Source organism: Triticum urartu, chromosome 7, assembly GCF_003073215.2.
Source record: "Triticum urartu cultivar G1812 chromosome 7, Tu2.1, whole genome shotgun sequence".
In the NCBI taxonomy this organism is placed as follows: domain Eukaryota; kingdom Viridiplantae; phylum Streptophyta; class Magnoliopsida; order Poales; family Poaceae; genus Triticum; species Triticum urartu.
This window is the reverse complement of record NC_053028.1, coordinates 45,427,288-45,499,376: the sequence shown is the minus strand read 5'-3', so window position 1 is coordinate 45,499,376 and position 72,089 is coordinate 45,427,288.

Genomic DNA, 72,089 nt, shown 5'->3' with positions numbered 1-72,089 from the left:
AACGCGCTGCTGCTAAGTTTGAACTGGGTGCATATGGCTAGCCCCACTTAGTTGCAGCGCGTATCCCGATCCCGCGCTACTGCTATGCTCCGTAGTAGTAGTGCTTTTCTTGACACACGCTGCTACTAACCCTACCTTATCGTCCCCGCGCGGCCGACACCCCCTCACTCTCCCTCTCACTCACTCTCTCCCCCACGCCCCCGTCGTCCGCCGCCCGCCATTCCCCGACGACAGTCGTCGCCCACCATCATCGTTCCTCCTCCACTGAGGTAGTCCCTCCTTCCTCCTCCTCTGGCTGCCCTCCTTCCTCCTCCACCGGCCCCTCCTTCCCCCACCGGCCGCCCCCTCCGGCCATCCCTCCTCCCTCCTCCACCAGCCAACCCCCTCCGCCCTCCTCCTCTGGCCGCCCCCCTCCCCCCTCCATCGGCCACCCCTCGTCCCTCCTCCTAAACTCTTTTTTACCATTCTTGTATAATGTATTTTTACTGTTTTTTAGTAAGCGTTTAATAGAATTAGTAAGAAAATTAATAGAACTAGTTGAACTAGTTTATTTTTAGTAAGAATTAGTTTATTTTTATTTATAGTAAGTGCTTAGTTGAACTAGCTGAATGAATAGAACTAGTCTATTTTAGTAAGAAAATTTAGGTATATGAGATTTGATGATCTAATTAGAATTTTACTATAGAACTAGTTTATTTTTAGTAAGAAAATTAATAGAACTAGTTTATTTTTAGGTGTATTTAATAGAATTCTAGGTTGATTCGTTTTGAAATGGACATGTCATATTTTGAACATGTCACATTTGTTGTTATTTTTTTAGCTAAAGCAATTATTCCCGCATCGACGTCGACGATGCCTATCCCACATCCTCGTCGTCGACTCGACGGAGAAGGCCTGCTTGATCAGAGGGGCCATGTCCGGGACTGGGCTCCGCCAGGCTGGTACTGGGAGGTGCTACCTTCCGAGGGGCGCAACTTGGTGAGGAGCCAGCCCGTCGTTGACCTAAACCTTCTTTGGTGGTCGCGTGTGCCAGTGACAGTGCGGAGGCTTGAGGACCCCGCGGAGGTGGTACGTCATCGTGTCAGCGAGGAGGATGAGCACGTCCGTCGCTACATGGTTGTGTTGGAGGGCAGGTTCTCCAATACCTGGCAGGTTCTTCAAGGATCTCTCTGGAGCTATGATCTTGTGATGGTTCCTTCCCTTTGGGTGTCCACCGCCCGCGTCGATACCTGTCGTTCGCTAGGGCTTTAGGTGTATTAGTGATGTTATATGTATGATACTATTCGAGATGTGTTAGTGATAATATTCAAGGATATACGGATGCAAGAGATGATTTAGTTTTGCTTATTGAATGCATGCTAACTTGAATACTAATTTATTTTACGATTTGGTTTTGCTTATTGAATGCGCAAATTGGAGAAGTACCCCTATTTTTAATGCTCAAAATTAGACCCCACTATGCAAGGCGTATACATTTGATTAGTTGATAACTTATAGGGTTTTTGTTTTTGCAGAAATCAAGGAGCCCCTCCATCATCCCCGCCGTCGTCCCCGTCACCAACCCCCTCCGACCTCGAGGTGAGACCAGCCAAATCTTCATGTCAATATGAGTCCTATAAGATATTTTGAAATGTTTTTGTTCATAGTTTCAACCATTGAAATACAATGACCATCAAGTTTGAATACTCATATGATGTACATATAAACATGTATATGTTGTGTTGCTCAAATAGGATATGTGCTTGCCCAAGTGGCCGGCCATGTTTGCAGGTTACACCTCCGAGTGGCCTATATTTTGCCGGAGTGTTGATTAATTTCCGTTTCAGCAAATTTCAGGCGCTCGATATGTCCTTTTTTAGCAATGGTCATGCTGGATTTTTCCGTGAATTTTGGCATGACTTGTGCTAGAATATGTAGGAAATATCGAGTGGCCTGGATTTTCTAGAAATATAATTAAACAACATTTTGGTTTGACTTTAAGTCTGTCGAGGCTCCATACATGACAGTCAACAAATGAGTGAGGGAGAAAGTTTGCACCATATATGAGAGAAGAAGAATCCCGACTATTGTCGTGGGGGGTCGTTTTTCTTTCTTCTCCTTGGGCTAGACCTTTGTTATGCACTAGGGGAAGGAGGAATAACGATCATCACCGACGGTCGAAAAATCAGTGAGGGAGTGTGTCCACCATATATGAGAGAGGACGAAGAATCCCGACTGTTATCGTGGGGGTCGTTTCTCCTTCTTCTCCTTGTGCTAGACCTTTGTTATGCACTAGGGGAAGGAGGAGTAATGACCATCACCGACGGTTGCAAATGTCAGAGAGGAATTGGTGAGGGAGAGTCTCCACCATGTTGAAATAGAGTTGTATAGGGATAGGACTAGTGTTTGAATTGTAAACCTCTCCTATCCTTTCTTCTGTCTAACTCCTCCTCTACCGACCTTCTCTGTATCTCTCGATCAAACTCTTGATCGATCATCTTGTAAGCCACGGCAACATCCATATAAATACAAGTGCGGCCCGAGAAAAGGGTTTAACGCTTCCCACGATTTATTACATGGTAATTAGAGCATCTTCTTCCTAGATCGAGAAAGAGATCGCATCTAGCCTACCCAAACCTCGCCATAACCACCGCCTCCACCCAATCAAGCACCATGAGTGTGCTCACCACCTCCCTCGCCTATTCATCCACCTTTGCGCCTTCATCCAGTAGCACCCAAGCCATGTCCCTTGGGCCACCACCACATGAGAAGCTCACGAGGAACAATTTCCTCATGTGGAAAGCCGTCGTGCTGCTGCAAATCAAGGGCGCACAGATGGCTCACCACCTCAATCCGATGAGCCAGGCGCCGCCAGCGACCCTCACCGTCACCAAGGATGGGAAGGAGGAACAGATCGTCAATTTTGCACGCCACCTCTGGTACGCTCAACAGCAGCAAGTTCAAGGTTTTCTGATGGGCTCATTATCTCGCGAGATCCTTGCATAGGTGGTCACATTGCAGACGCCAGCGGAGGTATGGGCCGCGATTCACGCCTATTTTGCTGCCCAAACTCAAGCCCAAGCCATTAATACCCGCATTGAATTGACAAACCTGAAAAAAGGAAACCTATCTTGCCAAAATTAAGATGCTCTCAGACGATATCGCATGCACAGGAGCGGGGCTGGGCGATGCAGAGATCGTCTCCAGTGTTCTCGCCAGCCTCGACCTCGACTACAACCCGGTCGTGTCGGCTCTTGCAGCGCAGGTCGAGCCCGTGACTGTCCAGGAATTATTGAACCAATTACTCAGCTTTGACACCCGCCGTCAACGGGATGAACATTCGTCAATCCTCCGTCAACGCTGCTTCACGTGGTCGAGGAGCTGGTCGCGGGCGTGATCACCGGGGGCGTGGCCGTAGCAGCGGCAACAGCGGCCGCGGACGCGGCAACAGCCAGAGCGCGCGTCCTGGCGGGGCGGCTACACCAACAGCAACGTCCCCGCACGATCTGGAGGGGGCGGCTACTCCAACACCAATGCCTCCTCTGGATCATCATCTTCAACTCGCGTTCGGTGTCAACTATGCAAGAAACCAGGACATGAAGTCGTGGATTGTTGGCACCGGTATGACGAGGATTATGTGCCTGATGCTCGTCATGTAGCCGCTGCAATCAGGGAACAAGGTGGTGGAGATGACACCATATGGTATGCAGATTCAGGAGCTACTGATCATGTCACCAATGAACTAGAAAAGCTGGCCATGAGGGAGAAGTACTACGGCAACGACCAGATTCACACCGCTAGCGGTGGAGGTATGGATATTTGTCATATCGGTCAAGCATCTATTAAATCCCTTAGTCTTAAACATGATCTAATTCTTAAAGATGTCCTTCATGTACCACAAGCCGACAAAAACCTTGCATCTATGTCTCGTTTGACTTACGATAATAATGTCTTTTTTGAAACTCATCCTACGTATTTCTTTATAAAGGATCGGGAAACGAGGGAGCTCATCCATCACGGTAGATGCATTGGAGGCTTGTATCCCATTACATCCGGAGCAATTAACCGAAAGCGTCGTCGTCATCAAGTTCACTCCGCTGTCAAGCCCTCCTTGGCGAGATGGCATCAAATATTAGGGCATCATTCTCCGATCATAGTCAAGCAAGTAGTAAATAAAGGCAATCTTCCATTGTCATCTAGTCAAAGTATTGAGTCAGTTTGTGATGCTTTTCAATGTGCAAACAGTCACCAACTCCCCTATCCTAGGTCAAATAGTGTGTCTCATGCTTCGTTGCAACTAATTTTTGGTGATGTATGGGGTCATGCAAGAGATTCTTTTGGAAGAAAAAATATTATGTTAGTTTCATCGATGATTTTAGCAAGTTCACTTAGATATAGTTGCTTAAATTTAAGTCTGAAGTTCTTTCTGTTTTTCAAGAATTATGAAAACTTGTTGAACATCACTTTGACAGGAAGATTATTGTAGTCCAAAGTGACTGGGGAGGAGAGTATGAGAAACTCAACTCTTTCTTTCGCAATATTGGTATTGCTCATCATGTTTCTTGTCCCCATGCTCATCAACAAAACGGTTCTGCTGAGCGTATGCATCGTCATATTGTTAAAGTCGGTCTATCTCTTCTAGCGCATGCATCCATGCCACTCAAGTATTGGGATGAAGCCTTTATTGCCGCCACTTATCTTATCAATCGCCTTCCTAGCAAAGTAATTGGGAATATTACTCCTTTGGAAAAATTGTTTCATCAAAACCTGACTACAACTATCTCAAAATCTTCGGGTGTGCATGCTACCCCAATCTTCACCCATACAACCGACACAAACTTGAATTCCGTTCCACTCAGTGTGTTTTCCTTGGCTATAGTAATCTTCACAAAGGATACAAGTGTCTTGAAGTTTCCAGTGGACGCATATATATTTATCATGATGTCATATTTGATGAAACAATATTTCTGTTTGCAAAACTTCATCCAAATGTTGGAGCTCTACTTCGTGCAGAAATGGCACTTCTTGCCGATTATATGCCTAGTACTGATCACGGGGGCGAGTTAAATAGTGCTGATCATATGACTAGTTCCAATGAAAAAGAAAGTTTTAATTTTGGTGCTAAGTGTGCAGATATAGACTGTCATTTTATGCAAGAGAATACAGACAAGGGAAGTAGATCCCAGGATGATTCAGGTGGCAGGGAAGGTGCGCGATCCAAGGAAAATTCTGTTGACAGCGCAGCAGACGCGCGATTCCAGGATCCCAGCGCACGGCATGCAGCGAATGATATGATGGCCGGCAGCCCCAGTAGCGCGGGCGCCTCCACCCCAGCCAGCATGGGCCAGCGCGCCTCGCCAATCTCTACTCACGCGCCGGACGGGCCAGCGACCGACCGAGCGACCAGTCTGGGGCCCAGCATGGATGGCGCACCCCACCCGACCGAGCGGCTGGTTAGCAAAGGCGCCACGCGGTGCGCGCCTGCTGGCGCGATAATCCCGAGAGGGACTCCTGGCTCCCTGGTTGCCTCGGATCGGGAGCAGGGCAATGCAGTGGATTCGGCGGGATTGTCTGTGGCTGACGATTCTACTGCTGAACCAACTACACCGAGATCTTCTGTGCCAAGGGATACCCGACCTACTATACCAGCGCAAGGACCTGAACTCCCACATCGTCATACCAGATCCAAATCAGGTATTGTAGTACAAGGATGGTACTATAAGGTATGATAAAATCAAACATGCCTTTCTTACTAGTATGGGTGAACCAACTCATTTGCATGATGCACTTGCTAATAAAGATTGGAAAGAAGCTATGGATAAGGAATATGAGGCACTCATGAGAAATAAAACTTGGCACTTGGTACCATCAAAAAGGGCAAAAATGTCATAGATTGTAAATGGGTGTATAAAATTAAAAGGAAGTCTGATGGGAGCATAGACAGATATAAGGCTAGATTGGTTGCGAAAGGATTCAAACAAAGGTTTGGTATTGACTATGAAGATACCTTTAGCCCTGTTGTTAAAGCAGCTACTATTCATCTTGTATTGTCTATTGCTGTTTCCAGAGGTTGGTACTTAAGGCAGCTAGATGTTCAGAACGCGTTCCTTCATGGTGTTCTGGAAGAAGAGGTTTACATGCGGCAACCACCAGGTTATGAAAATAAGAGCACAACTCATTATGTTTGCAAGTTAGATAAAGCTTTGTATGGTTTGAAACAGGCCCCAAGAGCCTGGTACTCAAGGCTGAGCACAAAGTTACAACAACTTGAGTTTACACCATCGAAAGCTGATACCTCACTATTCTTCTATAGTAAAGGCAATGTTACTATATTTGTTTTGGTATATGTTGATGATATAATTGTTGCTAGTTCAAGTCCAGATGCCACCACCTGCTTGCTTAAGGATTTAAAGATGGGGTTTGCTCTTAAGGACTTGGGGGATCTTCATTACTTCCTTGGCATAGAGGTTAAGCAGTTAAAAGATGGTATACTTTTGTCATAGGAAAAATATGCCAATGACATTCTCAGGAGAGTAGGATTGGAAAATTGCAAGCCTGTAGATACACCAATCTCAACTTCAGAAAAACTCACAATTGACATTGGAGAGGCACTTGGACCTGACGATGCAACAAACTACAGGAGTGTTGTAGGTGCATTACAATATTTAACTCTTACACGTCCTGATATTTCTTATTCTGTGAACAAAGTATGCCAGTATCTACATGCACCAACTACTGTTCACTTGACTGCAGTTAAAAGAATTATGAGGTATCTCAAATTTTCAGGAGGGCTTGGACTAAAAATTGTCAAGTCTCCTTCCATGCTTGTGTCTGCCTACTCTGATGCAGATTGGGCAGGGTGTGCTGATGATAGAAGGTCCAAAGGTGGTTTTGCTGTGTTCTTGGGTACAAATCTTATATCATGGAGTACAAGAAAACAGGCTACAATCTCAAGGTCAAGTACTGATGCTGAGTACAAATCTTTAGCAAATGCTACAGATGAAGTCATGTGGATTCAGACTCTACTTTATGAGCTTGGAATTGACACTCCATGAGCTGCTAGATTATGGTGTGATAACATTGGTTCTACCTATCTTTCAGCCAATCCCGTTTTTCATGCACGCACAAAGCACATTGAGGTTGATTTTCACTTTGTTAGAGAAAGAGTTGCTCGCAAGTTGCTTGACATAAGATTCATTCCTACTGGTGATCAACTAGCTGATGGTTTTACAAAACCACTTACTATGAGAAGGCTCGATGAGTTCAAGTACAATCTCAACCTTCGAGTTTCTTAGGTTCAGGTTGAGGGGGAGTGTTGAAATAGAGTTGTATAGGGATAGGACTAGTGTCTGAATTGTAAACCTCTCCTATCCTTTCTTCTGTCTAACTCCTCCTCTACCGACCTTCTCTGTATCTCTCAATCAAACTCTTGATCGATCATCTTGTAAGCCACGGCAACATCCATATAAATACAAGTGTGGCCCGAGAAAAGGATTTAACGCTTCCCACGATTTATTACACACCATATATGAGAGGACGAAGAATCCCGACTATTGTCGTGGGGGTCTCTTCTCCTTCATTCTGGTGTGCTAAATTTTTTAGTGTAATGCACTCGGGGACGAAGGGAGGAGCGACCATCACCGATGGTCGAATATATACACCATGTGAGCTAAGAGTTTTTAAGAAAAGACTCGACTGACAGATAGTCACCCCGTAATGAATAATCTTTCCCCAATATGACAGAGTTGTGAATGCCAAATATCAGACTCATTATTCTGGCAAACATTATTAATAACTTTAGTGCAAATATCTGACAAAGATAGGCGGAACAAGCCTCCGCACTCATAGCCTTTTCCAACAAATTGTCCACACTTAGAAATTACAACTTTATTGGATTCGAAAACCAACTTAAAACCATCTCGACGTAAACGGGAACCGCTAACGAGATTTTTATTGATGGACGGCACATGATGAACGTTCTTCAGACGCACAGTCTTCCCCGAAGTAAACTTCAGATCGACCGTACCAACACCTCGAACGATGGCATGTGACCCATTCCCCATCAGCATGGGTGAAGTCCCTGTTGCCTGGTAAGAAGAAAACATGGAGGCGTCAGCACAAACATGTACATTGGCACCGGTGTCAATTAACCAATCAGGGGATTGAAATACTGAAAGGATGGTAGGAAAAATACCGTACCCTGATTTCTTCATATCAGTATCACCGATGACAACATTAGCAGACTTGCCGCTCTTCTCATGTTCGCGCTCCTCAAAGCGGTTAGGACACTTCGGAGCCCAGTGATTAGGATCACCGCAGACATGGCAAAGTCCCTTCCCCTTCTTATGAGAATTCTTCTTGAAGTTGGTAGAATGTGATGGCTTGTTCTTTGTATCAAACTTGCCTTTGCCCTGAGTTTTGTTCTTATTGTTTTTGAACTTGTTGGGCTAGGAGTTCTTCTTCTGTACCATGTGGGCACTAGAACCTCCCTCAGCAACTCGAGCACGTGTGACCGTGTGTCCTTTGCTCTCGCCTTCTCTTCAACATCAAGAGTACCAATGAGATCCGCAACGGAAAACTCCTATCTCTTGTGTTTCAGGGAAGTAGAAAAATTGTTCCACGAAGGTGGAAGCTTGGCAATGATGCCTCCGGCAACAAATTTGTCCGGCAACACACACTTGAAGTACTCCAGTTCTTTTGCGAGCGACTGTATCTCATGAGCCTGCTGTACAACAGGGCGCTCATCAGTCATCTTGTAGTCATAGAATTGCTCCATGACGTACAACTCGCTGCCTGCGTCCGAGGCACCAAACTTGGCCTTGAGCGCAGCCCACATGTCCTTGCCATTGTCAAACGACATATACGAATCCACAATGGAGTCATCAAGAACACTTAGAAGAGCGCCTTTAAAGAGGGTATCGATCTTCTCAAAAGCTTCTAGCTATGCTGGATTAAGATCGCCCTCAGGCTTGCCCTGGGTGGCATCATAGCAGCCCATGGTCTGAAACCAGTAGACTGCTCTTGTGCGCCACCTCTTATATTTCGCCCCTTAAAGGCAGGCGGCTTCAGATGCACAGCAAAACCACTCGGAGTAAATTGCCTATAATCAAGTTTTTGGATTGTTGGAAATATGAGAAAATTACTACGAGATTTAATCCGCATAAACAGAAGATAAATTATGACCACAGCAGCAGAGATTAAACTAATCATGCGAACTAGCATAGCAGATGAACATATCACATCTAGGGCACATACTAGAAGCATGAATTCTACCACGATCTCGAACAGGAAGGATAGAATCACATACGGTGCAGCGGGTGCAGCACCGCCGGCGTTGACGTTGTCGCCCATGTCGTCGAGGACGAGGTTGCCAAGGTCGGAGAAGAAGTCGTCGCTGCCAGCAGTCGCGCGAGTGCGCTCCCCAAAAACCTGATCGCCCCTCTCCCGTACAGGATCACGAGAGGCGGGGTTCCGCTGCCTGACTATATTGTGCGGGCCGGGTAGGTTGTGGGAATTATTAATTAATGACTCATTAATTTTCCCATGCAGCAAAAAGATAGACAACGTGCATAGCTCTGTCCTCAGCTCGGCTCAATCCCGCAACCCGCGGCGCGGCGCGGCGCGGCGCGGCGAGCGAGGAGGAGGAGCGCGCGTGTAGGTCTCCTCTTCTCATGCTCATACAAGTGGTAGAAGAGCTCACCTTATAAAGAGGTGCAACTCTCTCTCAACTTCCGGGGTGGGACTAAACTTTAGCCTCACTCACTCCACTCACATGTGTGCATGAATGGGCCAAGAGAATTTCAGAATTTTAGTTGGGCTTTGGGCCAAAGGCCTACTAGAAAAATTCCAACAGCCATCTCTCCATCGTGCCCACAAGGCTGTAGCCAACTGTGTGAACCTTTTCTTGCTTTAGAAACATGATCGCTGACAAAAACTATAGTCCCACCTCGCCCATTTTCATCACTATTCATCAATTTATATACGTACTTAAGTTTTTTGGAGAATCAAGAAGCTGTTTAGGGAATAGATGTGAATTTGATTGCCGAAAGAAAGAGAGGCCAAGCGAGGGAGGATTTGCTTGATTAGTTTCTACAAAGAGAGAAGGCGCGAGAGAGCGCCATGGGAAGGAATCGGAGAAGGGGGAGACGGGTGATGAGCTCTGCTCGCTGTCATGGCGCTGAGCGGAGGCTCGTGCAAGCTCGGGAGGGGGAAGGTCGGTGTCCATGGCGGATAGAGGAGAGACCCACGGAGGACGGCCAGGAGCGCGGCGGGAAACTGCAGGTCTGTAACAAGAACACCGGGAATATAAGCGTCCGCGGTCGAGGAGCAGGTCTGTTTCTTCGTGCGTGCCTTCGGCCTGATGGGTAAAACCGGCATAAGCTTTTCTGAGCTGCAATTTTATGTGCATGTGAAGACGTGTGGTGCTATGGTTGTTTTGTTTGCTTGTCAGACCTACTCTTATTAGTATTTGTTTAGGTAACTCCAGCATATAGATCACAATGGATTGTAGTGTATGCATAAACTGAGATTTTGGTTGGTCTGTTGTACATTGCATTGCTAATTTCACCCAGTTTAATTTCCAATTATGGAAACAATGCTCTGTTGTTTACTCAAGCTGAGAAGCAGTAGATAGGATGCATGTTCTGCATTTTTGCATTGAGATTCAGCCAATACCATGGTTGAGATTGCTAAGCGTAATATTGATGTATGACATTTCCAAAAATATCTAGGAGGCTATGAACAATTTACTCCATTGGTGATGACTAAAGTAGATTTAGGTTACGGATGACGGAAATGTCATCATCGGATGACGGAAGTCTCTCTGGAGAGTGTGACTAGTGCAACGATGACCGAGGTCTGTGCGACAGGCCTCACATGGATGAAGGTCGACGCTTCAGCATTAAGCTGCAGGAGACCTTCGATGTTGAAACGGTACGCAATGACGGCAAGTGTTTATTCGTAATTAAGCACGACTTCTACTACTTCAACGTGTAATTTACGTCTTCTACAATTCGGCTAGCTTATCCCATGCCATGCAAGATGCTATGTCTTGGAGAGGATGGATTTTGAAGATCATGGAAGTATGGAAACAAAGAAAATTCACCTAAGGACCCATCATGGTATGGATTTTGATGTAAATCTATACAATTCTGAGAGTGTTACCCATTTTGGTTTCCCAGATTGGGAAGCACTTTGCAAGATGTATGATTTTTGTGAGGGTATGCTTGTCACCATGGATCTTGGTGATCCTGACATCGCCCAAGACAATATGGACATTTGGGTCCTTATTGATACGCTTTCAATTCTACCGCTATGTTAGCTTCTCAAACATAGTTATTAAGTAATTTATATTGTTTATTTCAAAATAGTTGACAGCTTATTTCCATTGATAGCTTATTTTCATTCTTCAAGGCCGGACTTGGAGCCCTTGGGGGTTCTATCCCCTTTACGCCTGGAGTCCGGGAGGTTTCCTTGCGGCGCCTCCAGGACCACCTCCTCCTGGCTTCGAACTTGTTGGGACGCCACCTCGGCGCCGTCCGTAGGGTGGGGGGAGGAAGCCATCGGAAGCGAATTCACATCCGACGAATCCAGGGAGCCGCTTGACGACTCGTCGAGCCCGACCTTGGGCGGACTACACAATCATGTTCGACGTAAGGAAAAGTTGTGCAATGGGGGAATACTATGAATCACTCTGGTATCCGGATACTTACGGTTTCGCCAGGGGCTGGGCCCTGAGCGGCCACTCCTGTTTGCCGTCGTCGGTGTTGGTGGAGCAGTCCGGAGGAAGGGTTTTCCCCTTCTTGGACCCTTCGGCCTCCCCAGTTGGGGTGGCCTTCCTTTTCCTCCCTCCCCCCGCGGGAGGGGGAGAGGTCTCTTCTTCCTCCTCCCCGTCTTCATGGGAGGAGTGCGCCTTGGAGTCGTCGGATGATGAATCTGACACCCCCTGGCGCCGGGCACTCTTTCGAGTCCCCGTGGCCTTCTTCTTGGCCTTCTTCTCCGGCACGACATAGGGTGCCAGAACCAGCAGCTTCGCCAAGCGAGCGTCCGCTTGGCCTTCGGGCAAAGGAGCCGGACAGTTGATCTATCCGGACGTCTCCTGCCAATCCTGTCAAAGGTAAGGGAGTTTAGATCCCGCATGGAGTCAAACTATGAAAAACTAATACCCTGTAAAAGGTAAAAACATCCTACCACATGAGCGCGATGCTGCGTGCTGAATCCGCGATCCTCGGTAGCGGATGCGGGGGCCTCGGCGCCCTTGAAAAGCACCTTCGAGGCATCTTCATACGTTGTGTCGAAGAGCCTGCTCAGAGTTCGGTGCTGCGCCGGGTCGAACTCCCACAGGTTGAAAGCCCATCGTTGACATGGGAGGATCCAGCGGATGAGCATAACCTGGACTACGTTGACAAGTTTGAGCTTCTTGTCCACCAGGGTTTGGATGCATGTTTGGAGTCCGGTCAGCTCTCCTTCTTTACCCCACGACAGGCCCGTCTCTTTCCAGGAGGTGAGCCGCGTAGGGGGTCTGGATCGGAACTCGGGGGCTACGACCCATTCAGGGTCGCACGGCTCGGTGCTGTAAAACCACCCCTTTAGGGACTCCACGAAGGAGCCCTCGAGCCATAGGACGTTGGGCATCTTGCCCACCATGGCGTCTCCGCACTCCGCCTGGGTGCCGCGCACCACCTTCGGCTTGACATTGAAAGTCTTGAGCCATAGGCCGAAATGGGGGCGGATGCAGAAAAAAGCCTCGCACACGACGATAAACGCCGAGATATTGAGGACAAAGTTCAGGGCCAGATTGTGGAAATCCAGGCCATAGTAGAACATGAGCCCCTGGACAAATGGGCTGAGAGGGAAGCCCAGTCCGCGGAGGAAATGGGGGAGGAACACCACCCTCTCATGGGGCCTAGGGGTGGGGATGAGCTGCCCCTTGTCGGGAAGCCCGTGCGCAATGTCGTTAGACAAGTATCCGGCCTTCCTCAGTCTTTTGATGTGTCCCTCCGTGACGGAGGAGACCATCCACTTGCCTCCCGCTCCGGACATGGCTGGAGAAGGTTAAGGTGGGGTGTGCGGACTTGGGCGCTGGAGCTCGAGTGCGCGGAAATGGATAGGCAAAGGAGGAAGAAGGCGTGGATGAAAAGGTGGATCCTTATCCCCTTATATGGGCGGACGCGACTATGCGCCCCCACCAGCCTGGTAAAACTCGCTTATCTCCCAAGCGCCGTAGTCAATGGCGCGGTTGGGTTACCCACACCCGTATTGATAAGAATCCCGGAATAAGGGGACGCGATCTCTGCTTTAACAAGACGTGCCAAGGAAACCGCCTCGCTAAACGCGCTGAGGTGGGACAGTAAAACGATTCGAATAAAGACTTGGCCGTGGTGTGATGTCACGCTACGGAGTACGTCAGCAGATTAGATTTGTGTAAATATTTTTCTCTCTATGGAAATATGTGGAAACTTATTTTGCAAAGCCGGACACTACCTTTGTGTTCAAAATCTTCTATGAAGTACTTGGAGGAGGAACCCGCCTTGCAATGCCGAAGACAATCTGCGCGCCGGACTCGTCGTCATTGAAGCCTGTTTCAGGGGCTACTCAGGGAGTCCTGGATTAGGGGGTGTCCGGATAGCCGGACTATACCTTCGGCCGGACTCCTGGACTATAAAGATACAAGACTGAAGACTTCGTCCTGTGTCCGGAAGGGACTTTCCTTGGCGTGGAAGGCAAGCTTGGCGATACGGATATGTAGATCTCGTACCATTGTAACCGACTCTATGTAACCCTAGCCCTCTCCGGTGTCTATATAAACCGGAGGGTTTTAGTCCATAGGACGAACAACAATCATACCATAGGCTAGCTTCTAGGGTTTAGCCTCTCTGATCTTGTGGTAGATCTACTGTTGTACTACCCATATCATCAATATCAATCAAGCAGGACATAGGGTTTTACCTCCATTAAGAGGGCCTGAACCTAGGTAGAACATCGTGTCCCCTGCCTCCTGTTACCATCCGGCCTAGACGCACAGTTCGGGACCCCCTACCCGAGATCCGATGGTTTTGACACCGACAAAAGGCATGGACCACTTTCCTAGAAGGAAAATTAAATTACCTTATGAATCTATTATGAGAGCCACTTATGGATTGCCTACCAAAGATGGCAATATCTAGATCTATTCTTGCTTGTTATGCCTAGCTAGGGGCGTTAAACGATAACGCTTGTTGGGAGGCAACCCAATTTTATTTTTATTCCTTGCTTTTTGCTCCTGTTTAGTAATAAATAATTTATCTAGCCTCTGTTTTGGTTGTGTTTTTGTGTTTAATTAGTGTTTGTGCCAAGTGAAACCGTTGGGAAGACTTGGGGAAAGTCTTGTTGAACTTGCTGTAAAAAACAGAAACTTTAGCGCTCACGAGAACTGCTGTCATTTTTATTTGGAAAGTTCTATTTAGTTAATTATTTTTTCACATGATTAATAGATAAATTCCTCACGTCCAGCAATTTATTTTAGAATTTTTGGGGTTCAGATCTTGAGCTAGCTACAGATTACTATAGACTGTTCTGTTTTTGACAGATTCTGTTTTTCGTGTGTTGTTTGCTTATTTTGATGAATCTATGGCTAGTACAATAGTTTATAAACCATAGAGAAGTTGGAATACAGTAGGTATAACACCAATATAAATAAAGAATGAGGTCATTACAGTACCTTGAAGTCGTCTTTTATTTTCTTTCGCTAACGGAGCTCACGAGATTTTCTACTTTAAGTTTTGTGTTGTGAAGTTTTCAAGTTTTGGGTAAAGATTTGATGGATTATGGAACAAGGAGTGGCAGGAGCCTAAGCTTGGGGATGCCCATGGCACCCCCAAGATAATCTAAGGACACCTAGAAGCCAAAGCTTGGGGATACCCCAGAAGGCATCCCCTCTTTCGTCTACTTCTATCGGTAACTTTACTTGGAGCTATATTTTTATTCGCCACATGATATGTGTTTTGCTTGGAGCGTCTTGTATGATTTGAGTATTTGCTTGTTAGTTTACCACAATCATGCTTGCTGTACACACCTTTTGAGAGATCCATAGATGATTTAGAATTTTTTAGAATACGCTATGTGCTTCGCTTATATCTTTTGAATTATATAATTTTGCTCTAGTACTTCACTTAAATCTTTTAGAGCACGCTGGTGGATTTGTTTTATAGAAACTAATGATTTCTCATGCTTCACTTAGATTATTTTGAGGGTCTTACACTACTACGAAAAGGCCTACTAATGGCGCACCAGTTTTGCCTACTAATGGCGCACCAGTAGTGCGCCATTAGTAGCACGCCACTAGTATTTTTTACTAATGGCACACCACTGGTGCGCCATTAGTATACCACATAGTAATGGCGCACTAGTAGTGCGCCATTAGTATGCCTAGAGGTGCGCCATTACTATCTGACTTAGTAATGGCGCACCACATAGAAGTGCGCCATTACTAATAAATTTTTTTCATTTTTCTTTAAAAAAATCAATTTTTTTCATTTTTTTCTTAATCTCGGGTCACTATGTCTTAATCTCAGGTCAAATCGCACTCTGTGGTCAATCTTCCCAAAAGGTCACCCATCCTCACACTACTCCAGCCCAAGCACGCTTAACTTCATAGTTCTATCCAACCCAGCACCACCTCACTTCACAGGCACTTGTTGATATATCTATCATATCAATCCTATTAAACCTTGCTGATGTCTAGGACTTTGTTCATGTTCATGAGTATGATGAAATTTTGAAAAAATATTTCAAACTTCCCGATCATATTACGTATCATATTTTGAAAAATAATTCAATTTTTTTGCAAAACCAATTTTTTCTGTTACTAGTGGCGCACCTAGCATACAGTGCGCCACTAGTAAGTTTGAAATTTTTTGAATTTTTTTGCCGCCGGATCTTAGAAGCCCCGTAACTTTTTTTATGTTAGGTTTTTGGGGATTTTGAAAATGTTTAACGGGGATCCGAGTTCAATTCGGATGTAACTTTTCGAGTAGATGATTTTTCATATAAAAAACTTTTTCATCCGAGTTCGTACGCAAAAGTTATGCCCATTTTACAAATTCTCGAGAGATTTTGCAAAAAAGTCGAAAATTCATGTTTGTAAATTTTGCTAACAACTAGACCACATATCACATGGGAATCTTATTTTCTTTTATTTTTTTGACATTTCTATCATTTTCTTTTATTTTTTTTGAAACTGAAAAGGCGGTCCACCCGGGGGGGGGGTGCATTCGGGCGAATGTTTGGGCCAAGTAATGGCGCACCACTCCCACGGTGCGCCATTAGTAGTTTTGAAAAAAATTTAAATTTTTTTTTACTAATGGCGCACCGTAGATGTGGTGCGCCATTAGTATTTGGACACTAATGGCGCACCAACACATGGTGCGCCATTAGTATAAACTAATGGCGCACCACATGTCTGGTGCGCCACTAGTGTCATTTCCATCTATAGCCCTTTTCCTAGTAGTGTTAATAGCCTGGTAATTTTCTTAGAATCCTAATATGCTTGGTATATAAGATTAATAATTAAACTTTCTTATGAGTGTGTTGAATACTATGATAAGTTTGATACTTGATAATTGTTTTGAGATATAAAGATGGTGATATTAAAGTTGTGCTAGTTGAGTAGTTGTGAATTTGAGAAATACTTGTGTTGAAGTTTGTGATTCCCGTAGCATGCACGTATGGTGAACCGTTATGTGATGAAGTCGGAGCATGATTTATTTTTTGATTGCCTTCCTGTGGCGGTCGGGGACGAGCGATGGTCTTTTCCTACCAATCTATCCCCCTAGGAGCATGCCCGTAATACTTTGCTTTGATAACTTGTAGATTTTTGCAATAAGTATATGAGTTCTTTATGACTAATGTTGAGTCCATGAATTATACGCACTCTCACCCTTCCACCTTTGCTAGCCTCTCTAATACCGTGCACCTCTCGCCGGTATCATACACGCACCATATACCTTCCTCAAAATAGCCACCATACCTACCTATTATGGCATTTCCATAGCCATTCCGAGATATATTGCCATGCAACTTCCCACCGTTCCGTTTATTATGACACACTCCATCATTGTCATATTGCTTAGCATGATCATGTAGTTGACATCGTATTTGTGGCAAAGCCACCATTCATAATTCTTTCATACATGTCACTCATGTATCATTGCATATCCCGGTACACCACCGGAGGCATTCATATAGAGTCATTTTGTTCTAAGTATCGAGTTGTAATTGTTGAGTTGTAAGAAAAATAAAAGTGTGATGATCATCATTATTAGAGCATTGTCCCAGTGAGGAAAGGATGATGGAGACTATGATTCCCCCACCAGTTGGGATGAGACTTCGGACGAAAAAAAGAGGCCATAAAAAAAGAGAAAAGGCCCAAATAAAAAAAGAAAAAGAAAAAAAGAGAGAAAAAGAGAGAAGGGACAATGTTACTATCCTTTTACCACACTTGTGCTTCAAAGTAGCACCATGATCTTCATAGTACAGAGTCTCCCATGTTATCACTTTCATATACTAGTGGGAATTTTTCATTATAGAACTTGGCTTGTATATTCCAATGATGGGCTTCCTCAAAATGCCCTAGGTCTTCATGAGCAACCAAGTTGGATGCACACCCACTTAGTTTCTTTTTGAGCTTTCATATACGTATAGCTCTAGTGCATCCGTTGCATGGCAATCCCTACTCACTCATATTGATATCTATTGATGGGCATCTCCATAGCCCGTCGATACGCCTAGTTGATGTGAGACTATCTTCTACCTTTTTGTCTTCTCCACAACCACCACTCTATTCCACCTATAGTGCTATATCCATGGCTCACGCTCGTGTATTGCGTGAAAATTGAAAAGGTTTTGAGAATGTCAAAAGTATGAAACAATTTCTTGGCTTGTCATCGGGGTTGTGCATGATTTAAATATTTTGAGTGGTGAATATAGAGCATAGCTAGACTATATGATTTTGTAGGGATAACTTTCTTTAGCCATGTTATTTTGAGAAGACATAATTGCTTTGTTAGTATGCTTGAAGTATTATTATTTTTATGTCAATATGAAATTTTGTCTTGAATCTTTCGGATCTGAATATTCATACCACAATTAAGAAGAATTACATTAAAATTATGCCAAGTAGCACTCCGCATCAAAAATTCTGTTTTTATCATTTACCTACTCGAGGACGACCAGGAATTAAGCTTGGGGATGCTTGATACGTCTCCAACGTATCTATAATTTTTGATTGCTCCATGCTATATTATCTACTGTTTTGGACATTATTGGGCTTTACTATTCACTTTTATATTATTTTTGGGACTAACCTATAAACCGGAGGTCCAGCCTAGAATTGATATTTTTTTGCCTATTTTAGGGTTTCAAAGAAAAGGAATATCAATGGAGTCCAAACGGAATGAAACCTTCGGGAACATGATTTTCTCAACGAATAAGACCAGAGAGACTTGGACCCTACGTCAAGAAAAGAAAGAGGAGGCCACGAGGTAGGGGCGCGCCCACCCCCACCAGGTGCGCCCTCCACCCTCGTGGGCCCCCTGTTGCTCCACCGACGTACTCCTTCCTCCTATATATATCCACGTACCCCCAAACGATCAGAGACGGAGCAAAAAACCTAATTCCACCGCCGCAACTTTCTATATCCACGAGATCCCATCTTTGGGCCTGTTCCGGAGCTCCGCCGGAGGGGGCATCGATCACGGAGGGCTTCTACATCAACACCATAGCCTCTCCGAGGAAGTGTGAGTAGTTTACCTCAGACCTATGGGTCCATAGTGTTGGGGATCATAGCAGAAATTCAAAATTTTCTACGCATCACAAAGATCAATCTATGGAGCCAGCTAGCAACGAGAGGGAGAGGAGTGCATCTACATACCCTTGTAGATCGCGAGCGGAAGCGTTCAAGAGAACGGGGTTGATGGAGTCGTACTCGTCGTGATCCAAATCACCGATGATCCTAGCACCGAACGGAGGGCACCTCCGCGTTCAACACACGTACGGAGCGAGGACATCTCCCGCGCCTTGATCCATCAAGGAGGAGGGAGAGGTTGAGGAAGAGGGCTCCAACAGCAGCACGACGGTGTGGTGGTGGTGGAGCAGCAGTACTCCGGCAGGGCTTCGCCAACCTCTTGCGGAGGAGGCGAGGTGTAGGGGAGGGGAGGGGCTGCGCCTTGGATGTGGTGTACAGCCCTCCCCTTGCCCCTCTATTTATAGGGGAAGGAGGAAGGGGGCCGGCCCCCTCTAGATGAGATCTAGAGGGGGGGCGGCGGCCAAGGGGAGGGGGCTTGCCCCCCTTAGGTTTTCCCCCCAACCCTAGGCGCATGGGCCCAAGGGGGGATGCGCCCAGCCCATGTAGGGCTGGTTCCCTTTCCTCTACAGCCCATTAGGCCCTCCGAGAGAGGTGGCCCCTCCCGGTGGACCCCCGAAGCCCTCCGGTGGCCCCGGTACAATACCGATATGCCCCCGAACCTTACCGGTGACCGTATGACAACTTCCTACATATAAATCTTCACCTCCGGACCATTCCGGAACTCCTCGTGACGTCCGGGATCTCATCCGGGACTCCGAACAGCATTCGGTAATCACATACAAGTCTTCCTAATAACCCTAGGGTCATCGAACCTTAAGTGTGTAGACCCTACGGGTTCAGGAACCATGCAGACATGACCGAGACAACTCTCCGGCCAATAACCAACAGCGGGATCTGGATAGCCATGTTGTCTCCCACATGTTCCACGATGATCTAGAGGGATGAACCACGATGTCGAGGATTCAAGCAATCCCGTATACAATTCCCTTTGTCAATCGGTATGTTACTTGCCCGAGATTCGATTGTCGGTATCCCAATACCTTGTTCAATCTCGTTACCGGCAAGTCACTTTACTCGTTCCGTAATGCATGATCCCGTGACCAACTACTTAGTCACAGTGAGCTCATTATGATGATGCATTACTGAGTGGGCCCAGAGATACCTCTCCGTCATATGGAGTGACAAATCCCAGTCTCAATTCATGCCAACCCAACAGACACTTTCGGAGATACCTGTAGTGCACCTTTATAGCCACCCAGTTACGTTGTGACGTTTGGTACACCCAAAGCACTCCTACGGTATCCGGGATTTGCACAATCTCATGGTCTAAGGAAATGATACTTGACATTCACAAAAGCTCTAGCAGACGAACTACACGATCTTGTGCTATGCTTAGGATTGGGTCTTGTCCATCACATCATTCTCCTAATGATGTGATCATGTTATCAATGACATCCAATGTCCATGGTTAGGAAACCGTAACCATCTATTGATCAACGAGCTAGTCAACTAGAGGCTCACTAGGGACATGTTGTGGTCTATGTATTCACACATGTATTATGATTTCCAGATAACACAATTATAGCATGAACAATAGACAATTATCATGAACAAGGAAATATAATAATTAACCATTTTATTATTGCCTCTAGGGCATATTTCCAATAGTCTCCCACTTGCACTAGAGTCAATAATCTAGTTACACTGTGATAAATCGAACACCCATAGAGTTCTGGTGTTGATCATGTTTTGCTCGAGGGAGAGGTTTAGTCAACGGATCTGCGACATTCAGGTCCGTATGCACTTTACAAATATCTATGTCTCCATTTTGAACATTTTCACGTATGGAGTTGAAGTGACGCTTGATATGCCTGGTCTTCCTGTGAAACCTGGGCTCCTTGGCAAGGGCAATAGCTCCAGTGTTGTCACAGAAGAGAGTCATCGGGCCCGATGCATTGGGAATAACTCCTAGGTCGGTAATGAACTCCTTCACCCAGATTGCTTCTTGTGCTGCCTCCGAGGCTTCCATGTACTCCGCTTCACATGTTGATCCCGCCATGACGCTTTTCTTGCAACTGCACCAGCTGACTGCCCCACCATTCAAAATATACATGTATCTGGTTTGTGACTTAGAGTCATCCAGATCTGTGTCGAAGCTAGCATCGACGTAACCCTTTACGACGAGCTCTTCGTCACCTCCATAAACGAGAAACATATCCTTAGTCCTTTTCAGGTACTTCAGGATATTCTTGACCGCTGTCCAGTGTTCCATGCCGAGATTACTTTGGTACCTTCCTACCAAACTTATGGCAAGGTTTACATCAGGTCTAGTACACAGCATGGCATACATAATAGACCCTATGGCTGAGGCATAGGGGACGACACTCATCTTTTCTCTATCTTCTGCCGTGGTCGGGCATTGAGCCATGCTCAATCTCGTACCTTGCAACACAGGCAAGAACCCCTTCTTGGACTGATCCATATTGAACTTCTTCAATATCTTGTCAAGGTACGTACTCTGTGAAAGACCAATGAGGCGTCTCGATCTATCTCTATAGATCTTGATGACTAATATATAAGCAGCTTCTCCAAGATCCTTCATTGAAAAACACTTGTTCAAGTAGGCCTTTATGCTTTCCGAGAATTCTATATCATTTCCCTTCAATAGTATGTCATCCACATATAATATGAGAAATGCTACAGAGCTCCCACTCACTTTCTTGTAACACAAGCTTCTCCATAAGTCTGGGTAAACCCAAACGCTTTGATCATCTCATCAAATCGAATGTTCCAACTCCGAGATGCTTGCACCAGCGCATAGATTGAGCATTGGAGCTTGCAGACCTTGTCAGCATTTTTAGGATCGACAAAACCTTCCGGCTGCATCATATACAATTCTTCCTTAAGGAAACCATTAAGGAATGCCGTTTTGACGTCCATTTTCCATATCTCATAATCATAGAATGCGGCAATTGCTAACATGATTCGGACGGACTTCAGCTTCGCTACGGGTGAGAAAGTCTCATCGTAGTCAACCCCTTGAACTTGTCGATAACCCTTAGCGACAAGCCGAGCCTTATAGATGGTCACATTACCATCCGCGTCTGTCTTCTTCTTAAAGATCCATTTATTTTCTATGGCTCGCCGATGAACGGGCAAGTCAGTCAAAGTCCATACTTCGTTTTCATACATGGATCTCGGATTTCATGGCTTCCAGCCATTTGTCGAAATCTAGGCCCGCCATCGCTTCTTCATAGTTCGAAGGTTGACCATTGTCCAACAACATGATTTCCAGGATAGGGTTGCCGTACCACTCTGGTGCGGAACGTGTCCTTGTGGACCTGCGAAGTTCAGTAGCAACTTGATATGAAGTTTCATGATCATCATCATTAACTTCCTCTCTAGTCGGTGCAGGCACCTCAAGAACATTTTCCTGAGCTGCGCCACTCTCCGGTTCAAGAGGCAATACTTCATCAAGTTCTACTTTCCTCCCACTTACTTCTTTCGAGAGAAACTCTTTCTCTAGAAAGGATCCATTCTTGGCAACAAAGATTTTGTCTTCGGATCTGAGGTAGAAGGTATACCCAATAGTTTCTTTAGGGTATCTATCAAGACGCATTATTCCGATTTGGGTTCGAGATTTTCAGGTTGAAGTTTCTTCACATAAGCATCGCATCGCCAAACTTTTAGAAACGACAGCTTAGGTTTCTTCCCAAACCATAATTCATATGTTGTCGTCTCAACGGATTTCGACAGAGCCCTATTTATAGTGAATGCGGCAGTCTCTAAAGCATAGCCCCAAAATGACAACGGTAGATCGGTAAGAGACATCATAGATCGCACCATATCCAATAGAGTGCGATTACGACGTTCGGACACACCATTACGCTGAGGTGTTCCAGGTGGCATGAGTTGTGAAACTATTCCACATTTCCTTAAGTGCGTGACAAATTCGTGACTCAAATATTATCCCCCACGATCTGATCGTAAGAACTTGATTTTCCTGTCATGTTGATTCTCAACCTCACTCTGGAATTCCTTGAACTTTTCAAAGGTCTCAGACTTGTGTTTCATTAAGTAGACATACCCATATCTACTCAAGTCATCAGTGAGGGTGAGAACATAACGATAGCCACCACGAGCCTCAACACTCATTGGACCGCACACATTAGTATGTATGATTTCCAATAAGTTGGTTGCTCGCTCCATTGTTCCGGAGAACAGAGTCTTGGTCATTTTGCCCATGAGCCATGGTTCGCACGTGTCAAATGATTCATAATCAAGAGACTCCAAAAGTCCATATGCATGGAGTTTCTTCATGCGTTTGACACCAATATGACCAAGGGGGCAGTGCCACAAGTATGTGGGACTATCATTATCAACCTTACATCTTTTGGTATTCACACTATGAATACGTGTAACATCACGTTCGAGATTAAATAAGAATAAACCATTGACCATCGGGGCATGACCATAAAACATATCTCTCATATAAACAGAACAACCATTATTCTCGGATTTAAATGAGTAGCCATCTCGTATTAAACGAGACCCTGATATAATGTTCATGCTCAAAGCTGGCACTAAATAACAATTATTGAGGTTTAAAACTAATCCAGTAGGTAAATGTAGAGGTAGCGTGCCGACGGCGATCACATCGACCTTGGAACCATTCCCGACGCGCATCGTCACCTCGTCGTTCGCCAGTCTCCGCTTATTCCACAGCTCCTGTTTTGAGTTACAAATATGAGCAACCGCACCGGTATCAAATACCCAAGAGCTACTACGAGTACTGGTAAGGTACACATCAATAACATGTATATCACATATACCTTTGGTGTTGCCGGCCTTCTTGTCCGCGAAGTACTTGGGGCAGTTCCGCTTCCAGTGACCACTTCCCTTGCAATAAAAACACTCAGTCTCGAGCTTGGGTCCATTCCTTGGCTTCTTCCCGGCAGCTTGCTTACCGGGCGCGGCAACTCCCTTGCCGTCCTTCTTGAAGTTCTTTTTACCCTTTCCTTTCTTGAACTTAGTTGTTTTATTCACCATCAACACTTGATGTTCCTTTTTGATTTCCACCTCCGCTAATTTCAGCATTGAATATACCTCAGGAATGGTCTTTTGCATTCCCTGCATATTGAAGTTCATCACAAAGCTCTTGTAGCTAGGTGGGAGCGACTGAAGGATTCTGTCAACGACCGCATCATCCGGGAGATTAACTCCCAGCTGAGACAGGCGGTTGTGCAACCCAGACATTTTGAGTATGTGCTTGCTGACGGAACTATTCTCCATCTTACAACTGTAGAACTTGTCGGAGACTTCATATCTCTCGACCCGGGCATGAGCTTGGAAAACCATTTTCAGCTCTTGGAACATCTCATATACTCCGTGTTGCTCAAAACGCTTCTGGAGCCCGGTTCTAAGCTGTAAATCATGCCGCAGTGAACCAGGGAGTAATCATCAGCACGGGACTGCCAAGCGTTCATAACGTCTTGGTTTGCTGGGGGTGGTGCTTCACCTAGCGGTGCTTCAAGGACATATGCTTTCTTGGCAGCTATGAGGATGATCCTCAAGTTCCGGACCCAGTCCGTATAGTTGCTACCATCGTCTTTCAGCTTGGTTTTCTCTAGGAACACGTTGAAGTTGAGGACAACATTAGCGTGGGCCATTTGATCTACAAGACATATTGTAAAGATTTTAGACTAAGTTCATGATAATTAAGTTCATCTAATCAAATTATTTAATGAACTCCCACTCAGATAGACATCCCTCTAGTCATCTAAGTGATACATGATCCGATTCAACTAGGTCGTGTCCGATCATCACATGAGATGGACTAGTCATCACCGGTGAACATCTTCATGTTGATCGTATCTTCTATACGACTCATGTTCGACCTTTCGGTCTTCCGTGTTCCGAGGCCATGTCTGTACATGCTAGGCTCGTCAAGTCAACCTAAGTGTTTTGCGTGTGTAAATCTGGCTTACACCCATTGTATGCGAACGTTAGAACCTATCACACCCGATCATCACGTGGTGCTTCGGAACAAGGACCTTAGCAACGGTGCACAGTTAGGGGGAACACTTTCTTGAAATTATTGCGAGGGATCATCTTATTTATGCTACCGTCGTTCTAAGCAAATAAGATGTAAAACATGATAAACATCACATGCAATCAAATAGTGACATTATATGGCCAATATCATTTTGCTCCTTTTGATCTCCATCTTCGGGGCGCCATGATCGTCGTCGTCACCGGCATGACACCATGATCTCCATAATCATGATCTCCATCATCGTGTCTTCATGAAGTTGTCTCGTCAACTATTACTTCTACTACTATGGCTAACGGTTAGCGATAAAGTAAAGTAATTACATGACGTATAAGTTGACACGCAGGTCATAAATAAATTAAGACAACTCCTATGGCTCCTGCCGGTTGTCATACTCATCGACATGCAAGTCGTGATTCCTATTATAAGAACATGATCAATCTCATACATCACATATATCATTCATCACATCCTTTTGGCCATATCACATCACATGGCATATGCTGCAAAAACAAGTTAGACGCCCTCTAATTGTTGTTGCAAGTTTTTTAGTGGCTGCTATAGGTTTCTAGCAAGAACATTTCTTACCTACTCCAAAAACCACAACTTGATATGCCAATTTCTATTTACCCTTCATAAGGACCCTTTTCATCGAATCCGATCCGACTAAAGTGGGAGAGACAGACACCCGCTAACCACCTTATGCAACTAGTGCATGTGAGTCGGTGGAACCTGTCTCACGTAAGCGTACGTGTAAGGTCGGTCCAGGCCGCTTCATCCCACGATGCCGCCGAATCAAGATAAGACTAGTAACAGCAAGTAAATTGACAAAATCGATGCCCACAACAACTTGTGTTCTACTCGTGCATAGAAACTAAGCATAGACCTAGCTCATGATGCCACTGTTGGGGATCGTAGAAGAAATTTAAAATTTTCTACGCATCACCAAGATCAATCTATGGAGTCATCTAGCAACGAGAGGGAGAGGAGTGCATCTACATAACTTTGTAGATCGCGAGCGGAAGCGTTCAAGAGAATGGGGTTGATGGAGTCGTACTCGTCGTGATCCAAATCACCGATGATCCTAGTGCCGAACGGACGGCACCTCCGCGTTCAACACACGTATGGAGCGAGGACGTCTCCCGCGCCTTGATCCAGCAAGGAGGAGGGAGATGTTGAGGAAGCGGGCTCCAACAGCAGCACGATGGCGTGGTGGTGGTGGAGCAGCAGTACTCCGGCAGGGCTTCGCCAACCTCTTGCGGAGGAGGCGAGGTGTAGGGGAGGGGAGGGGCTGCGCCTTGGATGTGGTGTGCAGCCCTCCCCTTGCCCCTCTATTTATAGGGGAAGGAGGAAGGGGGCCGGCCCCCTCTAGATGAGATCTAGAGGGGGGCGGCGGCCAAGGGGAGGGGGCTTGCCCCCCAAGCAAGGGGGCCCCCCCCCTTAGGGTTTCCCCCCAACCCTAGGCGCATGGGCCCAAGGGGGGATGCGCCCAGCCCATTTAGGGCTGGTTCCCTTTCCTCTACAGCCCATTAGGCCCTCTGAGAGAGGTGGCCCCTCCCGGTGGACCCCCGAAACCCCTCCGGTGGCCCCGGTACAATACCGATATGCCCCCGAACCTTTCCGGTGACCGTATGACAACTTCCCACATATAAGGGCATCTCCAGCCACGCCCCCAGGAAGGCCTCCCCACGCGATTTTTTCGCGCCGGCGCCGAAAAAACGGCCCAGTCGCGCCCCCAGGAGCCCGATTTTCGCCGGCTTGGGCCGAAAACAGCGCCGGCGAGCTGTTTTGGCGCAAAAAAGCCGCGGGCCAGCCGCGTTAGTGACTCGGCGCCTCGTCTTCCCCCAACGGCCTCGGTTCCCATGGGGAATCAATGGCAAGGTTGCCGCCGGTCAGCCTTGCCATTGATTCCTCATGGGCGGCGCGTCACGGGACAGCGCACCGACGCCTCCCCTCCCTCGCACGCATACACACGGGGGCGCCGCGGCTATAAAAGCCGGTGGCCTCCACTCGCCTGTGCCCACACCAGCCCCGCCCCTCGCCGCCGTCCAGCCCCTCCCTCTCCCTACCTCACCCGAGCGCCGCCGCTCAGCCCCTCCCTCTACCTCTCCCGAGCCCGCCCAGCCCCGCCGTTGCCATGGCAGAACGCTTCCCCGGAGACGAGGCGGCGGCCAACGGCTTCGGCCACCATTCGCTCCGCGAACAGGAGTCCTGGCTCCTGTTCCACGCGAAAATCTCGGCGCCGCCGGACATGCGCGCCGGGCCGACGGGGTGGAGACTCAGCGCCGGGGGAGTGCCCATTCCCCCGTTGCCCGACGCTGCGGCGAAGCCGAAGTACTTCGCCGAGGAAGTCGAGGTCGTGCGCGCCTCCCTCACCGACGCGCAACTCTCCCTCCCCCAGTACGCCGCTGACAGTCCAGCAGGGGCGCCCGCGTCAAGGAGGAGAAGGCCGACGACGACGATGGCGGCGACAGCGGCGACGACTTCAGCCCCTTTTTTTTAGATTAGGTTAATGTAATGAAAATGCACGAATTTCGCCGAAATTTGCCATGTTTGGCCGAAATTTAACTAGTTTTTATCATAACTTCGCCGAACGGTCCTTCTTTTTTTAATACGCGCCTGGGGGCAGCCCTAGGGGCCGACGGCTAGGGACCGACTCGCCCCCAGGGCCATTTTTTGCGTCGGCTCACCCCCAGGCGGCGCTTTTGGACACCCCCTGGGGGGCCAACGGCTGGAGATGCCCTAAATCTTCACCTTCGGACCATTCCGGAACTCCTCGTGACGTCCGGGATCTCATCCGGGACTCCGAGCAACATTTGGTCATCACATAAAAGTCTTCCTAATAACCCTAGCGTCATCGAACCTTAAGTGTGTAGACCCTACGGGTTCAGGAACCATGCAGACATGACCAAGACAACTCTCCGGCCAATAACCAACAGCGGGATCTGGATACCCATGTTGGCTCCCACATGTTCCACGATGATCTCATCGGATGAACCACGATGTCAAGGATTCAAGCAATCCCGTATACAATTCCCTTTGTCAATCGGTACGTTACTTGCCCGAGATTCGATCGTCAGTATCCCAATACCTCGTTCAATCTCGTTACCGGCAAGTCACTTTACTCGTTCCGTAATGCATGATCTCGTGACCAACTACTTAGTCACACTGAGCTCATTATGATGATGCATTACCGAGTGGGCCCAAAGATACCTCTCCGTTATATGGAGTGACAAATCCCAGTCTCGATTCATGCCAACCCAACAAACACTTTTGGAGATATGTGTAGTGCACCTTTATAGCGACCCAGTTACGTTGTGACGTTTGGTACACCCAAAGCACTCCTACGGTATCCGGGAGTTGTACAATCTCATGGTCTAAGGAAATGATACTTGACATTCAGAAAAGCTCTAGCAGACGAACTACACGATCTTGTGCTATGCTTAGGATTGGGTCTTGTCCATCACATCATTCTCCTAATGATATGATCCCATTATCAATGACATCCAATGTCCATGGTCAGGAAATCGTAACCATCTATTGATCAATGAGCTAGTCAACTAGAGGCTCACTAGGGACATGTTGTGGTCTATGTATTCACACATGTATTACGATTTCCGGATAACACAATTATAACATGAACAATAGACAATTATCATGAACACGGAAATATAATAATAACCATTTTATTATTGCCTCTAGGGATATTTCCAACACATAGTTAGTAGCTAGATGGCTTCTTCTCTCTTTTTGGATCTCAATACAATGTTCTCCCCCTCTCTTGTGGAGAACTATTCGGTGTAATCTTCTTTTTGCGGTGTGTTTGTTGAGACCGATGAATCGTGGGTTTATGATCAAGTCTATCTATGAATAATATTTGAATCTTCTCTGAATTCTTTTATGTATGATTGGTTATCTTTGCAAGTCTCTTCGAATTATCAGTTTGGTTTGGCCTACTAGATTGATCTTTCTTGCAACGAGAAGTGCTTAGCTTTGGGTTCAATCTTGCGGTGTCCTTTCCCGGTGACAGTAAGGGCAGCAAGGCACGTATTGTATTGTTGCCATCGAGGATAACAAGATGGGGTTTTGTTCATATTGCATGAGTCTATCCCTCTACATCATGTCATCTTGCTTAAGGCGTTACTCTGTTTTTAACTTAATACTCTATATGCATGCTGGATAGCGGTCGATAAGTGGAGTAATAGTACTAGATGCAGGCAGGAGTCGGTCTACTTCTCTCGGACGTGATGCCTATATACATGATCATACCTAGATATTCTCATAACTATGCTCAATTCTGTCAATTGCTCAACAGTAATTTGTTCACCCAGCATAGAATACTTATGCTCTCGAGAGAAGCCACTAGTGAACCCTATGGCCCCCGGGTCTATCTTTATCATATTGATCTCCTATTACTTAGTTATTTCCTTTGCTATTTACTTTGCCTTTATTTTACTTTGCATCTTTATCATAAAATTACCAAAAATAGTATCTTATCATATCTATCAGATCTCACTCTCGTAAGTGGCCTTATAGGGATTGACAACCCATATTTGCGTTGGTTGCGAGGATTTATTTGTTTTGTGCAGGTGTGAGGGACTCGCGCGTAGCCTCCTACTGGATTGATACCTTGGTTCTCAAAAACTGAGGGGAAATACTTACGCTACTTTGCTGCATCATCCCTTCCTCTTCGGGGAAAACTAACGCAGTGCTCAAGAGGTAGCAGCGCCCTCCTGCCCCGTGGCCGCTTCGTGTATTTCCAGACTTCGACTCCAAGTCTTCTGGATTGCTTTCGGTCCAAGAAAGATCATCGCGGAGGTTTCATTCCTTTTCTGCGAAACTCTAAAATAGGCAAAAAACAGAAACTGGCACTGGGCCTCCGATGAATAGGTTAGTCCCAAAAATAAAGAGCATATTAAAGCCCATTAAACATCCAAAACAGGTAATATAATAGCATGGAACAATAAAAAATTATAGATACATTGGAGTCGTATCAAAGGTGGGCTGCTCGGACACGCCGGCGCAGGCGGAGAAAAGGCGGAGTGCCGCCACGCGCCGGAGAAGGAGGCAGAGCGCCCTGATCACTCACCGGAGGAGGAGGCGGAGTGCCCAGGCTCACCGGAGGAGGAGGAGGCAGAGGCGCCCAGTTTGGAAGGTTGATGAGCTCCTTCCACCATAGACATGGAGTCTTCAGAGCAAGACCCAGCCAAGTCTCCCCTTCACCGGTAGGGTGGTCAAGCTCGAGCTCCTCAAATCCCTTCGTTATTTCATCGACCATAACAATGGAATAGCCTTGTGGAATCGGCCGACAGTGAAAAGTTGTGCCGGGTTCAGGAGGTGCAATAGAGCCGACATCCGCCTTGACTTTGAGGTGCTGCCATTGCGTCATAAGGTGGCAATCTTGAGCCTCCGTGATAGCATCCACGGGGTAGCTGGGAGCCATGAAGTCAGGATCCTGAAGCAGCTCGGTGGAAGCCACGCTGCTTCTCCCCTGAGATGGCGGGGTAGCTTTTGGGGTAGCTTCGACAGGTCGCTGGCTGTCCTTGTCCTCTAGCGCTTGTACCCTTGCAGTTCGGTCTGCTCCACTTTCCTTCTCCTCTCCCGGGTTTTGTAACCGCCTGCGCTGGGAAACCCAACCTTCCATGAAATGGAGCCTGGCATGCCTCGTGTCTGTCTAGGGTGCTCAGGATTACTAAGGCCCTATGTGAGCTCGTCGTTCTCTCTGTCGGGAACGAACGTCCCTTGCTGCGCTGCAGCGATATACTCCTGAAGCTTCGTGACGGGTATTTCAGTTGCTGGTTTGCCCAAACGCACTTCCCTGTTTCAGGGTCCAACGTTCCCCCAACCCCGAAGAACCAAGTCCTTGAACAGTCTGGCCAGTGCAATGTCTGTGGTTCGACCCCTTTATGAAGCAGGTCTTTCTCAGCCTTGTCCCACAACGGCCGGGCTTTGAGGTAGCCACCTGACCCCGTGCGATGGTGAAGCTCCTTCTTTGCAGCATTTTGTTTGTTTGTCGCTGACATATTCTTACTCTTCTCTGATGTCTTGTGGGCCACAAATGCATCCTAGTGATCTCTTATCTTCTCAAATCGGGCGGTGAATTCTGGAGTCTTGTCTTTGTCGACAAACATTGTTTTCAACTCATTCTTCCACCCGCTGAATAGATGTGCCATCTTATTAAGAGCATGAGCCTTGACCAATGGCTCTATAACTGGCTTCTTCGGATACTCCTCTGGCGGTAGGGTGAAATTTTCCTTCAGTGCGGTCCAACGATCATCTTTCTGCCTATCATTGACATAAGACACCTGAGGGTCTTCGTTCTTAGGCTTATACCATTGGTGGATGCTGATCAGTATCATGTCCCTAACAAGAACCCCACACTGAGCAGAAAGTGCTTCCTTGGTCTGGATGGGTTCAATCGGTTAACCATCACCCGCGATTGCTGTGATCGTGAACCTTTCATCCTGGCGCAACTTTTTCTTCGGGAAAACCATGACTTCATCATTAGCTAGAAATGACAGGTGCATAATGGTACGAAGGTCTTCAAAGTTGTTTTGCAACGGAGTTCACGATAGAATAATTCACTTTTTGGTACAAAGTTCAGCAAGAGCCTTCCGAATATCGCTATTTGGAAGGCCTTTGCCGAAATTTGCACCAAAAGGTGAATTATTCTATCAGGAACTCCGTTCCAAAACAACTTTGAAGAGCTTCATAGCATCATATGCCTATTACTTCCAGCTAATGATGAAGCCATGGATTTCTTCAATACTTTGACAGACAACGTGACATATAGAAGAATATATATATATATGAGAGAGAGAGAGAGATCAGAAAAAATTGGATCAACTTGTGCACATCCATAATGGGGCCATTCTTGATAAATCTGGACCCTCGACCCCTGGACGACCCTCAACCCTCGACCCCTCGGCGACCCTCGACCTCTACACTACTTCATGACCCTCAAACGCTCGGCGATCAACGACCCTCTACCCTAGTTCCCGACCCTCGTCTCCCTCATGTTACATTTGTCTAGTGTCAAAGGATTCAACAAACCATGTCTTCATCATGAGGCAAAAGTAACAGATGCATGATGGTAAGAAGCTCTTGAAAGTAATTTTGGAACGGAGTCCCAGATAGGATAATTCGCTTTTTGGTACAAAGTTCAGCAAGAGCCTTCTAAACATCACTATTTGGAAGGCATTTGCTGAAATTCGTACCAGAAGGCGACTTATCCTATCCGGGACTGCGTTCCAGAATTACTTTGGAGAACTTCGTACAATCATGCCCCGGTTACTTCTGGCTAATGATGAAGCCATGGATTTCTTCAATACTTTGACACAAGGCAACCTCTCGACCCCTCGGTGTTCCTCGACCCTCGACGACCCTCGACCCTCGAACCCTCGACCCCTCGGTGACCCTCTACCCTAGTTCCCGACCTTCGACCCTCGAACCCTCGGCGACCCTCGATTCCTCGATGACCCTCGACCCTCTACCCTAGTTCCCGACCCTCGAACCCTCGGCGATCCTCGACACCCTCGTTCCCGATAAAAATTTAAGAAGAGGAAGGAGAAGAAAACAAAAGAGGAGAAAAAGAAAAAAAGGGAGAAGAAGAAGGAATAGAGGAGATTTATCTATTTTTTCTTCTTCTCCTCTATTCTTTCTTCTTCTCCTTTTTTTCTTCTTCTTCCTTCTTCCTTCTTCCTCTTTTCTTATTTTTTCTTTTTCTCCTATTTTTCCTCTCCTTCTCCTTTTATTTTTCTTTTTGTTTTTATTCTTCTTTCTTCTTTCTTCTTACTTCTTCCGATCCTCGACAACTAACCTAAAATGCACTAAATCAACTAGCCTAAAATGCACTAACCTAAAATCGAATCTACTAACAACCTAAATAAAAAATTAATACATATATGAAAAAAACATATATGAACAAAAAAATTCATCATTCATCTCATTTTGTACATCCATGCATACATATGAACAAAAAAATCATATATATGATCGTCTATGAAGAAAAAAGCATAATATGAACAAAAAAGCATATATATGATCAAATAGGGGAGGAAAAGGGGGCCGGCTACCGGACCGAACGGGGAGGGGCGGCACACATGTCGGGGCAGGGCACAGGCGCGGGGCGGCGCGTCAATAGAGAGCTCGGGGCAGGGCAGGGCGGACACGGCGAGCTCGGGGTAGGGCACAAAGGCGCGGCGGCGGCTAGGATACGGCGAGCTCGGGGAAGGGCAGGGGTGAGGGCGTCGACAGCGAGCACTGGTAGGGGGCGGCGGTGGAGTGTCGACGGCGCGCTCGGGGCAGGGCGAGGGGCGCGGCGGCGAGCACGGGCAGCCTGGCGTCGTCGCGGGGCAATTGGCGATGAAACTTTCAAATTTTCTAAGTGCGGGCTTATATACCCACACCATTGGTCCCGGTTCGTGGCACAAACCGATACGAATGCCCCCCTTTGGAAGGACGGGAAGCAGAGAACTTTGGTCCCGGTTGGTGGCACCAACCGGGACCAAAGGTGGGCTTTCGTCCCGGTTGGTGCCACCAACCGGGACGAAAGGGTGGCTCAGCGGTGTTGTGGTGGGAGTTTAGTCCCACCTCGCTAGCTGAGGGAGCTTAGCACCTGTTTATAATCTATGTTGCGGCAGAGGTGCTTAGCTCCTCTCTAATTGCAGGCACTACTTGCCTACTGGGAGTCCTGGATTAGGGGGTGTTTCCGGGATAGCCGGACTATACCTTCAGCCGGACTCCTGGGACTATGAAGATACAAGATTGAAGACTTCTTCCCGTGTCCGGATGGGACTTTCCTTGGCGTGGAAGGCAAGCTTGGCGATGCGGATATTCAAGATCTCCTACCATTGTAACCGACTCTATGTAACACTAACCCAAGCCGGTGTCTATATAAACCAGAGGGTTGTAGTCCGTAGGCAATCAACTCCATACACAACAATCATACCTTAGGCTAGCTTCTAGGGTTTAGCCTCCTTGATCTCGTGGTAGATCTACTCTTGTACTACCCATATCATCAATATTAATCAAGCAGGACGTAGGGTTTTACCTCCATCAAGAGGGCCCAAACCTGGGTAAAACATCGTGTTCCCTGCCTCCTGTTACCATCCGGCCTAGACGCACAGTTCGGGACCCCCTACCCGAGATCCGCCGGTTTTGACACCGACATTGGTGCTTTCATTAAGAGTTCCTCTGTGCCGTCACAATCAGGAAGGATGCCTCCTCCCGTCTTCAAAGATGGCGCCGTTGCTAAGGGAGCCTTGGCTGTCGGCCAAACCCTCCGGCTAGGTGGTTTCCTCATGACCGCCTGTTCGGTTGTTGCACCGACGGTGACCTCTCGGATCATCAAAAGCAACCTACACGTCAGCTCGGAGCTCGTCGAGCAGCTAGATCCAATGGAGCTCTCTTCCGTAAACAAACTCTTGGATCGCATCGCCGCCCTGGGGGTCGCTACGGATTACGACCAGGTTGGGCTTAAACCCGATCTAAGAGAAATTAACTCTCCCCAAGTCACCCACAACGTTGCCGTGGTAGAGACGTAGTGCGGCGACCCTTCATCTATCTTAAGGATTAGCTACGTCCGAATTCCCGACCCCTCCAAGCCAGATACCCGCGGAGGGGGAGATGTAACTCAAGACCTGAGCTTAGGATCAGGCAACGGGCCAGAATCACTGGACAACATCCAAGAATCCGAACTTCAGAGTTCGGAAACTCTTCGGCCTCCGAATCTTGGATTGGGTGAGGTTTCAGATTCAATGACACCCGCCCACCCGATCATAAGCGATCTCTCCCAAATCAGGCAGAGGCCTGAGGAAACAGTACATCATTACTGGGCCAGATTCCTCCTGGTTATGAACAGGATAAAGGATTGCCGCGAGGAAGACGCAATCTCAATTTTCTGCAGTAATTGCACAGACAAGGGAATACTGAACGTGGTAAGTCGTCGTGATATCACACGCTTCGCTGACTTGGCGTCCATAGTACAAAAATACTGAGCGATGGAAAGCGCCTGGAAAACCGAAATAAATTTTTGGGATAATCCGGCCTTGAATAGTAATCCCGTCCGAACTAAGAGGGTGCATCATTACAGGACACCCGGGATAAACACCAAAAAGCCAAAACCCTCTACAGGGCATGGAACCGTACTGGAAAGATGGCTTGATGGACCCTGTAGAATTCACAGTACAGAGGACACCACACCAACTCACAGCCTTAGAGCATGTTGGATACTCCGGCAGGTGGCCAAAATCGGCGAGGACCTCTTAATTCCGGAGGCCCCAAAAAGCCATCCCAAGGACACCAGTACCGTTCTCACAGTCTTCGAGACTTTCGCATCAAACAATGTGCGAAAAAGAACACTCTGTAGCCTCGTCGAAGTCTATCAAGTTGCAACAATAAATCCATGGAGCGACACTACCATTACCTTCAACGCAAGTGATGAACCTAGATTTCCGAACAGCCCGAGCACCAGCCGCATTTGTCCTAAGTCCCATAGTGGACGGCTTTCGCCTCACCGAGGTGCTCATGGATGGAGGCAGCGGACTGAACCTCATTTATGAGGAAACCCTTCAAAAAATGGAAATAGACTGGAACCGCATCGAGCGAAGCAGCACAACCTTTAGAGGAATAATCCCCAGTCGGGAAGCGCGCTGCACAGGAAAAATCACACTAGATGTGGTGTTCAGCACGCCGGATAATTACAGGTCCAAAGAAGTCACGTTTCAGGTGGCCCCGTTCAAAAGCGGATATCACGCTTTATTAGGGCGGGAAGCATTCACAATCTTCCAAGCAATACCCCATTACGGGTACATGAAGCTTAAGATGCCCGGGCCGAACGGAATTATCACTCTAGCTAGTGATCCGGACATAGCACTCCGCGCCGAAAACAAGACGACCGCATTAGCCCTTGAGGCACTATCCGAAGCCTTAGCGGCCGAGGAACTGACTGCGCTGCGCTCCACGGTTAACTGGGATGATGTGATACTCGACAAGAGATCCAAATCCACATCCTTCAAGCCAGCTGACGAAATAGTCAAATTCCAGGTCCATCCAACGAACCCCAATAAAACAGCTTCCATCGGGGCACGACTGAACCCTGATGTAGACGCCGCACTGCGAGAGTTCCTACGAGAGAATTGGGATATTTTCGCCTGGCACCCTTCAGACATGCCAGGGATCCCACGCAGGCTGGCCGAACACAGCTTAAATATCCTAAAAGGATTCAAACCTGTCAAACAAGCCCTTCGGCATTTTTCCGAACCCAATAGACAGGCTATGGGAGAGGAGCTAGCCAAGCTATTGGAGGCCGGATTCATTAGAGACATAAAACATCCGGACTGGCTAGCAAACCTGGTGATGGTACCAAAGAAGGACAAATCCTGGCGCCTGTGTGTCGATTTTAAAGACCTTAACAAGGCTTGCCCAAAGGATCCCTTCCCCTCCCCCGTATCGATCAAATTATCGATGCCACCGCAGGACATGATTTGTTGTGTTTCCTCGACGCATACTCCGGTTACCATCAAATCAAGATGGCAGAATCAGACCAAGCTGCAACAGCATTCATCACACCATACGGCCCATTCTGCTTCAACATAATGCCCTTCGGGCTGAAAAACACCGGCGCAACATATCAGCGCATGATCCAGACATGTCTGGCAAACCAGATCGGCAAAATAGTGGAGGCGTATGTGGATGACGTGGTCGTCAAATCAAGACATGTCGAATCCCTAGTAAACGACTTGAGGCTTACATTCGATAACCTCCGAAAATATGACATCAAGCTCAACCCAGAAAAATGCGTCTTCGGCGTTCCAGCCAGAAAGCTCTTGGGCTTCATTGTATCCGGTAGAGGAATTGAAGCAAACCCAGCCAAGATCCGAGCTTTGTCACAATTGGATGTCCCAAAGGACCTTAAACAAATACAAAAATTAACCGGATGCGTGGCGGCTTTAAGCCGCTTCATCTCCCGCCTGGGAGAAAAGGCACTACCCCTCTATCGCCTCCTTCGGCGCACCGAACACTTCGAGTGGACGGATGCCTCCACAGCTAGAATTGATGAAATAAAAGCCATATTGGCAACAGACCCAGTCTTGGCTGCGCCGAACACCGGCGAACCAATGTTATTGTACATTGCAGCAACACATCAAGTTGTCAGCACAGTGCTCGTTGTCGAGCGGGAAACGGATGGACACAAATTCCCCCTTCAAAGGCCGGTCTACTACGTATCCACTGTCCTCACTCCATGCAAATCACGGTACCCACATTATCAAAAGATTGCATACGCGGTATTCATGGCATCCCGGAAGCTACGACACTACTTTCAAGAGTGTCCCATAACAGTAGTCTCGGAAATACCACTCAACGATATTATCAACAACCGCGATGCAACGGGCCGGATTGCAAAATGGGCCATCGAGCTTCTCCCGTTCGATATAACCTATAAGCCACGGCGAGCTATTAAATCGCAAGTTTTGGCCGACTTCGTCGCAGAATGGACGGAGGCCGAGCTCCCTAAAGAGTACGGCACATATTCAAACTGGATTATGCATTTCGACGGCTCCAAAATGTTGGCCCGACTGGGGGCTGGCGTCGTCCTGACGTCCCCCACAGGAGACACAGTCCAATATGTGCTCCAGATCATGTACACGGATTCCAACAATGCAGCCAAATATGAGGCCCTCCTACATGGTCTCCGGATAGCAGTATCCATGGGTATCCAGCGCCTAGAGGTATGCGGGGATTCAAACCTCGCGATATCCCAAATAAATGGAGACTTCGACGCCAAGGACCCAAAAATGGCAGCTTACTACAACGCCGTCCTAAAAATGTCAGCTCGGTTCGAAGGGCTGGAGTTTCACCATATAGCCCGAGAAAACAATCAAGCAGCGGACGTCCTGGCACGCATCGGAGCAAAACGCGATGCAGTTCCCCCCCCCCCAACATCTTTTTGGAAAGATTGTTCAAGCCATCCGTAGCATGGGAGGGGGAACACGCAAATAACAGCCCGGACCCAGCCGCACCATTCGACGCCGAACAATCTGACACAATTGGAGGCTCTGCCAATGAAATTACACCTTCGGCCCACGTAATAATGGCGGTTATCGCCCCATGGACAGAACCATTCCTAGCCTACCTTACTAGGCAGGAACTCCCGGAGGACCAAAACGAGGCCCGCTGCATAGTGCGGCGATCTAAAGCCTATAGAGTCCATGAGGGAGAGCTTTATAAGAAAAGCACTACCGGAGTCCTTCAAAGGTGCATCTCCGAAAGGAAGGGCGGAACCTTCTAGCTGAAATTCATGCCGGACTCGATGGTCACCACGCCGCTGCTCGGTCCCTTGTTAGCAAGGCTTTCCGTACAGGCTTTTATTGGCCGACGGCCCGGGCAGATGCTCAGGACCTAGTCCAACGATGCGCTGGTTGCCAACTTTTTGCCAACCAAAGCCATATGCCACCCACTGCACTCCAAACTATACCCATCACCTGGCCTTTTGCGATCTGGGGGCTTGACATGGTCGAACCCCTTAACGGTGGGACCGATAGGAAAAAATACTTACTGGTCATGGTGGATAGATTAACCAAATGGATAGAAGCCAAGCCTGTTAAAACGGCCGAATCCGGACCTGTGATAGACTTCATATCCGGGGTTGTACACTGCTATGGCATACCCCACAGCATCATAACCGATAACGGTACAAACTTTACCGCCGACGAGGTAAAACTCTGGTGCAAAAACATGGGCATCAAGCTTGATTATGCTTCCGTCTATCACCCACAAACCAACGGCCAGGTCGAACGTGCAAATGGTCTTATCATGAGCGGCATTAAACCCAGACTGGTGCGGTCCCTCAAGGAATCTAACACGCACTGGGTAGAGGAGCTCGACTCCGTGCTATGGGGGCTGCGGACCACGCCAAATCGCACCACCGGATACACACCATTTTTTATGGTGTACGGTGTAGAGGCAGTTCTGCCCTGCGACATAATTCATGACTCACCTAGAGTGCGCATGTATGAAGAAAGAGAAGCCGAGCTCGATCGGCAGGACAACTTGGACGCCTTGGAGGAGGAGCGTGACGTGGCAAAAGCCCGTTCCGCATTTTATCAACAGCAGGCCCGAAGATATCAAAGCAGAGAAGTACGGGCCAAAAATTACAATGTTGGCGAACTAGTTCTACGCCTACCGGATAAGAAAAAGGACAAACTCAAGCCCAAGTGGGAAGGTCCATTCATAATCGACCAAGTCCTGACTGGTGGGGCGTACCGCCTACGAGATGTGTCGGATAACAGACTCAAGACGAACCCGTGGAAAGCCACCTGTCTCCGAAGATTCTATGCCTAGCACCGGACTCTGTGTTCGTCTCCTTCCTCTGTCCATTTTTTGCATTTTTCTGTCATACATTTCTCTCCTTCCCCTCTTTTCTTTTATAGCCCTTAAAGGCTCATCTAGTGATGCGCACTCGCGCTCATTAAACCTGGGGGCTTCTTTAACAGAAGCTTATTTATATGGGCTTCACGCCCAACACATGCGTCAAACTTCCGCATGTACCTTTTTTCTTCACCATTATATGCATCGATATGACTTAAGTTTTGGCCAAGCTGGGTTGCCTGGCTCCTGTGCTTACCCCTACGTTCCCGATTGTTCGGCTAGGCGGTAAAGGGAGCACCTCTACGATTGTTACTGCCGGGTCAGCCGGATGTGTACCTCAGACTGGGTGAAGCCGAAAGCTAGCGTTCTTAAGGGAATATTCGGTCAGTGAAATAAAAGATGATCTTTTTACTCATTTTTTGCGCCCCAGATGCTTTTTTTTCTACGTCTCTTCACGCAGTTCGGACATGCACCTTAGGGCATGCCTCCCAGCGAAAGGAACCCTTAACGGAACTATTCTCTCTGGAAGATGTTTCTTACTAACCATGTAATATAACATAACTAGTTGGGCACTTGTCTGATAAAGCACTTATGACCCCTACGCCTGGTCTCCACGCATACCCCGGTTCTTATATAACCGCTAGGGTATTCGGACACACTCCGGACCGTCAGGTCCCGAGGTTGAAGCGAAAAGGTCGGCAACGACAAACGATCTACAATCCGGCTAGAAGGCATTATACATGTCAATTCAAAATTACACAGTCATTCTGACTGATTGTATTCCTCTTCTATACCATCTAACAGGCTGTCTAATTTACAGTCCTGCTAGGAATACTTTGCGGCCAACTCTACTTGGCCGTATACTAAGCTTACAGGGATCTCCTTCCCGTCAAGCCCCACTGGTCCAACCTCGGCCACGTGGTTTGGGTCAGACTTCGTAAAACGGGTCTTCACCATGGCCCAGGCCTCCCTAGCGCCTTGTCGGCAGGCCGATATCTTCCATAGCCGGAAGCGCCGCCGAGCTCCCTTCATCTTCCCCGCAAGCTCTCCAAGGCCCTCGGGCACGGAATGGGCAGGCCATAAGGCTTGGGCAATACCCCGCATCGCCTGCCGAATTCGCTCGTGCAGTTGCAAGAGTTCGGGAAGAAGGTCACCCGTAGAACCGGGCATCTCCTCTGCAGGACATTACTCTGTTAGTCGACTTCCTCGCCGAACCTTTTTTTTCGAAGTTCGTTCAAGCACTTACTAAAAATGCCGCGTCGAAGCCGCTGATTCTCCTTCATGGAGTTCGACAGTTGGCCACGAACATCTTTAAGTTCGACGTCCAGCTTGGTGTTGGCATCCTGAAGATTATTCTTCTCTCGCCTCACCTTTGTCAACGTACTCTCACCGGCCTTTAGCCGGCGTAAGAGTTGTTGCTTGTCCGGATCGAGTCCGGCGCCATCTGCAATATGATTTGTCAGATTTGCACCCACACCACACAATACTAATCTTTCGAAGTGTATCTTACCTGAGGGGGTTTCTTTGGGCTCCCCTGCTGCGGCTAGTGCGGCCTCTAGTTGGGCCTTGCACTTTTCTAGCTCCTGGGACAGTACGGTATTCTTCTCTGTAAGAACCTGCATATTAAATGATCCTTAAATCAGTTGCTCTAACTGCTTCAAGTCTCGGGGGCTACTGGCATATATATGTTTAACCAAAATTTTCTTACCTGTATGTCTTTTACATACTGCTCCGTGGCTCTGGCTAAACCATTTTGAGCGGCACGGAGGTACGCATCTCCCGAATTAAAGGCATCTAAAGCCTCTTGGGAGAAACAAGCGTCACGTAGAATTTGTGGTTCATGGCACTCTCCACTTCAGAATTTGTGGCAGACAGCCTGTCCGCATCCTCTGTCGGAGGAGCGTCCGGTGCGCGCCTTGTGCTCGCCTCCACTTCCTGGCCAGACGTTGGAGCCTGGCTGGTGGAGGCGCGATTGGCAACCTCTCCGGATGTAGTCCGGCAAGGTCTCTTTGTTCTGAAGATAGCACGAACGTTAATATGCCCTGACAGAATAACACCAGGGAAACAGAGGGTGCGCTATACCTTTGCGCCGGCATCTCAGTCTGGACTGCATTCCTTTTTGTCCCACGGGGCCCTGCGGCCCCTCGTTGGCTAGCCGCCACAGGTTCGGCCTCCTGCCTCGGAAATCTCCCCTGCAAAACACGGTTGTCGTCAGAAACACCGGAATACGTGAGAGTGGAATCTCTCTCAAGGGAATGAGACTCCGGTTTCTGTCACCTGGGAGGCCGGGATTAACCCTGGGTAATCAGCCGTGATGGCTACCAAGGTATTGTCCTTGCTTAGCTGATGGAACACCCCGTCGATAAGCTCCACTGATACATCCGGATCCTCTTCGGAGTCCGGATCGAGGGACCGTTCTGGGTTCTCGGGTTGTGGAGGAGGGCTGTTTATTTCCTTAACAGCCCGGCACAGTTCCTGCGTTGAAGTCGCTAGACTAAATATTTAACAATGGGAATAGAAAACGAATGGGAAAGTAAATGCGACCGCTTACCCAGCTTGGTGGATTATGCATAGAGAATCCACCCTGTGGGTTGACGCGGAGAAATTCCTCCTCTTCTCCCTTATACAAAGTGGACAAGATCTTTAGTAGAGCGGCAGCCGAATCCGGCCCCTTACGGCCGTAGCGGGTGGCGTCGTCCTCCCTGTTGAAGTCCCACATGCGGTGGCTTCTATACTGAAGTGGCTGCACCCCCCGCATAATGCATTCAGCCATAACCCCGATCATGGTCAGTCCGGAATGGGCTAACAATCTTATTCGGCCCATCAGGTAAATGATGTCCCTGTCACTTTCCCCCTGAGGGCTCCGTGGACGCCAGCTCAGGCGCTTCTTTAAGGGAGCACTGTCGAACTCAGGAAGGCCGATCCAAACAGGATCCGGCAGCGGGACATCCTCTATATAAAACCATTCCGAAGGCCAGTCTTTGGATGCCTTCTTTGGGGTTCCGGATAGATATCCGGTCCCGGCGATGCGCCACACTTCGGCTCCGCCCACTTGATACATTGACCCCCCCTTAGAGCGGGGCACCAGGCAGAATAACCTCTTCCATAGCGCGAAATGAGCCTCAACACCCAGGAATAGCTCACAAAGGCCGACGAAGCCCGCGATATGCAATATAGAGCCGGGCGTGAGATTGTGCAGCTAGAGGCCGTAGAACTCCAGAAGCCCGCGGAGAAATGGATGAATTGGAAATCCAAGTCCTCTTATGAGATAAGGGACGAGGCACACCCGCTCTCCTTTGGCAGGATTGGGGGTGCTCTCCGCTTGCTCTCCACCATTATAGGTGGCGAGTCCGGCTCGGACCGGGACCATATAGGCCTGAGGGAGAAATCCCTTGGCCTCAAGCGACACTAGCTCGCTGTGCGGGATGGAGCACCTCTCCCAGTCTCCAGGTTTAGGACTGGAAGGGCGAGAGGAGGAGCTGTGACGGCTGGCCATGTTGGAATGTACCTTTGCTGGAGGCGCTCTCATGATTACTCGCGGGGAGGAGAAGGTGTGGTTTGGGTCTGAATCCCCATCCCATTAAATAGGCGGCCCTTTTATGCGGCTAGGGGTGTGAATGTAAAAACACCCCGACTTTTCGCATTCGTTTGACATGTGGAAGATGGCCATTATTGGGCGTGGAAGCCAAGGTGCGCTACATTACAAAAATCGGACGTTATTCAACAGGTACACGGAATTTGGAGAAGTACCCGCCTTGCAATGCCGAAGATAATCTGCGCGCCGAACTCGTCGTCATTGAAGCCTGGTTCGGGGGCTACTGAGGGAGTCCTGGATTAGGGGGTGTCTGGGTAGCCGGACTATACCTTCAGCCGGACTCCTGGACTATGAAGATACAAGATTGAAGACTTCGTCCCATGTCCGGATGGGACTTTCCTTGGCGTGGAAGGCAAGCTTGGCGATGCGGATATTCAAGATCTCCTACCATTGTAACTGACTCTATGTAACCCTAACCCTAGCCGGTGTCTATATAAACCGGAGGGTTGTAGTCCGTAGGCAATCAACTCCATATACAACAATCATACCATAGGCTAGCTTCTAGGGTTTAGCCTCCTTGATCTCGTGGTAGATCTACTCTTGTACTACCCATATCATCAATATTAATCAAGCAGGACGTAGGGTTTTACCTCCATCAAGAGGGCCCGAACCTGGGTAAAACATCGTGTTCCCGGCCTCCGGTTACCATCCGGCCTAGACGCACAGTTCGGGACCCCCTACCCGAGATCCGCCGGTTTTGACACCGACACCTACCCTTGTCACTATCGTGCTGGGCCTATTGGGCCGGTAGGCCTGCATCCTGGCCCATGTACATACGGGTTTCTAGTCGTATGCAGGCCGTGTGGCCTAGTAGGCGGCATTTTTAAAAAAAATCCAGTATTTTTGTTTTGATTTTTTGCATTATTTATTTTCTTTTGTTTTTTGCTTTATTTTTTAAATTCTTTTTGCTTTTAGGTCAGAAAAAATATAAACTTTCTATTAGTGCCATTAGTTTTCAAATTTGAATAGTTTAAATTTGAATTCTTTGAAATTTGTGTGAATCACTAGTTTGTGATTAACTTTACTATAAAAAATATATTTTGGAGTGATTCTTTTTCCTACTATTTAATATTACTGTGTTTTATCATTATATTCAAAAATAGTTTTTGTTAATTTAGTTTCTAACAAAAAAATCTTTATGATAATTCTTTTTGTTATTAAAGTTTCTAACAAAAAAGTCTTTATGAAAAGCACTTCACATGAACTCTAAAGACCTCGAAAATTGGCATGGTATCATCATTTCACCCACATAGCATGCGCTAAAAATTTGAGAGCGTTACGGCAAAAACTGGATGCACTTCATGTACAAAATGAACAATCTCTTTCGAAGTATCAGGGTTTCGGACGAAAACTCATCTGTTACAAAGGGATTTCATTTTTTTGAACTTATTTTAACTCCAGACTTTTTCTGTATTCAAAATGCACCATTCAAAGCCACATCATCAATTTTGAACCCTTTCTGACTTCATTTGTTATTTTTCATGCATTCACTGATTTTCTTGAGCTAATTGACCCTAAAATTGAAAAGCACTTCAAATGAACTCTGAAGAGGTTGAAAATTGGCATGGTATCATCATTTCACCCACATAGCATGTGCTAAAAAGCTGAGAGGGTGAAGGCAAAAATTGGATGCCCTTCGTGTACAAAATGGATAATCTCTTTCGAAGTATTAGGGTTTCGAACGAAAACTCATCTGTTACAAACGGATTTCATTTTTTTGAACTTATTTGAACTCTAGACTTTTTGTGTGTTCAAAATGCACCATTCAAAGCCACATCATCAATTTTCAACCATTTCTGACTTCATTTGTTATTTGTCATGCATTCATTGATTTTTTGAGCTAAATGACCCTGAAATCGAAAAGCACTTCAGATGAACTCTAAAGAGGTTGAAAATTGGTATGGTATCATAATTTCACCCACATAGCATGTGCTAAAAAGTTGAGAGGGTTACGGTAAAAACTGGATGCCCTTTGTGTACAAAAAGGACAATCTCTTTCGAAGTATCATGGTTTTGGACGAAAACTCATCTATTACAAAGGGATTTCTTTTTTTGAACTTATTTGAACTCCAGACTTTTTGTGTGTGCAAAATGCACCATTCAAAGCCACATCATCAATTTTCAACCCTTTCTGACTTCATTTGTTATTTTTGATGCATTTTTTGATTTTTTGAGCTATATGACCCTGAAATTGAAAAGCACTACAAATGAACTCAGAAAAGGTTGAAAGTTGGCATGGTATCATCATTTCACCCACATAGCATGTGCTAAAAAGTCGAGAGGGTTACGGCAAAAAATGGATGCACTTCATGTACAAAACGGACAATCTCTTTCGAAGTATCAAGGTTTAATACGAAAACTCGTCTGTTACAAAAGGCATTTCATTTCTTCACATGTAACTGCAGTGATATTCTAGATCAAAGGCATCATCATAATAGTTGTGGAGAGAAAGTCTTCACTTTTTCTTCGCTTGTGTCCTTTGCTTATTGCGCCGTAACCATGGATATTCTTCATCACTTAACAGGGTGCTTGGGTCAGCCTTGACTTTGAAGGGAGGAATTTTCATGGAACTTTTCATAATCTTCAGACATGTCTGTCTTGCCCTCCAATCCCACGATGTCTCTTTTTCCTGAAAGAACTATGTGGTGCTTTGGCTCATCGTATGATGTATTCACTTCCTTATTTTTATCTTTTTCTCGGTTTGGTGGACATGTCCTTCACATAGAAAACCTGCGCCACATCATTGGCCAGGACGAACGGTTCATCTGTGTACCCAAGATTGTTCAGACCCACTGTTGTCATTCCGTACTCTCGGTCTACCTGTACCCCGCCTCCTGACAGATTGAGCCATTTGCACTTCAACAAAGGGACCTTAAAATCATGTCCGTAGTCAAGTTCCCATATGTCCACTATGTAACCATAATATGTGTCCTTTCCCCTATTGGTTACTGCATCAAAGAGGACAACGTTGTTTTGGTTAGTGCTCTTTTGATCCTGGGTGATCGTGTAAAATGTATCCCATTTATCTCGTATCCTTTATAAGTCAATACAGTCGAAGATGGTCCCCGGGACAACGAGTACAACTCATCAGAAACAGTGTTGTCACCTCTGAGACGTGTTTCCAATCAACTGTCGAAAATCCTGATGTGTTCACATGTAATCCAGTGGTCACACTGCTCCGGGTGTTTGGAGCGCAGACTATTCTTGTGTTCATCGACATACGGGGTCACCAAGGTAGAGTTTTGTAGAACTATGTAGTGTGCTTGAGACCAAGAATGTCCGCCCCTACATATTATTGAGTCCCCTCCAACCGTGCCTTTTCCAGTTAATCTCCCATCATACCGCGACTGAGGGAGACTAATCTTCTTAAGGCCAGGAATGAAGTCAACACAAAACCCAATGACATCCTCCTTCTGGCGTAGTGCGGTTACGGACATATTTCTTTAGGACTCCCATGAAGCTCTCAAAGGGGAACATATTGTGTAGAAATACGGGCCCAGAATGACAATCTCGTCGACTAGATGAACTAGAACGTGTGTCGTGATATTGAAGAAGGATGGTGGCAATACCAGCTCAAAACTGAACAAGACATTGTGCCACATCACTCCTTAGCCTTGGTAGGATTTCTGGATCGATCACCTTCTGAGAGATTGCATTGAGGAATGCACATAGCTTCACAATGGCTAATCGAACGTTTTCTGGTAGAAGCCCCCTCAATGCAACCAAAAGTAGTTGCGTCATAATCACATGGCAGTCATGAGACTTTAGGTTCTGATACTTTTTCTCTGGCATATTTATTATTCCCTTTATATTCGATGAGGATCCAGATGGGACCTTCATACTGAGTAGGCATTCAAAGAAGATTTCCTTCTCTTCTTTGGTAAGAGCGTAGCTAGCAGGACCTTCATACTGCTTTGGAGGCATGCTATCTTTTTCGTGCAAACGTTGCAAGTCCTCCCATGCCTCCTGTGTATCTTTTGTCTTCCCATACATGCCCAAGAATCCTAGTAGATTCACGCAAAGGTTCTTTGTCATGTGCATCCTGTCAATTGAAGAGCAGACCTCTAGGTCTTTCCAGTAGGGTAGGTCCCAAAATATAGATTTCTTCTTCCACATGGGTGCGCGTCCCTCAGCGTCATTCGGAACAGATAGTCCACCGGGACCCTTTTCAAAGATTACGTGTAAATCATTTACCATAGAAAGTATGTGACCACCGGTACGCATGGCGGGCTTCTTCCGGTGATCTGCCTCGCCTTTGAAATGCTTGCCTTTCTTTCGACGTTGATGGTTGGTCAGAAGAAATCGACGATGCCCCAGGTACACATTCTTCCTGCATTTTCCAGGTATATACTTTCGTTGTCAACTAAACAATGTGTGCATGCATGGTATCCCTTGTTTGTCTATCCCGAAAGGATACTAAGAGCAGGCCAATCATTGATGGTTACAAACAGCAATGCATGCAGGTTAAATTCCTCCTGTTTGTGATCATTCCACACACGTACACCATTTCCATTCCACAGCTGTAAAAGTTCTTCAACTAATGGCCTTAGGTACACATCAATGTTGTTGCCGGGTTGCTTAGGGCCTTGGATGAGAACTGGCATTATAATGAACTTCTGCTTCATGCACATCCAAGGAGGAAGGTTATACATACATAGAGTCATGGGCCAGGTGTTGTGATTGCTGCTCTGCTCCCCGAAAGGATTAATGCCATCCGTGCTTAAACCAAACCATACGTTTCTTGGGTCACCTGCAAACTCAGCCCAGTACTTTCTCTCAATTTTTCTCCACTGTGACCCGTCAGCGGGTGCTCTCAACTTCCTGTCTTTCTTATCGTCCTCTCTGTGCCATCGCATCAACTTGGCATGCTCTTTGTTTCTGAACAGACGTTTCAACCGTGGTATTATAGGAGCATACCACATCACCTTGGCAGGAACCCTCTTCCCGGGGGGGCTCGCCGACAACATCACCATGGTCATCTTGTCAGATCTTATACCACCATGCACCGCATACCGGGCATGCGTTCAAATCCTCGTACACACCGCGGTAGAGGATGCAATCACTAGGGCATGCATGTATCTTCTGCACCTCCAATTCTAGAGGGCATACGACCTTCTTTGCTACATACGTACTGTCGGGCAATTCGTTATCCTTTGGAAGCTTCTTCTTCCATATTTTCAGTAGCTTCTCAAATCCTTTGTCAGGCACAGCATTCTCTGCCTTCCACTGCAGCAATTCCGGTACGGTTCCGAGCTTTGTGTTGCCATCTTCGCAATTGGGGTACGACCTTTTTTTGTGATTCTCTAACATGCGATCGAACTTCAGCTTCTCCTTTTCACTTTCGCACTATCTCCTTGCATCAATAATGACCCGACGGAGATCATCATCGGGCACATCGTCTGGTTCCTCTTGATCTTCAGCTTCCCCCATTGTAGCATCATCGTATTCAGGGGGCACATAGTTGTCATCGTCCTCTTCTTCTTCGTTGTCTTCCATCATAACCCCTATTTCTCCATGCTTGGTCAAAACATTATAGTGTGGCATGAAACCCTTATAAAGCAGGTGGGTGTGAAGGATTTTCCGGTCAGAGTAAGACTTCGTATTCCCACATACAGGGCATGGATAGCACATAAAACCATTTTGCTTGTTTGCCTCAGCCACTTCGTGAAAATTATGCACGCCGTTAATGTACTCGGAGGTGTGTCTGTCACCGTACATCCATTGTCGGTTCATCTGCGTGCATTATATATAATTAAGTGTGTCAAAAACCATTACAGAACATCATGAATAGATAAGTGACCAAATTAATAGTAGTTCATCATCACATTAAAACCAAAGTACATACATAGTTCTCATTGAACAACATATAGCTCTCCAGAGCATCTAATTAAACCATACATTGAAACTATGAAAACATTTCAATGCAACAACAAATGCGATCATAATCGCAACCAAGGTAACAATTGATCCAACGGCATAATGATACCAAGCCTTGGTATGAATGGCATATATTCTAATATTTCTAATCTTCAAACGCATTGCATCCATCTTGATCTTGTGATCATTGACAACATCCGCAACATGCAACTCCAATATCATCTTCTCCTCCTCAACTTTTTTATTTTTTCCTTCAAGTAATTGTTTTCTTCTTCAGCTAAATTTAACCTCTCGACAATAGGGTCGGTTGGAATTTACGGTTCACATACCTCCTAGATTAATAAAATCTATGCCACGTTGGTCGCATAATGGTCATAAACAATAAATGAACCAAATAGTTAAAAAATATAATATATACGACATCCAAATCATAGACAGGACGAGAGCCGACGGGGGCGGATACCAAAACCAGCGCACTATATAATAACAAGCAATAATAAAAGTAAGAAAATTAGACAAGTATCTATCTAATCATTAAAAATAAGAATTTTTTCTTTTAGAAAGAAGATAAGAACAAGAGGTTCACCACGGTGGTGCCGGCGACGAGATCGGTGTGGGCGACCGACGGCGGCGAAGACGGGGACAGGACTTGACGGACTGCTAAACCTAGATAAATATCGAGGAAAATGGAGCTTGGAGGTCGAGATTCGAGAGGAGAAATCTTAACTAGTGTGGCTCGGGCATTTCATTGAACACCTCATGTGCATAGGAGGTGAGCTAGAGCACCACAAAGCTCTCCCCTCGCCGGCCAAAAAAAACAGAGCAGTTTGGAGTGCTCTTCTCGCCGGCGATGGGGTATATATAGGCACCTCATTGGTCCCGGTTCGTGGCTGGAACCGGGACTAAAGGCCCCCTTCTGTCCTGGTTCCATCAACGAACCAAGACCAATGGATGTGGGCCAGGAGCAAGGACCATTGGTCCTGGTTCGTGCCTGGAACTGGGACCAAAGGTTCCAGACAAACCGGGACCAATGCCCCATGTCGTGGAAGTGTCACGGCAGATGTCCTCATAGAGGACTTAGTTGTGGAGACATTGCGATGAGGTTAGCTTAAAGGGGTTAAACGGGATAAAAGACATGGAGAGTTTATACTGGTTCGGCCCCTTGCGGTGAAGGTAAAGGCGTACTCTAGTTTGAGGTGGTATTGCTAGGGTTTTGAATACCAGGGAGCAAACACGCTTTGCATGGCTTTTGAGTTGTTGTTTCTTTCCCTAAGCCGCTACCGGGTCATCCCCTTTTATACATGGGTTGACGCCCTACGGCCTACAGAGTCCCGGCCGGCTCATACAACGTGTCCGGCTTGGTGACTATATCTTACATGCCTTATATTACAAGTCTACACATACATGGCGGTTTACACTTCATGGGCCTTAAGCCACCTTCAGATTTAGGCCTTTTACTAAGCCTGTCTATGAAATGCCATCGTTAATATCCTCTTGGGCTCTATTTAGATGAACCGCCATAGGGATGACCCGGCCCCTCCTGGGCGGGTCGTATCTGATAGTCATATCCCCAACACCCCACGAGGCCCGGCCAGCCCCCTAGGCTCACGAACCGGGACGTACGCCTCCATTGGTCCTGGTTCATGACTGAATCGGGACTAATGGGATGCCAGGCCTAAACCAAAGCTCTGTTTTCTACTAGTGATGGCCCCACTGTATGGTTCGATATTAATGGGTTTAAACCTAATGTGGAGTGGATAATGCATCACCTTGTTGGTAAAACACCTTAGGTGTGCTGCTCCATGGATCTGAGTTGCGGCGTGTCAGACGTTTGACGCTGTCACTTCCTGATTACACTTATAATCACGTGCTCGGCCATATTTGGCCATCCACGCTAGTTACTTCACCTTTCAAGCGGGTGATTGTTCTTGGAATCTGTAGGTCCTAGGTAGGACCTATAGGAGATCCTGGTATCGGGTCTGACATATCATGTGGATCATAGCTATTTTGAAGTTGGATTTGTTCTTTGCCGTGATGGCTTTGTTCCTCAGGAGGGTTATAGTCTTGTCCGGTAACTTCATCTGAATTAGACACATAGTCCGGTACATCGGTTAAATCTTCGACAGTGGTGACTTTGTGGGTGGCAGAAGGGCCAAAAATTTCCATCCCTTTGGAATCACCTCCGATCTTGTCATAGATCGAAGTCTGACCGTCCGAGAGGCTAGTTTCTGGATTCTGCTTAACATCCCGTTTAGAGCGGAGTTCGGCCTCACCCATCTCTTGACGGTAGGGGAGCCGACCTGCCTTCCAGCCGAGGTGTGGCATAACGCCTTCTCGAAAATTCCATCAGAAGGGCTTGATGCCTGAGCTGGTGGGTTGATGTTCGGATCTAGGCTTGAGGCCGGGTCTGGGGAATGGATCTCTTCATGGGCCCACTCCAAGATTGAATCTAGTTCATGTGGGTGATGATGTCAGAAGGATCCTCGAGAAAATCTGAAACCCAGCCCGGGAGGACAAGTTCACCACGAGAGTACATGACATATTCAAGATTGCCAAACCAGACGAGTTTGGCGTGGGGTAAGATTCTTCACCACGTGGAGATGGCCAGCGGAGTCGGCGTGCAAAACAATGCCGCCAAAAGCAAAAAGTTGGCCGAGACGAAGATATCCCCGTAGCGATGCTATCATCGATCGGAAGTCCTGTCATCAGGCTCTCTTGATCACCTGGTGCGACTTGTATGGGCCACAATTGTGGGTGCTAAAACCGGCAGATCTCGGATAGCGGGTCCAAACTTGATGATCAGAACTAGATGGTAACAAGGAGAGTAGAAACACGATGTTTTTACCCTGGTTTAGGCCTTTTGATGAGGTAAAACTGTACGTCTTGCTTCTTAAATATTGATTGTGATGGAGTACACAATACAGATTGATCTACCTGGAGATCGTATGAGTTTGTCTAAATTCTAAATCTTGCGAATGTGAATGCCTGTGTCTCTATGGACTAAACCCCACGACTTATATAGACGTCGGGGGTACCTAGGGTTTAGACATGGCCGGTTACGATGTAGGGATAAACATGCCAACTATTCAGAACACGCTCTAAGTGTACGCCAAGCCTCTAGGAGATCTTCGTCTTGATTATGGCTCGCCATCACTGCTGCGCGCGCCTGACCACCATGATGCCCGTCGCGCAGCTGCAGAGGCTTAGGGTAACTATGCCCCCCACTCTGCTGTGGTTCCTAGCACCACACTACTAGGGAAAACCTTATACACAGAATCTTAGAAGTAGCGCTGGGTAAAATGAGGCGCTGCTGCTACTTAGTAGTAGCGCGTGTCAGTAAAACGCAATACTGCCATCCTTTTAGCAGTAGTGTGCTTTAGAGAAACACGCTGCTGCTAAGTTTGAACTGGGTGCATATGGCTAGCCCCACTTAGTTGCAGCGCGTATCCCGATCCCGCGCTACTGCTATGCTCCGTAGTAGTAGTGCTTTTCTTCGACACGCGCTGCTACTAACCCTACCTTATCGTCCCCGCGCGGCCGACAACCCCCTCACTCTCCCTCTCACTCACTCTCTCCCCCGCGCCCCCGTCGTCCGCCGCCGCCATTCCCCGACGACAGTCGTCGCCCACCGTCGTCCTTCCTCCTCCACTGAGGTAGTCCCTCCTTCCTCCTCCTCTGGCTGCCCCCTCCTTCCTCCTCCACCGGCCACCCCCTCCTTCCTCCTCCACCGGCCGCCCCCTCCGGCCATCCCCTCCTCCCTCCTCCACCGGCCACCCCCTCTGCCCTCCTCCTCTGGCCGCCCCCCTCCCCCCTCCATCGGCCACCCCTCCTCCCTCCTCCTAAACTCTTTTTTACTATTCTTGTATAATGTATTTTTTACTGTTTTTTAGTAAGCGTTTAATAGAATTAGTAAGAAAATTAATAGAACTAGTTGAACTAGTTTATTTTTAGTAAGAATTAGTTTATTTTTATTTATAGTAAGTGCTTAGTTGAACTAGTTGAATTAATAGAACTAGTTTATTTTAGTAAGAAAATTTAGGTATATGAGATTTGATGATCTAATTAGAATTTTACTATAGAACTAGTTTATTTTTAGTAAGAAAATTAATAGAACTAGTTTATTTTTAGGTGTATTTAATAGAATTCTAGGTTGATTCATTTTGAAATGGACATGTCATATTTTGAACATGTCACATTTGTTGTTATTTTTTTAGTTAAAGCAATTATTCCCGCATCGACGTCGACGATGCCTATCCCACATCCTCGTCATCGACTCGGCGGAGAAGGCATGCTTGATCAGAGGGGCCATGTCCGGGACTGGGCTCCGCCGGGCTGGTACTGGGAGGTGCTACCTTCCGAGGGGCGCAGCTTGGTGAGGAGCCAGCCCGTCGTTGACTTGAACCTTCTTTGGGGGTCGCGTGTGCCAGAGACAGTGCGGAGGCTTGAGGACCCCGCGGAGGTGGTACGTCATCGTGTCAGCGAGGAGGATGAGCATGTCCGTCGCTACATGGTTGTGTTGGAGGGCAGGTTCTCCAATACCTGGCAGATTCTTCAAGGATCTCACTGGAGCTATGATCTTTTGATGGTTCCTTCCCTTTGGGTGTCCACCGCCCGCGTCGATACCTGTCGTTCGCTAGGGTTTTAGCTGTATTAGTGATGTTATATGTATGATACTATTCGAGATGTATTAGTGATAATATTCGAGGATATACGGATGCAAGAGATGATTTAGTTTTGCTTATTGAATGCATGCTAACTTGAATACTAATTTATTTTACGATTTGGTTTTGCTTATTGAATGCGCAAATTGGAGAAGTACCCCTATTTTTAATGCTCAAATTAGACCCCACTATGCAAGGCGTATACATTTGATTAGTTGATAACTTATAGGGTTTTTGTTTTTGCAGAAATCAAGGAGCCCCTCCATCATCCCCGCCGTCGTCCCCGTCACCAACCCCCTCCGACCTCGAGGTGAGACCAGCCAAATATTCATGTCAATATGAGTCCTATAAGATATTCTGAAATGTTTTTGTTCATAGTTTCAACCATTGAAATACAATGACCATCAAGTTTGAATACTCATATGATGTACATATAAACATGTATATGTTGTGTTGCTCAAATAGGATATGTGCTTGCCCAAGTGGCCGGCCATGTTTGCAGGTTACACCTCCGAGTGGCCTATATTTTGCCGGAGTGTTGATTAATTTCCGTTTCGGCAAATTTTAGGCGCTCGATATGTCCTTTTTTAGCAAAGGTCATGCCGGATTTTTTCGTGAATTTTGACATGACTTGTGCTAGAATATGTAGGAAATATCGAGTGGCCTGGATTTTCTAGAAATATAATTAAACAACATTTTGGTTTGACTTTAAGTCTGTCGAGGCTCCATACATGACAGTCAAGAAATGAGTGAGGGAGAAAGTCTGCACCATATATGAGAGAAGAAGAATCCCGACTGTTGTCGTGGGGGTCATTTTTCCTTCTTCTCCTTGTGCTAGACCTTTGTTATGCACTAGGGGAAGGAGGAATAACGATCATCACCGATGGTCGAAAAATCAGTGAGGGAGTGTGTCCACCATATATGAGAGAGGACGAAGAATCCCGACTGTTATTGTGGGGGTCGTTTCTCCTTCTTCTCCTTGTGCTAGACCTTTGTTATGCACTAGGGGAAGGAGGAGTAATGACCATCACCGACAGTTGCAAATGTGAGAGAGGAATTGGTGAGGGAGAGTCTCCACCATCTTGAAATAGAGTTGTATAGGGATAGGACTAGTGTTTGAATTGTAAAACTCTCCTATCCTTTCTTCTGTCTAACTCCTCCTCTACCGACCTTCTCTGTATCTCTCGATCAAACTCTTGATCGATCATCTTGTAAGCCACGGCAACATCCATATAAATACAAGTGCGGCCCGAGAAAAGGGTTTAACGCTTCCCATGATTTATTACATGGTAATTAGAGCATCTTCTTCCTAGATCGAGAAAGAGATCGCATCTAGCCTACCCAAACCTCGCCATGGCACTTCTTGCTGATTATATGCCAATGAAAAAGAAAGTTTTAATTTTGGTGCTAAGTGTGCAGATATAGACTGTCATTTTATGCAAGAGAATACAGACAAGGGCAGCAGATCCCAGGCTGATTCAGGTGGCAGGGAAGGTGCGTGCTCCAAGGAAAATTCTGTTGACAGCGCGGCAGACGCGCGATTCCAGGATCCCAGCGCGCGGCATGCAGCGAATGATATGATGGCCGGCAGCCCCAGTAGCGCGGGCGCCTCCACCCCAGCCAGCATGGGCCAGCGCGCCGCGCCAATCTCTACTCACGCGCCGGACGGGCCAGCGACCGACCGAGCGACCAGTCTGGGGCCCAGCATGGATGGCGCACCCCACCCGACCGAGCGGCTGGTTAGCAAAGGCGCCACGCGGTGTGCGCCTGCTGGCGCGATAATCCCGAGAGGGACTCCTGGCTCCCTGGTTGCCTCGGATCGGGAGCAGGGCGATGCAGTGGATTCGGTGGGATTGTCTGTGGCTGACGATTCTACTGCTGAACCAACTACACCGAGATCTTCTGTGCCAAGGGATACCCGACCTACTATACCAGCGCAAGGACCTGAACTCCCACGTCGTCATACCAGATCCAAATTAGGTATTGTAGTACAAGGATGGTACTATAAGGTATGATAAAATCAAACGTGCCTTTCTTACTAGTATGGGTGAACCAACTCATTTGCATGATGCACTTGCTAATAAAGATTGGAAAGAAGCTATGGATAAGGAATATGAGGCACTCATGAGAAATAAAACTTGGCACTTGGTACCGTCAAAAAAGGGCAAAAATGTCATAGATTGTAAATGGGTGTATAAAATTAAAAGGAAGTCTGATGGGAGCATAGACAGATATAAGGCTAGATTGGTTGCGAAAGGATTCAAACAAAGGTTTGGTATTGACTATGAAGATACCTTTAGCCCTGTTGTTAAATCAGCTACTATTCATCTTGTATTGTCTATTGCTGTTTCCATAGGTTGGTGCTTAAGGTAGCTAGATGTTCAGAACGCGTTCCTTCATGGTGTTCTGGAAGAAGAGGTTTACATGCGGCAACCACCAGGTTATGAAAATAAGAGCACACCTTATTATGTTTGCAAGTTAGATAAAGCTTTGTATGGTTTGAAACAGGCCCCAAGAGCCTGGTACTCAAGGCTGAGCACAAAGTTACAACAACTTGAGTTTACACCATCGAAAGCTGATACCTCACTATTCTTCTATAGTAAAGGCAATGTTACTATATTTGTTTTGATATATGTTGATGATATAATTGTTGCTAGTTCAAGTCCAGATGCCACTACCTGCTTGCTTAAGGATTTAAAGATGGGGTTTGCTCTTAAGGACTTGGGGGATCTTCATTACTTCCTTGGCATAGAGGTTAAGCAGTTAAAAGATGGTATACTTTTGTCACAGGAAAAATATGCCAATGACATTCTCAGGAGAGTAGGATTGGAAAATTGCAAGCCTGTAGATACACCAATCTCAACTTCAGAAAAACTCACAATTGACATTGGAGAGGCACTTGGACCTGACGATGCAACAAACTACAGGAGTGTTGTAGGTGCATTACAATATTTAACTCTTACACGTCCTGATATTTCTTATTCTGTGAACAAAGTATGCCAGTATCTACATGCACCAACTACTGTTCACTGGACTGCAGTTAAAAGAATTATGAGGTATCTCAAATTTTCAGGAGGGCTTGGACTAAAAATTGTCAAGTCTCCTTACATGCTTGTGTCTGCCTACTCTGATGTAGATTGGGCAGGGTGTGCTGATGATAGAAGGTCCACAGGTGGTTTTGCTGTGTTCTTGGGTACAGATCTTATATCATGGAGTACAAGAAAACAGGCTACAATCTCAAGGTCAAGTACTGAGGCTGAGTACAAAGCTTTAGCAAATGCTACAGCTGAAGTCATGTGGATTTTGACTCTACTTTATGAGCTTGGAATTGACACTCCATGAGCTGCTAGATTATGGTGTGATAACATTGGTGCTACCTATCTTTCTGCCAATCCCGTTTTTCATGCACGCACAAAACACATTGAGGTTGATTTTCACTTTTTTAGAGAAAGAGTTGCTCGCAAGTTGCTTGGCATAAGATTCATTCCTACTAGTGATCAACTAGCTGATGGTTTTACAAAACCACTTACTATGAGAAGGCTCGATGAGTTCAAGTACAATCTCAACCTTGGAGTTTCTTAGGTTCAGATTGAGGGGGGGTGTTGAAATAGAGTTGTATAGGGATAGGACTAGTGTCTGAATTGTAAACCTCTCCTATCCTTTCTTCTGTCTAACTCCTCCTCTACCGACCTTCTCTGTATCTCTCAATCAAACTCTTGATCGATCATCTTGTAAGCCACGACAACATCCATATAAATACAAGTGTGGCCCGAGAAAAGGGTTTAACGCTTCCCACGATTTATTACACACCATATATGAGAGGACGAAGAATCCCGACTATTGTCGTGGGGGTCGCTTCTCCTTCATTCCCGTGTGCTAAATTTTTTAGTGTAATGCACTCGGGGACGAAGGGAGGAGCGACCATCACCGATGGTCGAATATATACACCACAGCTAAGAGTTTTTAAGAAAAGACTCGACTGACTGATAGTCAACCCGTAATGAATAATCTTTCCCTAATAATAAAGCACGGATTGACTCCATGGGTTCACGGTCACAATACGCTTCTTTTCGTGATTTTACGCTTTCAGTTTGAATTTAAAGTGTGAATTTAAAACATATATGCGAGGTGGTACTAATTAACGGCCGGCGTCTAAAATTCTGCCCGCAGCAGCCCACTTGGGCGTCAACCCGCCGATGAACCAAGCCCGGTAGAAAGTCACGTGGGCTGTGTTGGGCTTGATCTACACAATTTTCAGTCGACTAGCAAAAATTAATTAGCAAAAAGTAATTGCTTTCTCGGAGGTGTCGAACTTGCCATTGTTGGAAATATGAGCAAATTACTACGAGATTTAATCCGAATAAACATAAGATAAATCATGACCATAGCAGCAGAGATTAAACTAATCATGCGAACTAGCATAGCAGATGAACATATCACGTCTAGGGCACATACTAGAAGCATGAATTCTACCACGATCTCGAACAGGAAGGATAGAATCACATACGGTGCAGCGGGTGCAGCACCGCCGGCGTTGACGTTGTCGCCCATGTCGTCGAGGACGAGGTTGCCGAGGTCGGAGAAGAAGTCGTCGCTGCCAGCAGTTGCGCGAGTGTGCTCCCCAAAAACCTGATCGCCCCTCTCCCATATAGGATCACGAGAGGCGGGGTTCCGGAGGCCTGCTGTCCCTTCTCGCGGTGCACGCCGGAAGGAAGGATGGAGAAGACTTGCTTGGCGGCGCAATGATCTGGAACGGTGGTGAGAAACCATATGAAGCGGCGGCGGCTAGGGTAGACATCTGCCTGACTATATAGTGCGTGCCGGGTAGGTCGCGGGAGTAAACCCCACGTCCGAGTCGTCACGATCCAAAAGAATCGGAAGTAATTAATGCGTCCGTTAATTAATAATTAATGACTCATTAATTTTCCCATGCAGCAAAAATATAGACAATGTGCATAGCTCTGTCCTCGGCTCCGCTCAATCCCGCAACCCGCGGCGCGTCGTGACGAGGCGTGGCGAGGCGAGCGAGGAGGAGCGCGCGTGTAGGTCTCCTCTTCTCATGCTCATACAAGTGGTAGAAGAGCTCACCTTATAAAGAGGTGAAACTCTCTCTCAACTTCCGGGGTGGGACTAAACTTTATCCTCACTCACTCCACTCACATGTGTGCATGAATGGGCCAAGAGAATTTCAGAATTGGGCTTTGGGCCAAAGGCCTACTAGCAAAATTCCAACAATCCCCCACAAAGTCTCATTGGCACATCTCATCATTTAGTTCCAAAACATTGTTTTATATATCGGTGCTTAGTGGAGACTGTGAAGTTGAACTTCCACTTAGAAATTTATGCTACACTAGATCACAACTTGAATAGTGGACTATGCCTTGAACTACAAGTTTTCTGTGAAACTAGTTTCACACAAATTCTTGACCGATACTAGGCTGCCGCAAGGCTTCCCCGCGGGTGGAGCGTATACGTCATACTCCAGGGCCTTTCATGAATTTATTAGAGAACACCCAATTCTCACAGACTGCGACGTTAACAGTCAAATTCATGTAGGTGTGTCCCTCAGAAGATGTTCTGCAGGACAACATCTCTGCTTACCCGAATAAGCCACTTGGAACACATTAAGATAAGTATCAACCTGCCATGCAGATCAGGAGAGTATTGCATCTTCACGGAGTGGGATAATTAATATAGGGATACTCTCCTCCCAGCTGACCAACAGCTTGTCTCCCACTTCTACTTCACGGGATCTCCGATCACATAGAGTGGTTTACCACTATGGACAACTCATGCGGTGGGTCTCAAACCCATCTCCATCGATGCATTATCTATCACATTACGTGATAGACCCTTTGTGAAGGGATCTGCCAAGTTTTTCGACGTTTGGATATAATCCAACGTAATAACTCTGGAGTTCCTCAATTTTCTGACAGATTTTAGTCTCCTCTTCACATGCCTTGAGGACTTCATATTGTCCTTAGAACTGTTTATCTTGACGATCACAGTTTGATTATCACAGTTCATCGGGATAGGGGGTATTGGTTTTTCAACCATAGGAAACTCCATCAAGAGTTCATGAAGCCACTCTGCTTCAACAGTGGCAGTGTCTAATGCTGTGAGTTCTGCTTCCATAGTTGACCTCGTTAAGATGGTCTGCTTGCAAGACTTCCAGGAAACAGCGCCACCACCAAGTGTAAAAACATAACCACTTGTGGCCTTAATCTCATCAGCATCAGATATCCAGTTTGAGTCACTATAACCCTGCAGTACCCTTGGATACCCGGTGTAGTGAATCCCATAGCTCGTGGTGCCTTTCAAATAGCGCATAACTCTCTCAAGCGCATGCCAATGATCATCTCCTGGTTTTGACACAAACCGACTCATCTTGCTCACAGCAAAAGAGATGTCAGGCCTCGTGGCAATCGCCAAATACATAAGAGAGCCAATAATCTGAGAATACCTCAGTTGATCTCTAGCAATCCGTCGATTCTTTCGAAGCAACACACTAGCATCATATGGAGTTGGAGAAGGCGTGCAGTCGCTATACCCAAAACGACTCAAGACCTTTTCCACATAATGAGACTCAAGCAGTGTGATCCCACCATTCTCATCTCTCAACAGCTTGATGTTTAAGATAACATCAGCTACTCCTAGATCCTTCATCTCAAAACAGCGAGATAAGAAATCCTTAACCTCCTTGATTAAATCAAGTTTGGTTCCAAAGATCAATATGTCATCGACATACAGACAAAGAATAACTCCTTCGTCCCCACCATAGCGATAGTACACGCACTTGTCACCATCGTTTACTACAAAGCCGGCAGCAGTTAATGTTATTTCGAACTTCTCATGCCACTCCTTAGGAGCTTGTTTAAGGCCATATAAAGACTTTAATAACTTGCACACCTTTCCTTCTTGACCAGGTACTACAAAACCATCTGGCTGATCCATGTAAATTTCCTCCTTCAACTCTCCATTGAGGAAAGCCGTCTTAACGTCCATTTGATGAACGAGAAGACCATGTGAGGCAGCCAGTGATAGTAGCACCCGAATTGTGGTCAGTCTAGCCACGGGTGAGTAAGTATCAAAGAAGTCTTCACCTTCTTTCTGGGTATAACCCTTGGCCACAAGCCGTGCCTTGTACTTTTCAATCGTACCATCAGGTCTAAGCTTCTTCTTGAACACCCACTTACATCCTACAGGTTTGCAGCCATAAGGACGGTCAGTGATCTCCCAGGTACCGTTAGCTAAGATGGAATCCATCTCGCTACGTACAGCTTCCTTCCAGTAGTCAGCATCAGGAGATGCATAGGCTTCTAAAATAGTCCTGGGTGTGTCATCCACGAGGTACACAATGAAATCATCACCTAAAGACTTTGCAGTCCTCTGTCTCTTACTCCTCATAGGAGTTCCATTGTTACCCTCAACAGGATTCTCAACGTGTTCCATCGCAATGGTGGGTTCAGGAATTACAATGAATTCCTCACTAGATGGAGTAGGTATCTCCTAATTTGATGAACTCGACATATCCTTCATAGGAAATATGTCCTCAAACAAAGTTGCATCATTTGATTCCATAATCGTACCAACATGCATGTCGGATACCTCAGATTTTATTATCAAAAATCTATAGCCGATGCTATGAAAAGCATAGCCCAGAAGAACACAATCCACGATTTTTGGTCCAAGTTTGCGCTTCTTGGGAATTGGTATATTGACTTTCGCCAAACAACCCCAAGTACGTAGGTAAGAGAGTTTCAACCTTTTCCTTTCCCATTCCTCAAATGGAGTCATGGTCTTATGCTTTGTGGGAACTCGGTTTAGGACATGACACGCAGTCATTAGCGCCTCCCCCCACCATTCCTTGGATAGACCCGAAGTGTCTAACATGGTGTTAACCATATCAGTTAGAGTTCGGTTCTTTCTTTCGGCTACCCCATTTGACTGGGGTGAGTAGGGAGGCGTCCTCTCATGGATTATACCATGTTCCGCACAAAACAGATCAAATTCATTGGAAAAATACTCTCCACCACGATCGGACCTAAGCGGTTTAATTTTTCGATCAAGTTGGTTCTCTGCCTCAGCTTTATAGTTTTTAAAGAAAGTCAAAGCCTCATCTTTTGATTTCAGAAGATACACATAACAATATCTAGTGGAGTCATCAATCAACGTCATGAAGTATCTCTTTCCACCTTTTGTCAACACGCCATTCATCTCACAAAGATCAGAATGTATAAGCTCTAGTGGCGCCAAGTCTCTTGCCTCTGCAGTCTTATGGGACTTGCGAGGTTGCTTAGCTTGCACACATACTTGGCACTTGGAGCCTTTGACAGTAGAGATTTTTGGAATTAAATTCATATTGGCTAACCGCGTCATGCAACCAAAGTTAATATGATAGAGTCATGAATGCCAAATATCAGACTCATTATTGTGGCAAACATTATTAATAACTTTAGTGCAAATATCTGACAAAGATAGGCGGAACAAGCCTCCGCACTCATAGCCTTTTCCAACAAATTGTCCACACTTAGAAATTACAAATTTATTGGATTCGAAAACCAACTTAAAACCATCTCGACATAAACGGGAACCGCTAACGAGATTTTTATTTATGGACGGCACATGATGAACGTTCTTCAGACGCACAGTCTTCCCCGAAGTAAACTTTAGATCGACCGTACCAACACCTCGAACGATGGCATGTGACCCGTTCCCCATCAGCACGGGTGAAGTCCCTGTTGCCTGGTAAGAAGAAAACATGGAGGCGTCAGCACAAACATGTACATTGGCACCGGTGTCAATTAACCAATTAGGGGATTGAAATACTGAAAGGATGGTAGGAAAAATACCGTACCCTGATTCCTTCATATCAGTATCACCGATGACAACATTAGCGGACTTGCCGCTCTTCTCATGTTCACGCTCCTCAAAGTGGTTAGGATACTTCGGAGCCCAGTGATTAGGATCACCGCAGACATGGCAAAGTCCCTTCCCCTTCTTATGAGAATTCTTCTTGAAGTTGGTAGAATGTGATGGCTTGTTCTTTGTATCAAACTTGCCTTTGCCCTGAGTTTTGTTCTTATTGTTTTTGAACTTGTTGGGCTGGGAGTTCTTCTGTACCATGTGGGCACTAGAACCTCCCTCAGCAACTCGAGCACGTGTGTCCTTTTCTCTCGCCTTCTCTTCAACATCAAGAGTACCAATGAGATCCGCAACGGAAAACTCCTGTCTCTTGTGTTTCAGGGAAGTAGAAAAATTGTTCCACGAAGGTGGAAGCTTGGCAATGATGCCTCCGGCAACAAATTTGTCCGGCAACACACACTTGAAGTACTCAAGTTCTTTTGCGAGCGACTGTATCTCATGAGCCTACTGTACAACGGGGCGCTCATCAGTCATCTTGTAGTCATAGAATTGCTCCATGACGTACAACTCGCTACCGGCGTCCGAGGCACCAAACTTGGCCTCGAGCGCAGCCCACATGTCCTTCCCGTTGTCAAACGACATATACGAATCCACAATGGAGTCATCAAGAACACTTAGAAGAGCGTCTTTAAAGAGGGTATCGATCTTCTCAAAAGCTTCCAGCTGTGCTGGATTAAGATCGCCCTCAGGCTTGCCCTTGGTGGCATCATAGCAGCCCATGGTCTGAAACCAGTAGACTGCTCTCATGCGCCACCTCTTATATTGCGCCCCCTTAAAGGTAGGCGGCTTCAGATGCGCAGCAAAACCACTCGGAGTAAATTGCCTATAATCAGGTTTTTGGATTGTTGGAAATATGAGCATATTACTACGTGATTTAATCCGAATAAACAGAAGATAAATCATGACCACAGCAGCAGAGATTAAACTAATCATGCGAACTAGCATAGCAGATGAACATATCACATCTAGGGCACATACTAGAAGCATGAATTCTACCACGATCTCGAACAGGAAGGATACAATCACATACGGTGCAGCGGGTGCAGCACTGCCGGCGTTGACGTTGTCGCCCATGTCGTCGAGGACGAGGTTGCCGAGGTCGGAGAAGAAGTCGTCGCTGCCAGCAGTCGCGCGAGTGCGCTCCCCAAAAACCTGATCGCCCCTCTCCCGTACAGGATCACGAGAGGCGGGGTTCCGCTGCCTGACTATATTGTGCGGGCCGGGTAGGTCGTGGGAATTATTAATTAATGACTCATTAATTTTCCCATGCAGCAAAAATATAGACAACGTGCATAGATCTGTCCTCGGCTCGGCTCAATCCCGCAACCCGCGGCGCGGCGCGGCGAGTGAGCGAGGAGGAGGAGCGCGCGTGTAGGTCTCCTCTTCTCATGCTCATACAAGTGGTAGAAGATCTCACCTTGTAAAGAGGTGCAACTCTCTCTCAACTTCCGGGGTGGGACTAAACTTTAGCCTCACTCACTCCACTCACATGTGTGCATGAATGGGCCAAGAGAATTTCAGAATTTTAGTTGGGCTTTGGGCCAAAGGCCTACTAGCAAAATTCCAACAGCCATCTGTCCATCGTGCCCACAAGGCTATAGCCAACTGTGTGAACCTTTTCTTGCTTTAGAAACATGTTCGCTGACAAAAACTATAGTCCCACCTCGCCCATTTTCATCACTATTCATCAATTTATATACGTTCTTAAGTTTTTTGGAGAATCAAGAAGCTGTTTAGGGAATAGATGTGAATTTGATTGCCGAAAGAAAGAGAGGCCAAGCGAGGGAGGATTTTCTTGATTAGTTTCTACAGAGAGAGAAGGCGCGAGAGAGCGCCATGGGAAGGAATCGGAGAAGGGGGAGATGGGTGATGAGCTCTGCTCGCTGTCATGGTGCTGAGCGGAGGCTCGTGCGAGCTCGGGAGGGGGAAGGTCGGTGTCCATGGCGGATAGAGGAGAGACCCACGGAGGACGGCCAGGAGCGCGGTGGGAAACTGCAGGTCTGTAACAAGAACGCCGGGAATATAAGCGTCCGCGGTCGAGGAGCAGGTCTGTTTCTTCGTGCGTGCCTTTGTCCTGATGGGTAAAATCGGCATAAGCTTTTCTGAGCTGCAATTTTATGTGCATGTGAAGACGTGTGGTGCTATGGTAGTTTTGTTTGCTTGTTAGACCTACTCTTATTAGTATTTGTTTAGGTAACTCCAGCATATAGATCACAATGGATTGTAGTGTATGCACAAACTGAGATTTTGGTTGGTCTGTTGTACATTGCATTGCTAATTGCACCCAGTTTAATTTCCAATTATGGAAACAATGCTCTGTTGTTTACTCAAGCTGAGAAGCAGTAGATAGGATGCATGGTCTGCATTTTTGCATTGAGATTCAGCCAATACCATGGTTGAGATTGCTAAGCGTAATATTGACGTATGACGTTTCCAAAAATATCTAGGAGGCTATGAACAATTTACTCCATTGGTGATGACTAAAGTAGATTTAGGTTACTTAGGTGACAAGAGAGTTAAAGGTGGTCAAGGCGCCTAGATTTAATTGGCAAATGAGAAAGTTACAATCAATAGATTTTTTTTCTCCATACAAATGCATGGGAATTTAACCATATCTCTTTATGTAGACAAATGCATGTATGATACTTTAACAAATGGACAATTATGTTTTTAGTTAAGACGAATCTTGATAGCATCACATACATGAGTGTTCTCCCATGGCAACGCACTGATGCACAAACATGAAATAATCTTTTCTCCCGTTGCAACGCACGGGCATTTGTGCTAGTAATGATCAAATTTAATTTTTGTAGTACATATATTTAGTTGTACATGTTTAATCTTTGAATTATGAACATAGGAAATGTCATCATTGGATGACGAAAGTCTCTCTGGGGAGTGTGACTAGTGCAACGATGACCGAGGTCTGTGCGATAGGCCTCACGTGGATGAAGGTCGACGCTTCAGCATTAAGCTGCAGGAGACCTTCGATGTTGAAATGGTACGCAACGACGGCAAGTGTTTTTTCGTAATTAAGCACGACTTCTACTACTTCAACGTGTAATTTACGTCTTTTACAATTCGGCTAGCTTATCCCATGCCATGCAAGATCATGGAAGTATGGAAACAAAGAAAATTCACCTAAGGACCCATCATGGTATGGATTTTGATGTAAATCTATACAATTCTGAGAGCGTTACCCATTTTGGTTTCCCAGATTGGGAAGCACTTTGCAAGATGTATGATTTTCGTGAGGGTATGCTTGTCACCATGGATCTTGGTGATCCTGACATCGCCCAAGACAATATGGACATTTGGGTCCTTATTGATACGCTTTCAATTCTACCGCTATGTAAGTTTCTCAAACATAGTTATTAAGTAATCTATATTTTTTATTTCAAAATAGTTGACAGCTTATTTCCATTGATAGCTTATTTTCATTCTTCAAAGAATGTGCAGAAGATGGTAGACAGAACCTACTACACCGATGGCTCAGAATTAACTTATCAGGAGAAAAATCATCTGATCTCATTTATTACTGATCTTGAGAATTACAATATCTGTTATCAAACTCCTCCATATTATGGTCAATACGTGCCACTAGTGCACGTGTTGAACTATGGTAACATCCATGGAGATGTCATGGTAAGATTTTTTACTATTACGACATCCATGCATCTTTTGCATAAATTCTTCTAGAACTGAACTACATTGCTAACTACGAAGTTATTACTATGTTTTTCAACAGAAAATCCCTAAGGATTGTGTGCCTCATCTGATGTTTCAGAAAGGTCGCCTTGATGTTTTGAACATACGTCCAGGTCATCCTACGAATCACTCCTGTTCATATTGCATAACTAAAACCGATGTAGACATGACAATCAAAGATTGGAAAAAATGTATGGTCAATCGTAGGGAGCTACTTGAAAGCAACATGGTGCGAAGGGCAAGAATTGGAGACAGGATAATCTCCATTCTCCATAATGGAGAGTCAGGGCCTATCTTGTTTTATGTTATTTTCCCTAAGAGAAGGTGGTAGGTCCTATGAGAGAGGAGTAGGTCCTAGGTACAATGTGTTATTATGTGGTACAATGTGTTAGAGTTGATGATGAGGAGGAGGAGTTGTGATTATGACTAGTGACCAACTTGCTATATGATGTCTCATTGATGAAAATGATGATCATGAGGAGGTGTTATATGACAATGATATATTATGATGATAAGTTGTTAATGATATGATGATGATGATGATGACGATATTTATTATATCATTGGGTGAAAGAACCGTGGACTAGTTTCAAACCATCCACTTGAAACTAGTCCACGGTTCTTTCACCCAGTGATGTAATAACTCGGTGTGTTGTAAAAACAATCTCTAAATTGCTACTGTATGAAAACTTGTATAAAGGTGTATGAATACAACATGAAATAAAAAAATAGAATACGGAATAATAGTAGTAGTGCGGGCTGCAAGAAGCGCTACTAGTAATTACCAGTAGCGCCCTTTCTAGGAAGCGCTACTACTAAGTGGATATAGCAGTAGCGCCGGTAAACCCACGCTACTGCTAACCTTTAGCTGTAGCACCGTACCAGTAGCGATGTCACCCGCGCTACTGGTAGGCCAAAAACCCACACTACCGCTAGGCTTTTCCATAGTAGTGCCACGTCGTCATGCATGCTCTGTCCCGGAGTGCCGGCCACATGCGAGCAAGAGGACCCCACGGCCCCGCCGGCAGCGGCGATGGATGGCTTTGCCCGGCCGCGCCCTTGGGCAGCGGCGAGGGACGAGGAGTAAGGGGAAGGGGAGGGCCGACTACAATCTAGGGTTTCCCCCGGTCACCTTATGGGTCGACGCGGGAGGAGGAGACGGGTTTGGTGATGGTTAACTACTTATATTTGTTGATCGATATGCCATAGGGCATTGTTAAAATAATAAGGATGTTGACAATAATGATAACACATTGTTGGCAGAACAATGATGTTGGACAGACCAAACTTCTGATATACTACGAGATCTAACTGTCACTCAGTATTATCATATCATGTGTTAATGTATCCTTGTGTCCTTCGACTATTGGAATATCGCGCACCTTGATATGGATAGTAACTTTGGGGTTGCCAAATATCTTCTATAACCGGGTGGCCATAAAGTAACTTTCGGGTACATCAGAAAGTATGACAAGGGACTCATAGTTCGGGGTATTGAGAGAGAAAAATAGGAAGGGATATAAATAAGAGTGGGAAAGACCCGAAACATTTTCTCCTCATATATATGAGCAAACTTCCAGGCGAATGAGGGTTTCCCCACCTCCTGCCGGTGTTGCCATCCATTTGCCTCGTCTCCTGTGGCCTTATGTCATAATACTAAATTAAAAACATTCATAAACCGAAGTTTAAAAACATAAACATGTCATGTAAAATGTATGATACAGTACAATATAGTACTATCATGTAAAATCACAAGCGTTGCAGCAAAGAAAGATAACCACAGACGCCGCATATGCCAACTAGTAGTACAAGATTAGATGAGACTAGTCGCCAACCCGTGCATTCACAAGGGCTACTTGTGTAGCTACTGTTTAACCATGTCGTATATATACCATAAAATATGGAGATATCTAAAATACGTTAGAGTATAACTCATGCAAATATAACATGTACAGTTAGTGTGCACATGTTTTATAACAACCATAAGCGCCAAGAAAAGCTATTGCTTATAACTTGGGAGACACAAAGTGGGACAAGTCAATATAATATGTAGAGATATAGAGTCTAGCATTGTCGATTTATAGAGGCAAACACACTGGCATGTCCATCATTTAATATTTATGAGGATGGAATAACAACAATACTTAACACACTTAGGATTTGCGTATACTGATTCCATGGTACCTTTGCACAGAGAAAAAAAGGAAAAATCTCATACGGACATCTACACAATAAATAATAGATTATACATTGGACAACAACCCAAAAGGCCCCCACCCCTACAATCTCCATTCATCTCAGTTAATTTATGTGTATCGTTCTTATCTCAAATAATTGTTTATGCAAATCAAAGTAATTTTCTTTTCTCTGTTTTGCAAGTTTCAGTTTCAATAAGGTGTACCGAGTATGTACCTAGTGTTGGGGAATGCAGTAATTTCAAAAAAATTCCTATGCACACGCAAGATCTATCATGGTGATGCATAGCAACGAGAGGGGAAGCATGTTGTCCATGTACCCTCATAGACCGTAAGCGGAAGCGTTATGACAACGCGGTTGATGTAGTCATACATCTTCATGATCCGGCCGATCCTAGTACTGAAAGCACGGCCGCTCCGCAATCTGCACACGTTCGGCTTGATGACGTCCCACAAACTCTCGATCCAACTGAGTGTCGAGTGAGAGCTTCGTCAGCACGACGGCGTGATGATAGTGATGATGAAGCTACCGGCGCAGGGCTTCACCTAAGCACTACGACGATTTGACCGAGGTGGATTATGGTGGAGTGGGGCACCGCACACGGCTAAGGGATCAATGATCAACTTGTGTGTACTAGGGTGCTCCCCTGCCCCCGTATATAAAGGAGCAAGGGGGGAGGCCGGCCGGCCCTAGTGGCGCGCCAAGGGAGGAGGAATCCTCCTCCTAGTAGGAGTAGGATTCCTCCTTTCCTAGTCCTACTAGGAGGAGAAGGGGAAGGACGGAAGGGAGAGGAAGAGGAGAAGAAAAAAGGGGGGCGCCCCCCCTGGCGATGACATATACCTGGGGTAGGGCAATAGACCTGATCTAAGCACCCTTCCCAAGGACACTGCCTTACAATCAAAGACATTCAAAGGACAGCAAATTCTACCGACTGGAATAACCTCAAGATGCAACTCACTCGACCATGGTTTCCACTCGGAGAACCCAATTCTATTCGACCAGGATATAATCATTCGACCACATTAGAAACCACTCAGAGTACAGAAGATCTAAGGTCACTCTGGATGGCAACAGCCAGGCGTTCACTCCATAGTCTTAATGATCATTTATCTCACTTTAATGCTGACTTTACCAGTAACGTCTCCTCTTTATGTACATTGAACCTTAGGTAACATGGGATGGCTAGGGTCCTGGCGCACTCTATATAAGCCACCCCCTCCTCTGGGACAAGGGTTCGCACCCCCTGTAACTTCACGCATAATCCAATCGACCAGCCTCCGGGCACCGAGACGTAGGGTTGTTACTTCCTCTGAGAAGGGCCTGAACTCGTAAATCTTGCGTGCACAACTTCACCGTCGCTAGGATCTTCCCTCCTCATACCTACCCCCCATTCTACTATCAGACTTAGAACCACAACAGTTGGCGCCCACCATCGGGGGGGTGTCTTAGCGACTTTCTGGTGAGGTTGCGATTTCTCTGAGTTCTATCATCATGGTTTCCGGTGGAGGTTTGGCTGAGGGCCGCGAAATCCGTCTCGGCGCGCTCGTTTTCATCGCTGACGACTCTGCTTAGCTTCAGGAAGCTCCCATCGACTTCGAGACACTCCCCGTCCGCGGGGCGAGGAACTTTCACGCGTGCGTTTGCGGCGTCCTTTTGCGGCAGCTGTCGACCCAGTATCGGTCGGCTGCCTGGTGTCTTCGCTCCCCGCAGTTCGCCGTCGCAAGTGGTCCGGTCGGTCGCAGCTTCAGCGGTGGGTGAAGCATGCGGTGGCACGTCAGTCGGCCACCCCTCAAGTCGTAGCAATCGAGCCTGACGAATCTCTCTACGGCCTGTTCGACCGGCTCTTTCGGGGACCTATCTGAGTGCGACAGCAGCGACCCTGTAGCGCAGGTCCTGATGGTCGACACGCCGCGCAGCCCGCCTGACATGTGCCACAACGCCGGCGGCGGCGGCGATCCGTCGCGCGTTCACAAGGAGTACCACCCCGAAACCCTCTCTTCTCAGTAGAGGGAGGAACTTCACCGCCGCAATGTGGAGGCGCTCCACACGCCCATTGTCGGAGAGACCTCTGAGGCTCGGTCTTTGGAGGTGGCGCGCATGGCCACTTTGGCTGAGCGCACTCGACTGGAGAACATTCAGCGTGCACTCGACGAACGTGCTCGGCGGCAAATCCCCGAGTCTAGTCGACGGTAGCGACAATTGTTCCCGCCTGAACCACAGGTATACCGCACTCTGATTCAGAATCTTACAGCTGTAGCCCGTATAGAAGAGTCTATTCAGCCATCCTAGCCGGAAGCTGGTAGAGGTTTGATGCAGATCAGAGCGCTGCTCCGGGTAGCAGGAGAGCAGAATACTGCAGTGTCTCAGTCACGTAACAGAATTCATAGCAGATCTGTGGTGGCTGACACAGTTCAGTCGACTCACATCTCAAGATCGCCTCCGCAGCATGAGGGACGAGGGCATCGCCAAGTGTAGTACTTGGGTCGGAACCACGGGTAGCACGATCATCGGCTCGACCGTGATGACCATCGTCGAGTGCCTACGCCCCCTCCGAGGGGCGGATCATATGTGCCCCAGCATTATGATGATAGGCGCCCGTACAACGAGGAGCGGAGGATGCCAGTCGACCCAAGAGAGCCAGGGTTTGATGCAAGGTCAATTCTGGTGCAAGGTTTGGTAGACAGGAACCGAGCACACAGAGAAGGGCAGGACAGAGATCGCCCGACTGGAAGCAGAGTGCATGTTTCTGGTCCCGAGTGTTTTAGCAGAGCCATCGGGGCTGCAGAGATCCCTCCCAATTTCAGGTTGGTGACTGGAGTTAGTAAGTTCACTGGTGAGTCGAAGCCTGACACTTGGCTTGAGAATTATGGAGTGGCTGTACAGATCGGTGGTGGAAATGATGAGGTGGCCATGAAGCACCTTCCCCTGATGTTTGAAGGGTCGGCTAGGGCTTGGTTGAATTAGTTGGCTCTGGGCAGTATATTCAGCTGGGAAGAGTTAGCCCGAGTGTTTGTCAGAACGTTCGAGGGCACATGCAAGCGACCTGCCGGGTTAACAGAATTGCAGCATTGTGTGTAAAAACCAAATGAAACTTTGAGGGATTACAGCCAGAGGTGGACCACATTGCATCACTCTGTGGAGAATGTGTCTCAGCATCAAGCAGTTTGCACCTTCAAGGAGGCGTTCGGTATAGGGAGCTTATCCTGAAATTCGGTCGGACAGGAGACATGACCCTGACACGAATGATGGAAATAGCCGCTCGGTACGCAAACGGCAAAGAAGAAGACCGACTCCGCAGCGCCAAGGGGAAACCAGTCGGCCAGGATACTGGAGGACGTAATTCCAATCGGAAGTAGAAGCGCAAAGCAGAACCTGCGGGTCCAGGAGAGGTTGCAGTCACGACCCAAGGAAAATTTAAGGGAAAGCCTAAAGGGCCCTGGATCCCCAAGAAGGTGAAGGATCAAGTAGGAAGCGATGTATTGGATTTGCCATGTCACATTCACATCAAGAAAGATGAGGAGGGTAATCTGATTTATCCCGAACATACTAGTCGACAGTGTCGAGTCCTTATACAGCAGTTCCGAGAAAAACAAACCAGTGAGAAAGAGAAGGAATTTGGTAAGGATGAGGACAAGGAAGAGGATGATGGAGGATTTCCGAATGTCAATTCCACTTTGGTGATTTTTGCTGACATTGAAATTAAAATTCGACTGAAAGTCATCAACATAGAAGTAAACATGGTTGATCTAGCAATGACGACGTATCTGAAATGGTCAAAGACTCCCATCACATTCGACCAGTCCGACCACCCGCCGTACGTTGCCACCCCCGGGAGGCAAGCATTGGTGGTCGACCCAGTCGTTGGGGGAACCTGATTGACCAAAG